General features: G+C 39.0%; 2 protein-coding genes and 1 non-coding gene across 3 annotated transcripts; all 3 read right to left on the bottom strand.

The window, feature by feature from the left end:
- Window positions 1-14,592: 14,592 nt before the first annotated feature.
- On the bottom strand, window positions 14,593-19,865 carry LOC145558593 (UDP-D-apiose/UDP-D-xylose synthase 2). Its single transcript, XM_081619882.1, has 9 exons — window positions 19,469-19,865; window positions 18,908-19,000; window positions 18,692-18,799; window positions 16,277-16,391; window positions 16,036-16,169; window positions 15,838-15,939; window positions 15,644-15,736; window positions 15,399-15,534; window positions 14,593-15,137 (listed from the first exon to the last, which is right to left on the bottom strand). Exons 1-9 carry the CDS (start codon window positions 19,739-19,741, stop codon window positions 15,025-15,027), a joined length of 1,167 nt encoding a protein of 388 aa, XP_081476008.1. The 5' UTR covers window positions 19,742-19,865; the 3' UTR covers window positions 14,593-15,024.
- Window positions 19,866-46,996: 27,131 nt separating this feature from the next.
- LOC145557758 (uncharacterized) lies at window positions 46,997-47,758 on the bottom strand. Its single transcript, XM_081618931.1, has one exon. The coding sequence runs from the start codon at window positions 47,756-47,758 to the stop codon at window positions 46,997-46,999; it is 762 nt and encodes a 253-aa protein (XP_081475057.1).
- Window positions 47,759-54,187: 6,429 nt separating this feature from the next.
- LOC145561072 (small nucleolar RNA R71) lies at window positions 54,188-54,294 on the bottom strand. The gene has a single exon (XR_014093656.1). It is a non-coding gene; the product is annotated as a small nucleolar RNA R71 (small nucleolar RNA).
- Between the last annotated feature and the right edge of the window lie 17,795 nt (window positions 54,295-72,089).

Genomic DNA, 72,089 nt, shown 5'->3' with positions numbered 1-72,089 from the left:
AAATCACTTACTTGGATGCCTCGTATCTCTTTCTAATAACAAAATACACGCGTTAGTAACTTCAAGGAAAATAATAAACGAAACAATTAAATTAAATAATTGAAAAAGAGATTTGGGACCAAACCCTCAGAAATTATAACCTTTCACGTCTAGGGCGAAGACAACTTCGAATAATGCTAGATGCTTCTAGGTCTTGTGAATGCGGAATTTTGTTTGTAAAAAGGCTAGTTTAGAAAAGAGAGAGAGGAGAGAGAATAAGCTTTAGCTTAGAGAGAGAAGAGAATTAGAGAGTTGTTGATATATTTGATGAGAATTGATGATTGAAAACGGAGGTTTTAGGAAGCTATTTAAAGAGAAAATCAGCCAAACTGATAGAAAAACAAATCAGAGTTTCGACGAGGATAAAAGAAGTTAGCGCCAGGCGCTAATGTCTGTCGTCAGGCGCTAATTATTATTTTCACGCGTTTTCTTAATTCAGATAAAATTTAGCCGTACAGTAAGGCAAAATCGTATTTTCCTTAAAAACACTCTTTTATTCTGATAAAAACTCCAAAAAGTCAACAAAAGTCAATTTATCAATGTTCATTGAATTAGGAATGAAAAGAATCTTCTAGAAGAATCTAAAAGACTAAAATCAATCCTAATTGCATTAGGAATGATAAATCCATATTAGGCCCTCCTCTAGATCATTGGGCCGCATATAAGTATCAAACCGGGCCCAGTTTAGTAATTTGGCCATAACTTGCTCATTATTCATCGGAATTGGGCTTATAATATATCGTTGGAAAGCTCTTTTCAAGCCCCATCCAACTACACCATTATTGGACCCTTGCTACGGATCAAACCAAACTGGATTGGCTGTTTTCTTAAAATAGGTTTTCAAAAACAGAGAGAAAAGAAAAGAAATTAAAACTATCCGCAACACTAGACCTTCCACACTTTCACTTCATTCGATTTTGATTCGACGCAAAAGGTACTCATCACCGGGTTTGGTTTTGGGGAGACACAAATGGGTGTCTACACTATGTATGTAAACTAGGTTAGCCACGTGTGATGCACGATTTTAACTTAAATAATGAATTACACACTTAAGGGAAAAGGATGATATAAATAAATAAATAAATAAGGCTAAGAATTGAGTAAATGAAGCAGATTGAAATACATAGTAAAATTTAAGGGAATGAGATCAGATAATGAAAATCTTTGTTATCCAAGGAAAATTGAAACGATAATGGGAAGGATTGGAGTAGGAGGTCATTTATTATTGTGACACTCAAAATTGTTTTAATTTCCTATGATAAGATGATAAAGTGGTATTCGTATGGTTGAAGCTTTATAATTTTTAGGGCAATGTTACAACAATTGGTGGTTCGTACACCCAGATTAAAGCAGAAAGAATATAATATATAATTATAAAGAACATAATGAATTTATTAAAAAAAACATATCACTGAAATATAAAGAACACAGTAATTTGTAAGGAACATTTTTTTAAAAAGGTAAAAGATAATTATTAATCGAGTTTTACCCATAATTTAATGCAAATCATTTCAAAATATTCATATCGAAAATTTCTATATCTAAAATTAATTTCACACAGATATAATTCAAAATATAAGAACATATTATATAATTTTAAAGAACATAATCTGTATTATATACCCAAAGAACACGATTAATTCATATATCTCAAAGAACATTGTTTGTAATATAACAAACATATAATTTAGACTCTGTAGACACCTATTTGTGTCTCCCCAAAACCAAACCCGGTGATGAGTACCTTTCACGTCGAATCATAATCGAATGAAGTGAAAGTGTGGAAAGTCTAGTGTTGCGGATAATTTTAATTTCTTTTCTTTTCTCTCTGTTTTTGAAAACCTATTTTAAGGAAACAGCCAATCCAGTTTGGTTGGTCCATAATATGGGTCCAATAATGGTGTAATTGGATGGGGTTTGAAAAGAGCTTTCCAACGATATATTATAAGCCCAATTCCGATGAATAATGAGGAAGTTATGACCAAATTACTAAACTGGGCCCGGTTTGAGCCTTATATGCGGCACAATGATCTAGAGGAGGGCCTAATATGAATTTATCATTCCTAATGCAATTAGGAATGGTTTTAGTCTTCTAGATTCTTCTAGAAGGTTCTTTTCATTCCTAGTTCAATTAGCATTGATAAATTGAATTTTGTTGACTTTTTAGAGTTTTAATCAGAATAAAAGAGTGTTTTTAAGGAAAATACGATTTTGTCCTTCTGTACGGCTAAATTTTATCTGAATTTAGAAAACGCGTGAAGAAATTGATTAGCGCCTAACGCCAGACATTAGCGCCTGGCACTAGCGTTAGCGTCTGGCGCTAATGTTCAGCGCCTGGCGCTAACTTGTTTTTTCTGCGTCGAAACTCTGATTTGTTTTTCTATCTTTTTGGCTGATTTTCTCTATAAATAGCCTCCTAAAAACTCTCTTTTTCATCACGAATTATCACCAATTCTCAAGAATTCTCTAATTCTCTCTCTCTAAGCTAAAGCTCTCTCTTTCTTTCTTTTTTCTAAACCTTCTTTTATACCAAATTCCGCATTCACAAGACCAAGAAACACCTAGCATAGTTCGAAGTTGCCTTCGCCCTAGACGTGAAAGGTTTTAATTTCTGAGGGTTTGGTCCCAAATCTCTCTTTCAATTATTTGATTTAATTATTTTGTTTTATATTTTCCTTGAAGTTACTAACGTGTGTATTTTGTTATTAGAAAGAGATACGAGGCATCCAAGTAAGTGCTTTAATTGATTTATTGATATTATGATATAGAAATCATGTTTAGGTTGTTATTATGATTCCTAGTATCATGTTAGGATGTTGTTCTTAATTTGATGTTTAGGGTGACAACAATAAATTCCTAGTATCATGTTTAGGGTAAAGAATATCATGTCAATTATGATTTCTATGATGCCTTTTCTTGTCTTTCCTAATAGTATCATGTTAGGGTTAAAGCTTTGATTTTTATTGTTTATTGACATGCTAGGGTTTGTTATTAATCTTGTTAGTATCATGCCTAGGATCTTGCTATTATTATGCTTTAACGTGATTATTCTATGATGATGACTATAATTTATTATGATTATGTTGCTTGATATATTTATTATTGTTATTGCTTGATTACGCCTTTTATGCATGTTTAAAGGGAATAAGTACTTGTAATCATGCTTAATATGATAATTAATAATCTTGTTTAGGGTTAATTTGATTATAATTCAAGTGATCGCCAATAATAGTTTTATTTGTGCATTTATATTCAACCAACATAGATAAACAGGTTTAGGGTTAATCCTAATGATTGCATGTTAGTCAGATTGCGCACATGAATACGATCAGAATAAAGTAGAGGCCTATTATTAGGGCAGGTTCAATCTCTTTTAGGTTGGATTTGTACCTTCATCCCCGAACCCTATTTGGTTCAAGACCTTATGGAGTTGACGATCTCTTGGATCGTTAAGGGGTGTAACCTTCACCTCGTGAACGGTTTACAAGTTCCTAAAACTTGTTGGCGACTCTTTTGCTCTATCTTCTTTCCCTTTGGACGCCACCGTACTTTAGTGTATGAATAGAGTGGGGTTCAAGATAGGGGTAATGCTTGAAATATTCCCTACAGTTTTTGGCGACTCCACTAGGGAGGATTTCTATTTTAATTCCTAAAATTTATTTTGGCAATGATTTATAATGAGTGGATGAGACTCGAAAAGTTCTAAGTATTTCATGTGCGTAATTTTGATTAACATTATTGTCATATGTATAAAAAAGATCTCATTGGAAAGACCATCCGTAATGAGTTAAAACATAGGATTTTTACACGTAGGAATTTTGAGGAATATCTTTCACAACTAGGATCGAAATAATGCTGCGCGAAACTGGAAAATTTTATCGAGCACAGAAAGTTGATGAGGCATGTAGGAACTAGCGTCAGCGAACAAAGACTAGTGCCAACAATTTGACGTTAGCGCCAGGCGACAGCTTCTGTCACCAGGCGCTATGGCCAAAAGGTGGCACTGGACTCTGTTTCCTGGCGTCAAGTTCTTCCAATACCGAGCCAGAAATATGCGTTCTAATTTCGACCAGTTTTTAGCACTGTTTGCTCGATCCTACTTCCTAATTGAGTTTTTCTCACTTTTCTGAAACCCATATGTGTTCTACATATGGACATAACCCCCTGGGAATTCATGCTCCATCTACCTGATTGAACGCTCTGAGCAACAAAGGGTACATCCGAGAATGTTTAATTCACCAAACCATGGAAGCGAGTTTTTCTAAACTCGCGGTGTCCTATCCACTCGCGCCAACCCTTCACGGTTAGGCTTCCGCGCGGTGCATTCGGACAATTAACCATGGACCCTCTATTGACTAACCCATATCCCGAACTTTAGAGAACTAGAGCCATGGTTAGGTTGCAAACTCATTGCATCATGTTGTGCCTACTTGACTAATTGTGCATTATTTGTTGTGCATATTCTATGTGTTTTTTCCTAACCGTTTGTTTGACTTGTGCTAAGATTAAATAAATTAATTTATGACTAAAAGAACTTTGCCTAATTAATTAATTTGAGTAATTAAAGTTTAATAATTTAATCAGAGTTGACTTAGTGCAACTTTAGGCATACCCTATAGAGCAATAATACCGAAAGCAGTTCCAGATGGAGGTTCCAGCAATGGCGCCAAGATTTAAACTGTAGCGCCACTCTGTGGAGCGTAGCGCTTGGCGACAGTCCAGTCGTCTGGCGCTACACTGCAAAGAGAGGCGCCAGTCCTGTCGTTTTGGCGACAGTTCGGTTTGTTGCTCGAGTCATCACCTTATGTCTAATTTAACAGTTTTCTAGTTAATTCGGTTAATTTTTACTGGTAATAGTACCTTGTCAAGTTATTAATCGAGTCTAAGCACTAAAGTCCCATAGTCTTACACAAGAGTCAAAGCATGCCACTTACACTCACCACATAAAGCACTCACTAATGTACACTTTGACCATGTCTAAGGGAGTCTTGTAGGCGCGTATTTTCCGTCATTTTTTTAGGGGGTTAGGTCGGATATTAATCCTCCAATTAAATTAACTTGTTTGAACCCTATACTTAACTCCAAAATATATACCTTATTTTTGCCAAAAATATATACCCTATTTTTGCTTTTTTTCTATTTTTTAACCGTAAAGTCAAGGTCAATTTGAGTCAAGTAATAAAACAAAAATGGTTTAATTTACAGCGCGTGGTCAAGAAAGGAAGGGCGTTTGATCAAAGACAACCTTTTTATTCAAGTCCAACTTTTCGACAAACCATTGCTTGTAAAAGGAAAGCTAAGACAATAATGACAACTCAAGAAGAAGTTAATGAGCTCAGGAACCAACTGATTACTGTGACCGAGGCGTTAAAGGTTTTAACCCTCAAGATTGATGATCCTGTGAAACAACAACAGATGGACCTCATGCAAGAGAGTCTGAGCAAACTGTCTTGTGACTATAAGTTTCAAGGAATTAGCTCACAAGGGGTCTCAGTAGACAAGGATCTTCTTCCGCAGAAGTTCAATGCCAACGACATCCCGAAATTCAAAGCGACAGACAACCCTTACTTTCATTTAAGATCCTTCGAAACAATAATGAGTATTAAGGGTATTGACAAGAAGGTGTTTCCCTCCTTGTTCTCACTATCTCTCGAAATCGCTTGCCAACAATGGTTCTTTTCTCTTGAGAAAGAAAGAACCTCTACTTGGGAGTCTATAGTAAACGCTTTCACTGATAGATATAAATGCAATATTCAAGTTGAGACTGACTATAGGGAACTTGAAATCCTCAAGCAGAAAGAGAATGAAGGCTTCACCTCTTTCTTCAATAAATAGAGAGAGACCTCTGCTAAGATGATCGAGGTGCCAAGCAAAAAAGAATCTGTGAGGCTATTCATCAAAAACCTTCAAGAGAAGTATTCCAAGCATCTCAAATACCAGAATAATCTCCACACCTTCAAGGCCGTCTACGACATTGGAATCAATATTGAAGACGACCTGGCTAAACTGAAAGCTGCTAACAATAACTCCAACAGTGGCTGGAAAGGCAAGAAGAACGACACTCCTTCTTCTTCCAAAATCACCCACTCGAACAATGTTAGCACCTTTAATTTAAGTGAAGTTCTTGCTATGAATAATCAAGGACAAAAGAAACCATTTAGGAGGAACTTTACTCCTATTGGTATGAGTTATGACACCGCGTTTGGTCGATTAAATGCAAAAGGTCTTATAACTCCTATTGGACCATTTGGGGACCCACCAGTCGAGAAGAGGACAACTTATTGGAACCCCAATGCACATTGCAAGTATCACCAAGGTAGGGGCCATCTTACCGAGAATTGTTGGAAGCTTAAGGAAGCTATCCAAGACTTAATCGACAATAACAAACTGCCATTGCCTCCTGCCAGTAAGAAGCCGAGCATTGATAGTGCGCCTCTCACTCACTCCTTAGCCATATCTGATGAGGAAAACGAGGTTGATCCCTCATCTCTCATCAAACCTATCGAAGAAATCCATGCTACCGAAGAAGAGGAGGAGATCTTTTTTCGATGCCATGGATGATTTTCCAGAATTAGCAAGTAAAGAGGATGTACGGTTGCTTACATTATCCATGTTGGAGGGATCGAACTTGCTACGTAAAGCTCTCCAAGTTGCGAAGAAACTTTAGAAAAAGTGTGACGAGGTTCCACCCACGAAAAATAAACCCAGGAGAGAGTTCACACCCATGGGAATGACCTATGATGCTATTTTTGATCATCTCTATGATCAAGGATTAATCAAACCTATTGGCCCTACCGAGGATCCAACACTAGAAAAACGATCTTCAAGATGGGATCCCAATTCCTACTGCAAGTACCATCGAGGGAACGGTCATACCACGAATGAATGCTACAGGTTTCGAAACCTCATTCAAGATCTCATGGAAGCAAACAAGATCCCATTGCCTCTAGCTAGCGAGAAAACAAAGAAACCCTTTTCTCTGCAAGTAATCGATAAACCCAAGAAGAGTAATAGACTCTATACTCCAATTGGGATTCCATATGCTCAAATGTTCAAAATGCTCTCCGAGAGTGGCGAGGTCAAACCTCTCGAACCGAGACCATTTGAATCATTAAAAAGGACATATAGGTTTTATTGTCGATCAATACCATCAATCAGGGTGTCACACTATTGAAAACTGTTTTAAATTTAAAGATTTAATTCAGAAAATGATTGATGACAAAAGACTAGTCCAAACTCCACAAGAGGAAGATATAAGTATCAATGGAGTTTGGGACAGTGATGAAGAAGACGTTTATTTAAAAGACAACTTCATATCGATGTTCTTCCATTGTGGAGAGTCAGTAGGATGCTTAAAAAAACCATTTTTCTTTCTTCCCTTAGCATGTCATCTCAGGTTCTTAGCGTCTTTTGATATTGAAAATAGACGCTTTAACCTTGGAATAATAAGAAGATACCACAACACCTTGGCAGGAGGTCCTTTCATACCAGCATTGCAGCTTGATCGCTTGTAACGCGACTTACCGCAACGTGGACACTCCTCCAACTCTTCATATTCATTTCTATATAGAACACAATCATTTAGACATGCATGTATATTCTTATACTCCAAACCAAATGGACACATTAGTTTCTTTGCATAATAATAGGAATTAGGAAGTTCATTCCCATCTGGCAACATATCACATAACGCAGTCAACAAAGAAGTGAAACTAGTGTCCCTCCAATTATGCTTAGACTTAATGTTAAATAGTGTAAGCACGACTGAGAGTTTTGTGTATTTTTTGGACCCAGGATACAAAGGCTTTTTAGCAGCCTCTAATAATGATTCAAATACATCAGATCGGTCACCAAATTCACCTTCAACATCACGCATCATCTCATTCAAGTGATCACCACCACCATCCTCGGTGTCATCCCCATCACCACCATCATCACTCCCATTTTCTTCTTCAACATGAATCTCGTCACTTTCAACATGTGTCTCATTGCCAACAACATTCTCTCTATACGATCCCTTTTCACCATGCCAAACCCAAACATGATATTGAGGCCTAAACCCATGACATTGTACATGAGCCATGATGGTATCAACACTATTGACCCTTGTGACATTATTACAATTGACACAAGGACAATAAAGGTAATTGACACCCGTTCTGAGCTGATACTGTGAAGCACTCTTGCAAAACTCTTGAACCCCATTAAAAAATTCCAATGTATCACGTCTATCATACATCCAACCGTGATCCATTGACGCTTTAAATTGCCTTTAAACATACCAACACATTTCAAAAAATGTATAAATGTAACATATATTATGTCAATCAAAGTACATAGCATATATATCATCCATGTCGCGTAAAAATGAATGCTCCCAAAAGGTCCTTATCACTCCAACCTAACCCATCCTTGAACGTCTAATCTCACTAGTGAATGTATGTCAACTTTTCAATTTTAAGGAAAATCCGACTGCATTTCCCCCCAGTTCTCCAAGTATACAATGTAGGTAATAACTTACCTACATATGTACCCAGAGAACATGGTGAGAAAATGATAAGCCCAGATATTCCTTAAAATCAAAAAAGAGACATACATTCACTACCTAAGTGAGATTAAACGTCCAAGAATAGTCCCAACTAGGGACTATTCAAGACTTTCTCCTATTGAGAAAGACTCGGACGGGTATCTAGGCAAATGATGATGCAAGCATTCAATAATTTGCATTTATTTGACATTCAACAATAAACAAGTTCATTCATTTAAATAGTGCTAATAATTAAATTAACATACCTACAATCAAGCTAAGTTTACTTTTATATATATATATATATATATAGCAATCCATTATATTCATACATTGCAATTTACTAACCACATTTAACAAACTAAAATGTTAACTAAGCTATATATATATATATATATATATATATATATATATATATATATATATATATATATATATATATATAGTAACAATTAACATTATCGAATATACAAACAAATAATAAAACAATTAAAAGAAAATTGCGTTAACTACTTGAAATCCTAACTTTAAATTTTAGAATAAACAAACAATTAATACAAATTAATACATATGAAACTAAAATTTAGCAAGAACTCACCCTAATTTGAGAGTGAGAAAGAGAAAGATTGAGGGATGAGGATGACAATTGGAGGGAGAGAGAGAGACATTAGAGAGTTGTTGTGTGTTGCTTGGGCTCGGTTCAACACCACCCATGAACACCACTACCCACTGCACCCACGAACACCACCAGCAACCACCAGTAGCCTCGACCAACCACCAGCATCCTCGACCCACGACCCATTACAGCCTTGAAACAACAAAAATAAAAAAAAATTAAAAACAATATGAATGGAGTGGTGGTAGTGATGGCCGGAATCTGAAGAAGTGAGAAGAGAGGTGAGGCCGAGTGAGAAAGAGAGGAGGAGTGAAGGCGCGGGAGTTGAATTTTTTGGAAATGTAATGGGTGAAATTGATGAAAATTTAGGGAGGAGAAGAGGGTAAGCTTAGCCCGCTTTTTTTTTAAAAAAATGGTAAGCGGTTTGGGGTTGAACCGCTTGCCAATTTAACTAATGGTAAGCGGTTCAACCCCAAACCGCTTGCCATTAGTTAAATTGCAAGTGGTTTGCGCCAAAACCGCTTGCCAATTCACTTCTCTATTTTTTTTTTAAATTAATGAAATGGGAAGCGGATTATGTAAATCGCTTGCCAATACTAGCTTCCCATCACATTTATTCTACTAGTGAGTGAGCCCTTGGAACTTAGTGACAGGGAAGATGGAGCTGAGGAGTTGTTAAATGATTTGGCCAACAGACTCATGTAGGTGGAAGGACAGCTCCTAGAGGTTACATGGAGAACAAGGACAATGGAGACAGTATTCAGAACCAAGGGAAGGAGTTTCAGAAGACTGTCTCAACATTGGAAGCTAGGCTGAAGAAAATGGAGGAAGACAACAAAGCAAATCTTGAGCAGATTCTCAAGACTCTTGAAGAATGACCAGCTTTCCCAGCCTATGTCTTGTCCCTGACAAAGTTTCCTTCCTATTTTGATCTTTCTGTCCTAAATTATGGAAGAATATTATGTTTTTTTTTTCTTGATTTTGGAACTTGGTTTGTTTTGGTTACTTTGGAACTTGGTTTGTGATAACTTTAACTATTCTGGATGGTTACTATGCTTTTATACTTATATCCTGGAACTTTATCTATATATGCATGCATTGCTTGTTGAGAAAATACAGGTTAATTTGTGTGAAAGTACAAGGTTAAAAGAGCTAGCCAACACTGCTTCCAGCTTCCCACACTCGATGAATTGCTTGTGGGGCTATGAGTAGATGAATAAAACTTTGAAAATTCAGGTTTTTGATAATGCCAAAAGGGGGAAAAGTGGGAGCAAACTTGGAAGATGAAGTTGTTCTAGTTCCAGTTGCGTAAGTAAGAAAGGTTGTTCTCTTCACCAAATTTTTTATTTTGATTTTCATTCTTTTTGTTCAGTTTTTACTTTTTAGTTATTTCTTTTTGTTCTGTTTCTTTACTTAGCTTTATAAACAAAAAGAAGAAAAAAATTGAAAAATGAAAAAACCTAACCTTCTGCTTTACTTTGTTATCCTCAGGAGTTTGCTCACTTTGTCATCATCAAAAAGGGGGAAATTGTTGACCCTTATGAGGTTTTGATGATGATTGAGCAAAATTCCATCTAATAAGGATTTTCTAGTGTTGTGTTGTTTGCAGGTTTAGTAAGCTCAGGGAGTTAAAGTAGGAACTGAAACAAAGGAACTTTTGAAGATCCATGAGGACAAGTAAAGACATAAGAAGAGTTCCAGGAATGGAACTTCACGAAGTTTCTTAACAGGAACTTCACAACGGGTTGTAACGACCTGGTTTCGGTGTAATGCTGGGGAAAACCTCAACAACCAATGATCAGTGTAGAGCTCGAGATATCAACCGAAGAAGATGGACTTCATAACTTGTAGTTGTATAAAAGATAAGTTTTCTTTATAGGTTGATGTAAACATATAATTGGTTGTTATGCATGAAACTTATTAGAAATCGGATAAAGCTTGGCAAGCTCATTAATTCGTAAAAGATAAGTACAGTTTTATGAAAAAGTATTTATTTGATTTTATCTTCTAAAATCTTGTTTACTTGGTTTTATGTTTTTCATAAAATTCTATCTTTTAAATAAAACGAATTTGATCAAAATAGGTTTTCAGATTAACGAAACTAAATCTATTTTGATTTTGGTTTTAAAGCGATAAGATAGGATTTTTGTTCAAGCTTATCATATTTACAAAAACCCTACTTTGTGGACTTAGAAACTTCTATAAATATAGAAGTAATACAGTGAAGCAAAGTGAGAGTTTTAAGTGTGAAAACCACTTAGTGCTTAAGAGTAAGTTTGCCAAAGGTTAAGCTTTATCATTTTGATTTCGGGTTTCATGTGTAGCTTTCCATTTATGTGTTAGAGTGAGTCTTTGTGTTGTAATTGGTTTTGAGGTGAGATTGTGAATTCTTAAATTCACGTTTGAGTGTATGAGTTTGAATTCTCTAAAATTCAAGTAGTAGTGAAAAGGAACCTGAGTGTGTCTTGGGTCGAGAAAGGAACCTGAGTGTGTCTCGGGTCGAAAAAGGAACCTGAGGGTGTCTTAGGTCTAGTAGGATAGGTTCCTACCAAGTGGCAAGTGTCCGTGGTGAAATTTGCGAGAAAGGTATGTAATGATAGGTTGTACTAGGAAGAGTTGCCTATTATAGTGGAGATTGTTTGAAAGTCCCGAGAAGAGCCGAGTTTTTATTTTTAGTTAGGCCCTAGAAGGTTTCCTCGTAAATCTTGTTGTGTTCTTTAAGTTTCTTTTATGTTTTGTTTTTAATTTTTGTATAAGTTTTACGATTGGAACCTACTACTATTCACCCCCCTCTTGTAGTGGTTCATCTAAACTAACATATTTGAACGTCAAATAAAGTTTAATTTTCCTTCAAAAAAAAGTATGATTTCAGAAATAGTAGAAGGATTGAGGAGAAGGAGAAGAACAAATCAACCTACTGCTCTTGGTTTAAAATAGAGTAATTGATGAGAAGAAGAAGAATAACAAATCAACTCATGAACAAATCAACCCCTACTGACCAAATCAACTCAAGAACAAACCTCTTTCTCCCTCCTCCTCCTCCCCCTCCTCCTCCTCCTTCTCCTTGTTCTTCTTCTTCATGTAGTTTTACTTTCTCTTTCCTTTCTCTAATTCTTTGCAAATCTGAACCTAACCTCATTCTTTGACAAGCAATAACAACAACAATTTACTCAAAATCGCATGACGAAATTTAATTCCCAAATTTAATAAAAAATTGAATCGAAATTTGGCACCCTTCAAATGTTGTTCATGATCTTAAGCTTAATCGTAATTTTTCACAGCAATTTGACACCCAATTTCTACAATTCTGGGCTTTAATTGCACCAATTTGGCAAAGAAGGGAGAGAAAATGGGTGGAGCAGTGATTTGGCTTGAAGAAGAAGAAGCTAAGAAAAGAGGAGATAGAAGATTTCTAGTTTAAGATTTTTTTTTTCTTTTTTAAATAAAAATTGTGGCTAGCTACTCCGTGTGGCCAGCCACATATGAAAGTTTGTAAAATATAGATGAAAAGTTGAATTCATCTTCTTCAACAAACTGTTCACCTCAATAGAATAAAACTCCCCCCCTTTATTTCTCCCCTCATTTACTTCCTAATTTCTCATCTCTCTAAGTTCCAATTTCCATCATGTTTTTGTTCCCCCTCATATTTTCTTCCCAGTTCTGTATTGAATAAGTTAATTTTCTCAATGCTATTGTAAATTTGTAATCACTTTAATTATTGTTTTGACAAATAATTATATGATTTGTGTGTTATTTTTAATATATAACTTGTTTGATTGGAGTTCTTTTTTTTCTTTATATTCTTGTATATATTTTTTCAATTATGAAAATATGAATTGTATTGTGAAAAGCGTGAAAAGAAAAAAAAATACTGTAAGAGTTAGTTCAATTTCAAACAAGAGCAACTGATAAGTTTTTTTACTTCAAAAAATGACAGTAGAACGAATTTTCTTTAATGATTATCATGTAATTCATAATTTTGGTGAACTATTGTAAACACAAAATATAAATCTGCAAAATATAGATTTAAAACAAATGAAACAAAGCGTTAATTTTATTAATTTGATAGTTTCTGGGTACAATCTCTAATTTGATCCTCTGATTCGATCTCCACTTTGACTTTGACGTAATTTACGGATTGACTTGATTCTAGAACGAGGGCCGTGGATGGCGTCGAAGCTTGATCTCGATCGAAGCTTTGATGCAGAACTTTGACTTATGTTGATGTAGACCTTTGACTTGTTGTTGATGTAAACCTTTGACTTAAATTCTTAATTGAGGGCCGACAAGACTTGACCTCTATCAATGACTATTTGATGTAGAAGTTGAACCGGTGTTCTTGATGATTTGAAGTCCTTCTTTCCTTCGTGTTGAGGGCCATCGAGGCTTGATCTCTTCCACGAGTGATCTTCTAGAGTAGAACGGCACATTGAATGCTTATTGTTCTTCTTCTAGGTTTTGAGATGTTTTCTCTAAATGGTTTAGAGTATTTGATGAGAAGTTTTCTCTAGAGAGAGGTTTAGAGTATTTGATGAAAGGTTTTCTTTGAAGAGGTTTTGAGTATATGAGAGGCTTTCTCTGTATTTTGATTCTCCTTGTTTCCTCTAGGTTTTTCTCTTTTTTTCTCTCCTCCTCAAATGAATTAGAGACTCTCTATTTATAGAATGAGACACCCCTACGGTTAGGGTTAGATGTATACATTGGAGTTGGGCTTGATGACAATAATAAATACTAATTAAAATGGGCTAATTTAAGTTATTTGACCCAAAATAATTAATTCTAATTAAAGTCAAATAAACATGAGTCAATACTTTGACTTTGATCCGTATAATATCCAATGTGGCACTTGTATAAAATTTACCTGTCTACAACTATCAAATACAGAGTATGAATTTATGAAATATTGTCAACATATTATTTACTTCAGACCCTATTGTTTAGGGGCCCTTTTTTAATTTTCACTCCAGACCTCAAAAGTATCCGAAACAGCACTGTAAAATGACATATACCATGTTGAGAAAATTGTATTTTCTCATTACAAGAATGCTGGTCAAAATTAGGTACTTCAAAATAAAAAAAAAAAAAAAAATAAAAAAAAAAAAAAAAAAAAAAAAAAAAAAAAAAAGACCCAAATCATATAAAGAAAAGTTAGCACGGCATATGTTAGTTAGTTAGATTAGACCAACTAGGGACTACGAAAGGCTTACAAGGAGCAAAGTCCAAACAGTCACCAATTTTCCAGATAGAATAATTAAAAAGTTAAAAATAAATAAATAAATAAATAAAATATCACCTGCTTTGATATTTCAAACAGAATAGCAGCATTTGAGTACTCATTTGTCTTACGATCATCATCTTAAGCACATAATATATCTACAATTCATCAAAGAAAGAGCAACCGTACTTGACGTAATCAAAATATATAGTAGTACATTGCATTTCTTATCTCCATGCTACAAACAGATGTAGCTGATTTCAAAGATAAACACGTCCCTGTTCTTGGAGACTAATAACATTTCAGCAGTTTCGCCACATATAGTCCCCAATTATGCCAACAGTCTAATACCCCTATCAAGTACATTACAGCACGACTTATAGTACCCCTAATTTTTAATAGTACCCTCCCCAGATTACAACTGATTATAACACCAACACGACTACCCACATAAGAACGACACAAAAAGAAAAAAAGGGAAAAAATTAAGATATATGAATCAACCATTTTAGACATATTTCATAGTTCTTCTAAAAGGATTTAAAGACAGCAGCCAAACAAAGAGTGACCCCCCTGAGCATCACAACTTATACTCAGGCACACTGAAATTCGTTCTCTCTTCTATCTTTAGCTGGCAACTGGTTTCGATATGGCCTGCTTGATTGCCTCTGCATATGTCCTATGTTGGTATGTGAGGGTCGATTCCAGCAAGTCCCACAGAGATGTCTTGGGGTTCCAACCTGAATTTTGATGAAGTAATCCTTAATGATTTGTATAAGAGATGAGGGTGGAAACATATGCTTCTTTCATCCGGAATTAATGATAAATGGATTTAGTTTATAATAGATTTTCCAATAAACCACTACATAAATTAAGATATGGGTGATTCAACTTATTGTAAATCATCTCATATTCTAAATTTTGCAGCAGTTGGGACAATGTCAAAACTATTTTTAGATGGAAGAAATTTATCAAGAAATATTAGAAATAAGATATAATACCAAGCTGTTTGTTGATGATGGTCATGTCGGGAATTCTCTTGTCACTGTCATCATATCCTGTACCATAGAACTCCTGGGAGCTAACATCAACAGTGGGTGTTTCCAATTCTGACTCTCCACTCACCTTGGAGTATACCTACAAAAAACAATTGGAAGAGGGTCAATTACAAGACAATCTAATGGTGGAAAGCTTGGTATGAACCACATACAAGATGTGAATTAGAGCCATGTAAACAAAAATTTACCTTGGTCATCATTTCAGCAAGTTGTCGAACAGTAACTTCATTGTTAGGGTTGCCAACATTGAAGATGTGTCCATTTGCCCTGGCAGGATTTTCCTGAATAAAGACACCATAGTTCAGTAATGACCCCAAGCAAAGATAAATTAACGACTTACAAAATTCAGAGGACAAATCATTTAGGTTGAGTATCAACATACAATCATCAATAGTACAGCTTCAATGGCATCCTTGATGTAAATGAAAGTCCTCTGGGATTCACCACCATCCACAAGCTTCAGTGGCTCACGACGCAGTAGGTTCTGAAAGACAAACCATGATTAACCCATTAACAATGAGAAGAAAAAACAAGAATACACAGCACAGAATCTGAGCAGAACACATATGAGATAACATACATTGCTAAAGCAAGCCAAAACTCTTGGAACACCTTCACTAGGACCATCAATTCCGGGAATGAAATCCATCCTGGGGCCAATCCAGTTGAAAGGTCTCACAATTGTAAACTCGAGACCATTTTCAGCACCCTCCGCTGTAACACATAAATATAAGAATATTAAACCAATGAGGATGAAGAATAGGATTTGACTCTAGGAAAAGGTTCCAGGAGAAGGAAAACTTGAGAGAAATAATATCTACCATAGACAAGCCTCTCAATCAATTGCTTTGCACATGCATAGGACCACCTCTGCTTATCAATGGGACCAAAGATACAGGGAGATTCATCTTCTTTGAGAACAAAGTATGAAGGATCCTGCCACATCAACATACAAGGATGAATAAACTGGAACAAGCCAATGGCCGCATATTCAACCAGTTCTACAGATTATTTCAGAATGCTATTTTAGTATTTTACACCCTTCTGTCATTCATTTCAAGCAATATCTAAAGCAACCTCCCATTCCCCATACATACACAAATCTGCATTACTCCTAACTCCTTAAGATACTACATCACTTCCTAAGAATTAGAAAAATATCTTACTAATTTTGCTCATTTCAACATCCATGAGACCAAAAGACCCAAAAATATGTATATAAGATAGTCAACCAGAGAAATGGAAAAGGTAGGGCAAAAACACTTTATAGTGTTCTAAGGAATTTGGAGGAGAAAGGAAGATTTGAGTGATGCTTTTTTTTCCCTTGCTCAGGAATCCACTTACACCCCCCCCCCCCCCCCTTCTCTCTCTTTTTTTCCCCCTTCTAAGACATGACAAATTAGGAATTTACTGAAGACTAAATTGCCCATCAAAGAAATTCAAAGACGGGCATAAAATAACTAGACAAAATGCTGCTTGGATATATGAAATCACATTCAATATGTTTTAGATAGCTGGCTTCGATTTGGATACAGGTAAACATGTTTTCCCACAAGAAGAAACTGGGGAAAAGAAGTTACAGGTTCACAGAATTTTAATCCTAGAAACTAAAACTCCAGTGAATCAGGTGAAAAATTCTGATAATGCTGCCTATGGTCACACCACAACTAGAATTGAGTGATGGGCATATAAAGTGAGAACCTAAGGTTAAAAAAAATCACTCACAAAAGAATGAGGGAGGGAATAAGTAAAGTTTCAGTAAGAGCAACCAAAGTGGATTATAAGGTAGGAGAACAGCGGAAAAAAAAGAAGATTGTGGCTTCTCTTTCTCTGATCTAAATTATTCGTCCTCTTATCATAACTTACATGCATTACCAGAGTATACCAGTTTTTAGGTATTAAATTGAATTGATAGCCTCAAAAAGACTTATCGACCACCTTTTTTGAAGGTAAAAAGTAAAAGACCTTTATTCCACAATTACAGGCATAGGTAAGCCATGACATCATTCCGTATTTGTGATCTGCATGGCCCTAGAATCCTAGATTCACACATTTGTTATCTGACCTCAATGTTGGCAGCAAAAGCTTTTACATGACTTTAATAAAAGCTAAGTTGTTTTTTAGATAGAAATCTGTTGACCTCACAAACAAATATGTCTAGACAAAAAAAAAAAAAAAAAAAAAAATCCCATGACAAAACAAGGCCAATTCCGTTCAAAACTTTCAACTTTTCAAGGACAAGGACATAATCAAGTAGGATAAATAAAGCTTTGGTTTGATTTATAAATTCTGTTGTGACACTAATGTTGGCAATATGCCTGGATATATGATTAATAATAAGCTCTGGTTGATGTTAAAATTATATTGTGGCATTAATGTTGGCAATATGCTCATCTATATGATTACAAATATATATGCCAATCATGTGTACAGATATTTGAGCTACTAGGTATGAGTGACAATATCAAATCAATTCAAAATGTCATGAAGCAACCTGCATGTATGAGTTAATAGCACTGGCAAATCACTCCATTCTTGCATAAGTGAGCCATGCATGTTGTCGCTAAAAGACCTTATTTTATTATTTTTTTTGTTTCACATTCATTCGTTAGATCTATGATCCAGCCAATACCTCGTCACATAGTTTACAACATGCAATTATACCACAAACATTCAAAAAAATTTGCAAAGACATACTGAAAATTTTACTCCAATTGCAACAATTTGTTATCAAGACTATAAGTTTGCATTGGGTGACGTTTTAGCACCACTACCAACCACAGGAAAGCATCTTCAGAATAAATTAAAAGCATAATTCAACAAGGCCACTCCAACTTCAGACCAAGAGTAAGACTTATCCATCAACTGCATCAATAATTTTCTCCGGCTAAGGATCCAATCCTTGGTTATAGAATCTAAGCTAATCGCGAATCCAAATGATTAATTGTTGTGCCGAGTAATGACTATAAGTCTATAATTCTTAATTACAAATAAAAATATCTGATTTTCAATATGATCTAGTTATATATCTAAGCAGTAAACAGCTCCTAATATTATATTCCAACTAGTCAACCCCACTCAAAGCTAACTACAAAAAAGTAACCAAATTAAATAAAAAATTAAAAAATCAAATTTATAAAAGCATCTTTTTACAAAAAAGCTAGTGTGACAGGAATATGAGATAAAACAGGCCATGAGGAAGAACACAGATCTGCATCAAAAGGCTAACGTGTTACCTGGCGCAAAGGACTATCCTTAGGAAGGAAGCAACCAATGGTTTTTCCATAGACTTCACAAGTAGAGAAGTGAATGAGACGCTTGCCATTCTCAGAACAGTACTTAACCTACATTACAATATCATTATCACAAATCAATGTCATCAAAATCAACCTCATGTAGATTCAATCATCATTATCGAGGCGAAAACGAGATTAAAATAATGCAACTCGTACCACTGGCAATGCATCGATGAAGTTGCTGTAAATTGTGTCGAGTGGACGAGTGTTGTAGTCAGCAGGAGTACAGATCGCTGCCAAATTGATGGTCTACAACAACAAATTATACAAAATTAAGCACAAATCTGATTGCCGACACCAAAATTGAATAAATTTTTTTTTGAAACATCGCAACTTCTAAGCATCAAATGATTCTCCGAAATCGTGATAATCAAGTATAAACAGCAATGTCGATACTAAAATTCATAGAAAATTGCATCAGAAGTTCAAATTAACAAATCATTTAATAAAACTGCATTTGTCAAGCATAAATTGCAACACCGACACCAGAATTCGTCGAAATGAATGTTCCGGCGCTTTAATTCGCCGAAGAATTCAACAAAAATGCGCTAATCAAGCAAAAATTCAAGCACCGACAAAACAAAATTTGACGAATCCGAGAAATTAAGTTAATTAACAATCACATATTCTGCAAATATCAATCACAATTCAAACAAAAAATCAACGAATTAAAAACAAAAAACCTAAAAATGAATCGAAAAAAAACAAATGCAATACCAGATCCGCCATCTTAATGAGACCTTCAAGGCGAGAATCATGCTTAATATTAAGCCGGTGAAACGAAATACGATCAGCAAAAGGAAGAGTAGAAGGTTCGAGAAGATGCTTGATCTTATCATTGTAAACATCAACAGCAAGAACTTTGTGAGGAGTTTCAGACATGAGCTTCTCACAAAGGTGAGAGCCAATGAAACCTCCAGCACCGATCATGCAAATAGTAAGCGGCTTAATCGGATTTCCATCAAGATCTACTCTGGTTGAGGACGCCATTGTTGATTCGTTTCTCTCTCTAACCAAGCTTTCTCTCTCTAACAAAATTATTTTGGGATTTCGGATTTTCTCTCTCCTCTCTGTGTATGAGTGGGAAAAAGGGAGTGTGAGATGGAAAAATGAAAGGGGCGGTGGAGAGCTATATATAGGAGAGGGAGTGAGAGTGTAAAATCAAAGGAAATATGGGTCCCATTTTTATTTATTTATTTTAATTAACTATATAGTCGCGGTTTATAGCTAAGGCAATTTCTTTTTTTTTTGATAAACAGCTAAGGCAATTTCTCACTTGCTGTCATATAAATATATCAACCGCGTAATTTATTTCAATGGATTATTTAGCTGCTCTTATTTGTAGCTATTTGTAGCTAGTCATATTCTGTAGTCACTTATAAAAAAACAAAGTAACTCATATAATACTGATTAAGTAATCACTAAAACACTGAATGAGTAACTCGTATAACACTAATTAAGGGTATGTTCTCATACATTGAAATTCAGTTCAATTCAGTTCAGTTCGATTCAGTTCAGTTCCTAATTTCCTTCTCTTATATAATATTCAGCTGAATTCAGTTCAATTCAGCTGAATTCAGTCAATGAAAACAGGCCCTAAGTAATCGTATAACACTAACAAAGTAACTCTTTTAACACTGATCAAGTAACCCTTGCACGGTGTAACCAGTCACATACTTCCTATGTTCTTTTTTACTTGATCTATTTCTTTTATCACGCTTGCCAATGCAAAACTTTAGCGAATAATAACTTTAATTCTTTATAAGTAAAAATTATAAAAGTTGTATATTACGGTAGAACTTATTGAGACGAATTAAAAAAGATATCATATGAATATATTTTTGCTCACATATCATTCACAAAAGACGGTCAAAGGAGAGGTGGTGAATAGTGTAAAAATCAAAGCGGGTCAAGTAAAAAAGAACGGAGGAAGTATAAGACTTTGTGTAAGTAATTTTTTTTTTTTAATTAATTAATTTATGATTTGGAGAAAGGGTTATGTAAACACTTTGTATTTTTGGATACACTTTGATGGGTTGATCTATCCAAGCTGACAAGCTGTATCTATAATCAATGAATCACGTGGTTTAAAAAATAATTTGGGATTAGGTTGGTTCATTACTAACAATGGATTTAGTGGTGTCCGGATAAAAATCGAAATCCAATCCAATCCAAACCGAATTATTAATTCGGATCAGATTCAAATATTAAATTGGATCGAATCGGATTAGAATATTTTAAAAATTCGGATTTTTGGATTGAAAAAAACAGAATAAACTGAAATATAAAACCATGCTTTTTACAAATGAGGATTGTTTAAATTAATCATGTAAAATTATGTTAATAATTACATCAATATTAATTATGTATTACTATGTTTTCAATACTTGTATTAATCTTGTACAACTATGTTTTCAAGAATAAAATTTTTGTAATTACTTTTTATTTTTATAATCTTTTTATGCTCTAATTATTTGCAATGTATTTTAATTCGGATTTTCGGATCAGATCCAAATAACCGAATTATAATTCGGATTGGATTGATAAGAAATTTGGATCAGATTGGATTTGGCCTAAATCCAAACCGAAAATCGAATAGATACCCCTACATGGATTCATGTGGATGAAAAATTAAATCGTTATTAAGCTTGATCGTCACTAAACATGGCACGACATTACATGATGATGTAACGTATTGTAAATTATACTTATGATAAGATTTAGTCATGTGTATAGGTGGGTATGGGTCGTGGTAGCCCGCGGGCGCCACGAGCATGGCACGACACAATGATTTAGGAGTGGGCTGTGAACACAATTTTGAAAAATCGGCACGAGCACGATGGGCGGCATAGTAATTTGGCATGCCGGCACGCCACGACCCGTGCAAACGAATATATTTCGTTGCTTCCAACAGCCATAAAACGGCAATAATTAAGAAGTTAAATAACTATAATAATAAAAATAAGAATAACAAAACAACAATAATAATATAATAATACAAAAACATAAACATAAATTAATAAAATTATTTAAATATTCTCATTTTAAAAGTTGTTAAAAAAATATATATCAATTTAAAAAAAAATTATTATGGGCGGTCCGCTGCCCGACCCGGCACGGCACGCCAGGCACGTGGGTCGTGTCGTGGGTTGGGGTATACCAAATGGTGGCCCAACACTTTACGAGACGCCAAGTTGCAGGCATGACACGACTCGGCACGAGCCACCACCAGGCATGGCGAGGCACGACCCACGGTGACCTAGCACGACACGTTGCCCACCTCTAGTCATGTGGCGTCGTTTGAAGTGCCCCTACGTTAAAGCATGTCGTGAATATGCTTGGCACTCATAGGAAGTGGGAATTGACATACGACTAGGGACACGATTAGGGACAAGGAAAGTAGGGAGCCGCCAACAAGTTTTTAAGGAACTTGTAAACCGTTCACAGATCATAAAAAGGCAACCACGATAAGGGACAACGATAGGCAACAACGATTGACAAGGATCGGGGATGATGGTACGAAGTGAGTCATGGAGTCACATTCGCCCGTATTGGCCTATACTCGATTCTTATAATGAAAAGTGATTCATGCGATATCAAAGGCATGCAAACAAAATATTCAATTCGCTCCAAACTATTATTTAGCTAAATTGGTTGAATATTAATGCAACATATAATTCTAAAATATTTGTGATCACTTGAATTAAATAACAAGATTAAAAAAAGGAACCTAAACCGGTTGTCCAAATTATCTTATTAGGCGTGATTTTCAATTACATATTCCCTTTAAACATGCAAAATAGTGATCAATAAATATAATAAAATAAACATTAACATTGGAAGCAATTTAACCATAATTCTAACAATACAAAATCGTTAGAAAAATAATAGAAATAAAAGGAACATAATTCTTACTTTGATTTTGTTTGTTTGCAACTACAAAATAATAAACGAGTTAGTAACTTCAAGGAAATAATAATAAAACAATAACTAAATTAAATTAAATTAAATAGAATTGATTTGGGGCCAAACCCTCAAATAGTTCTACCTTTCACGCCTTGGCTTAAGGACAGAACCACGAGTAAAGTATGGACTCCTTGGAGTGCTTGAAGAAGGAATTTTGAAAGAATAAGGGTAGGCTAGTGTTTAGGCTAGAGCATAGAAGAGAGTAAAACTAAAGAATTAATTGATGCCCGTACATTAGAAATGAGGGGTATTTATAGAGAAAATGTGCTGAGGGAACACACGGATTCCTAAAATAATAAAAACCCTAAAAAAAGTATCCCGCGACACGACAAAGTGTACCGTGACACGGGAAATCCCACCGTCATACGGGAAACATTCCCGTGACACGGTGCCCTTTTGTATGACGCGGGAAATATTTGCTGAACGGGAGAGAAAACGCGTTAAGGGTTTACGCGGAAAGGACACGGAAACCCCCGTGTCACAGCAGGTGTCCCGTGTCACGGGGAACCCCACCGTCAGACGGGAAAGTTTCCCGTGACACGGTGGACTGTTGCCGTGACGCGGGAATTTTCAGTCCGCTTTTCCGTCTAAATTCATTTTTAACCCTAATTTCGTTTAGCATTTTAAGTGCCGATTGATAATTTCGGGCTATTTTATGATTTTATTATTATTTGGGCTAAAATAAATAAAAAGTTTGGGCCAAAATAATAAAACAATAAAAAAAAGGTTTAGGCTAAAATTAAATAATAAGTTTGGGCTGAAATTAAAACTATGCTTTGACCAAACATCAAGACTGATCCATGGACTATTCCAAAATTGAATTTAATTAAATACGATATTTTAAGCACTCTCGGGATTAAATACTGAACCCGACCAATAGTGGCGGTGAAAGGTTGTTCATCATCGGGTTTGGTTTTGGGGAGACATTTTTCGGTGTCTACAGTCATATTAATTTTGGAAGTGTACGATATACAAAGTATTAGACATAATATGATGGTATAGTCCGCATGAAAATAAAGCACATCACATACGTGAAGCAAGAATTAAGATGTGTGGGTCTTGTCATAGCTGCTTTTTTTGAAAAAAAAAAACACAAGGCACAACACAACCTTGCTCGATAAAGCTTGGCTTACAATAAAAGTTTATTTAGGAGGGAAAGTGTAGACCTGGCAAACGGGTCGTTCGGGTTAGGTCAATCAATATCTGTGTCGAGTCAGGTCAATTCAAGTTTCGGGACGGGTCGGGTATCAGGTCAACACTTCGGGTTGAGTTCGGGTCGGGTTGAGTTCGAGTCGAGTCGAGTTCAGGCCAGGTCATTTCGAGTCGGGTCAATTCGAGTAAGGTCATTCTTAGATTCCAATTGTGGGCTCAAGTTTGGGTCGGTTAAAATTTGGGGTTGGGTTGAGTTTGGGTCGGGTAGGGGTGATGAGCACCAATCGGATATCCGTATCCGAAATTGGATTTCGGATCAGATATCCATATCCGAAAATCCTAATATTTGATATCCAATACCGATCCGAAAAATAGGATATCTGAAAATTTTGGATCGGATACGATCATTTTAAAGGTAAAATATTGTCCAGTATCTTGACATTCTTGACTACAAAAACAAACTTGTAATTACGAAATGCAATTATTTATATTATTTTAATCTAATTATCCCACAAATTTTAAAATCTAGATAATAAAAACCCAAACGAGAAAAATCATATTAGAATTAAAAATCAAATAACCCAGAAAAATAAATTTATCATATATAAAAACTAAATTAATTTACATAAATGATCGGAAAAAAAGTGTAGATGTCCATTTTCCGTTCACACATTTCAAAAAGTAGAGGGGTTGAGAGCGAACTGTGAGAACAAAACCACGAAGTTGCTTGAACGAAGATGAGAGCAAAAGAAACCGCAAAGCCGCCTGAATGAAAACTTGACATTGTGAAGCTGCCTGACTAAACGAACAAAACCACGAAATTGATGAGATTTGAGATATTGAGATTGATACTTGAGAAGATGAAAAGAGAGAGAAAAGTAGATAGATGGATGAGGAAAGGAGAGAGAAAGTAGTCAGAGTAGTAGATGGGTGAGAAGAGAGACAGTGGGTGAGATTTTTTTTTAGGGTTAGCTGGGGTTTGGGCCTTTGAAAGTTTGAAGTTGTAGACACCTACTTTTGGCCTCTTATCCCGAAAGGAAGTGCGATGATGTTACAAAACTCTGTTCTTCATGTTAGATCAAAGTTGAAGTGTTTATGGACTACAAAATGCATTATGAAGTAAGTTAAAACTCATATTTGAGACCAAGTAATCTTAGAGCCTTGTCCAATTACTAATTAGGCCTAAAACGTGCTCATACATGTTTAAACTTGATTAATAACAGACCCAAATGCGGCAAATGCGATGAATCGATCCAATGGATCTTACATTGTTGAAAACCGAGCCAAACAGATAAAAAAAACCATTATATTTCCGTTCATGTCCTATACATATGGATATCCCTTTCAAAGATCTTTCCAATGGTATGTTATAGGCCCAATTCCGAGTTAAAACGAAGAAGTTATGATCAAAACACTAAATCGGGCCCTAAAACCAACACCCTTGCACTCCAACGACAATATCTTTTGATCCATAATAGATTTTAACCTAATTCTAACGGCATTGGAAATTATAAATTCATAGCTTTCCAATGATATCTCACATGCCTAAATCCAACTTTGTAATAAAAAGTTATGGATGTTTTAAAAAACGCGTTTTTGTATAAGGCCAGGCAAACCGCATCTCAGTGCAACTCAGTAAGATGCGCACGCCTGGCACACCCAGCGCGACTCAGAAAGTTGCGCGCGCCACCTGACGGCGAGGCTCTAAAACCCTTAACCTAGATCCATACACCAATAAATAGAGGTATTCGTTCAGCATTACGAGGATCGAAAAATCAGAATTAAAACCCCAGCATTCTCAAAACCCTAATCTCTCAACTTCTCTTACTATCATAATACTTTTTCTTCTCTCTTCCCAAATACTTTCCAACCTTAATGAATCCATTGAAGTTATTGGAGGTACAAAGAAGAAAGAAAGTCCATAAAAGCATTAAAAGGAGATTTAACATAAAAGAAGAACGGTTAGTTTCCTGAGCACTTAGATAAATCACTTTTCTTTTCTTGTTTAAATAACTTTAATTGAATGAGTAGTGTTATTTGATCACTTTAAACAAACTTTTAATTAATTAATTAATTCACATAGTATTATTTTGTTAATCAAGACTAGAATTTGATAATTAATTGTTGTTTTATCACTTAAGACAAGGCGAATATTGTTTATTTTGTTCTTTTCACGAATATTGATTAAACAAAGAATAACGACTTTTGCAATGTAATTCCTACGTTATTAATGCTTGTAAATAAAATCAATTGACTTAGTGTAAGGAATAAATTCAAGCGTTAACCCCTAGCTTGAACCCCACTGTGATCATACACTTAAGTATGGTGGCGTCCAAAAGGGAAGAAGATAAAGCAAAAGAGTCGCCAACAAGTTTTAGGAACTTGTAAACCGTTCACGGGGTGAAGGTTACACCCCTTGACGATCCAAGAGATCGTCAACTCCATAAGGTCTTGAACCAAAATAGGGTTCGGGGATGAAGGTACAAATCCAACCTAAAAGAGATTGAACCTGCCCTAATAATAGGCCTCTACTTTATTTTGATCGTATTCATGTGCGCTTTTTGACTAACATGCAATCAATAGGTTTAACCCTAAATCTGTTTAATCTATGTTGGTTGAATATTAATGCACAAATAAATCTATTATTGGCGATCACTTGAATTATAATCAAATTAACCCTAAACAAGATTATTAATTATCTTATTAAGCGTGATTACAAGTACAAATTCCCTTTAAACATGCATAAAAGGTGTGATCAAGCAATAACAATGAATATAATCAACATAATAAATTAATTATAAATAAAATAATCATCATCAAAATAATAATAATAATAATAATAATAATAATAATAATAATAATAATAATAATAATAATAATAATAATATTCATAATCATCATAAATTATAACAATTATAATCATAATCATGTTCATGTTAATACTAAAGTATAATAACAATAGCAAAATCCTAGGCATGATACTAACAAGATTAATAACAAACTCTAGCATGTCACTAAGCAATAAAAATCAAATCTTTAACCCTAACATGATACTAACAATCATAAATACTAGGAAGAAAATAAAAGGCATCGTAACAATCATATTTAATATTTAAATTACCCTAGACATGATACTAGGAATATCATAATAACAATCTAAACATGATTTCTACATCATAATATCAATAAAAACCATTAAAGTACTTACTTTGATGCCTCGTACCTCTTTCTAATAACAAAATACACACGTTAGTAACTTCAAGGAAAATAATAAACAAAACAATTAAATCAAATAATTGAAAGAGAGATTTGGGACCAAACCCTCAGAAATTAAACCTTTCACGTCTAGGGCGAAGGCAACTTCGAATATGGCTAGGTGTTTCTAGATCTTGTGAATGCGGAATTTTGTATATAAAAGACTAGTTTAGAGAGAGAAAGATGGAGAGATGGTGAGAGGGATTAAAGAGAATGAGAGAATTAATGATTGCGAATGAAAACTGGTTATAGGTGCATATTGTTGAAAACTGGTTGTTGATGAATGAAAACGGAGTTTTTAATACGTTATTTATAGAGAAAATCAGCCAAAAAGATAAAATAACAGAACAGAGTCCTGGCGCAACTGAAACAGAGTTGGCGCACCTAAAACAGAGCTGGCGCCAGCACCAGCTAATTGGCGCCAGGCGCCAACACCAGCGCCAGGCGCCAATGCCAGCGCCAGGCGCCAGGTCCTAGTGTCAGGCGCTAGTCCTGTTTTTGACTCGTTTTCGAAAATCAGATAAATTTGCCGTAATGGAGGATAAAATCGTATCTTTTCCTCAAAAATGCTCTTTGATTTTAATTAAAACTCTGAAAAGTCAACAAAAGTCAATTTATCAATGCTAATTGAATTAGGAATGAAAAGAACCTTCTAGAAGAATCTAGAAGACTAAAACCATTCCTAATTGCATTAGGAATGATAAATCATATTAGGCCCTCCCCTAGATCATTGGGCCGTACATAAGGCTCAAACCGGGCCCAGTTTGGTAAATTGGCCATAACTTCCTCAATATTCATCGGAATTGGGCTTATAATATATCATTGGAAAGCTCTTGTCAAGCCCCATCCAACTACACTACCATGGACCCATATCATGGACCAACCAAACTGGATTGGCTGTTTTTTTAAAATAAGTTTTCAAAAACAGAGAGAAGAGAAAAGAAATTAAAACTATCCGCAACACTAGATTTTCCACACTTTCGCTTCATTCGATTATGATTCGACGTGAAAGGTACTTGTTTAGGGTAAAAATACCTGTAGGGAATAATTTCAAGCCTTAAAAATCCCACTAGCTTGAACCCCACTGTGATCATACACTAAAGTACGGCGGCGTCCAAAAGGGAAGAAGATAGAGCAAAAGAGTCGCCAACAAGTTTTTAAGGAACTTGTAAACCATCACGAGGTGAAGGTTACACCCCTTAACGATCCAAGAGATCGTCAACTCCATAAGGTCATGAACCAAATAAGGGTTCGGGGATGATGGTACAAATCCAACCTAAAAGAGATTGAACCTGCCCTAATAATAGGCCTCTACTTTATTCTGCTCGTATTCATGTGCGCTTTTTGATTAACATACAATCAATAGGTTTAACCCTAAACCTGTTTAATCTATGTTGGTTGAATATTAATGCACAAACAAATCTATTATTGGCGATCACTTGAATTATAATCATATTAACCTAACAAGATTATTAATTATCTTATTAAGCGTGATTACAAGTACCAATTCCCTTTAAACATGCATAAAAGGTGTGATCAAGCAATAAATAATAAGCATCAAGCAACATAATAAATAATCATTATCATGAATAATAATCATAAATAATAACAATTATAATAATTATCATGTTCATGTTAATATTAAAGCATAATAAAAATAGCAAGATCCTAGGCATGATACTAACAAGATTAATAACAAACCCTAGCATGTCACTAAACAATAAAAATCAAATCTTTAACCCTAACATGATACTAACAATCATAAATATTAGGAAGAGAATAAAAGGCATCATACTTTTAATCATACTTAATATTAAAGTTACCCTAGACATGATACTAGGAATCAAAACAACAATCTAAGCATGATATCTACATCATAATATCAATTAATCAATTAAAGTACTTAATTGGATGCCTCGTACCTCTTCCTAATAACAAAATACACACGTTAGTAACTTCAAGAAAAATAATAAACAAAGAAATTAAATTAAATAATTGAAAGAGAGATTTGGGACCAAACCCTCAGAAATTAAAACCTTTCACGTCTAGGGCGAAGGCAACTTCGAATATGGCTAGGTGTTTCTAGATCTTGTGAATGCGGAATTTTGTATTAAAGAGCAAGGTTTTGAAAAGGATGAATGTTGATGAAAGTTGATGAATGAAGAGATGAATGAAAAGGATTATTGAAAGAGATGAATGCTAATTGATGAATAATTTGTGAATGAAGAGAGTTGATGAAAACTTAAGAATAAAGAGAATTGGTGAACGATAGATGTAGATGATGAATGAAAACGGAGTTTTTGATACGATATTTATAGAGAATATCATCCAAAAAAGATAATTTATCAAAACAGAGTCTGAAGATCGAAAACCACCTTGGCGTCAGCCCTGGCTCATTGGCGCCAGGACCAGTGGCTAGCGCCAGGCGCCAATGTTGGCGTCTGGCGCCAATCCTGGTTCCAGGCGCCAAGGCCTGGGGTTGGACGCCAAATTGGATTTCAACGCGTTTTCGAAAATCTGATAAATTTCCCGTACGGGAAGATAAAATAATATAATTTCAGTCGAAAATGCTATTTGATCCAATTAAAACTCTGAAGAGTCCTAATTGAATTAGGAATGAAAAGAACCTTCTAGAATGTTCTAGAAGACTAAAACCATTCCTAATTGCATTAGGAATGATAAATCATATTAGGCCCTCCCCTAGATCATTGGGCCGTACATAAAGCTCAAACCGGGCCCAGTTTAGTAAATTGGCCATAACTTCCTCAATATTCATCGGAATTGGGCTTATAATATATCGTTGGAAAGGTCTTTGCAAGCCCCATCCAACTACACCACTATTGGACCCATATCATGGACCAACCAAACTGGATTGGCTGTTTTCTTAAAAATAAAGTTTTCAAAAACAGGGAGAAGAGAAAAGAACTAAAACTTTCCGCAACACTAGACCTTTCCACACTTTCGTTTCATTCGATTATGATTCGACGTGAAAGGCACTCATCATTGGGTTTGGTTTTGGGGAGACACAAATGGGTGTCTACAATACCCTAGACACGTGGACCAATGAGAGGAGGCCACGTGTCGAGTTCAGGATAGCCCATGTGGCTTAATATCCTCTTGACACGTGGCACCCTTAGATTCGTCAATGAAATGGCGGCATTCAAGGGCCCAAATCCCAAGAAGCGCCGTAAAACGGCGTAGCCCACTGAAATTTAGGTCAAGTGACCTAGATAGGGGCACGTACTCCAATGACCCTATAAATAGGGAGATATTTCCCCATTTTGGGGACACATTTCAATCATTTATTACACCTACATTCTCTCACATCAGAGAAAGACCTGAGCTTGGAATCCAAGCAGATCCCCACCTAAATTTCCGTACTCTTTATTCCCTTTCGAGTTTCTAACTTGATCGTCGGAGGTGGAGCTCCTACCACCCGGAGTCTCCGTTGTTTTGCAGGTACAACTCAGCATGATCAGACTTCGTGACGTAACTCTCCCGAGGCACAAAAACACCCAAAACATTTGGCGCCGTCTGTGGGGAGAGTACCTCGAAGATGGTTCAACAGTCTGTACCAACCCTAACCGTCTGGGCGATGACCCAGAAGTCTTTACAGACTAGGAGGATGAAGATCCTCAGGTCGAAACCTTTACAGCCGATGATGACTCTCTCAGAACCAAGCGCATCCGGCCAAGAGACACTCTGGAGCGGGGTGCCTCCCAGGCGGGTACAAGTCAACCCCCTAGGCAGCCAGAAGGGGAAACCCATACGGCAGCTGGATCAACACCTGTCACCCGAGACGAACTCATGAGATTCATGACAAGTTTCAAGGGTGAAATTAAAGAGCTGATCACCCAGAGCCGGGCTGGCCCAAGTAAAGGTCAGTCGGCCAAGAAGACTCCTCTATAAAAGGGGAAGTCAGTCAGAGAACGGCAGCCCACTCCTCATCCAAAGGAGAAGGCAGCCGGGACCATTGATTGGTCAAAAATTCTTCTTCCTAAGAGGAATACCAACAACACCCGCCGGACTCAGCAGCCGGTGGGAAGTAAAAAATCAACTCTTGATGCCCGGGAGATTATCAACCGGAAGAGAAATCAACAGTTGTCTGAATCGGCTTTTACGTCGAATTTTCCAGACAGCTTTAACAATACTTCTGCAGGGAATGCACCTTCCTTGCATGAGAGTCAGACAGTCGGTAATACCGTCAACTCTAGCCCTCAGATGATCGGGACTGCACCATACGTACCTTCTCAGGTCTACGGTCAGTACCCACCTTACTATATGCAGCCGACTCTCTTCGGAGGTCAGGCGGCATACCACAATGTCCAGCCACTGGACTGGCAGCTTCGTCTGCTCCGCCTGGGAGAACAACCTTCTACGTTCACCCGGGAGATAACCGAGGCGGCCTAGCCGGCCAAGGTTAAGAATGTATTGGTTGGTACCTATGATGGTACCACCAATTCGTAAGATCACCTCATGGCTTACACCAACCTCATGTACTTGCAAGGGTTGGATGATGCCACTTGGTGTCGTTGCTTCCCGGCTACATTGAAGGGCAATTCCCAACAATGGTTTGGCAATTTGCCAGCCGGGTCCATTGATAGTTTTAGGAAGCTTGCCTTCCTGTTTGCTTCCAACTTCTCAATGAACATCCCTGCTAAGAAAACAAGCTTGGACTAGAGCACCATTAAGCAGGGGGAGAGAGAAGGGATGCGCTCCTATGTCAGGCGGTTCAATCTGATTAGAATTCAGATTCAAGGACTGTCTGATGAGGTAGCTTTTACAGACTTTTTCAAAGGTCTGAGAGACGGGTCGACTTTTAAGTTCGACCTAGTCAAAAAAGGGGCTTTCACTTTACAGGCGACCCTGAGGGAGGCGGAAAGCTATATTCAAGCAACCGACCTCTGCACGCCTGGTAATCAGTCAGACTCCAAAAAGTCTGACAAACAGAAAGACAGCCGGCCTGCTCAACCGGCCAAAACGAAAGAAGAGAGCAAGAAGAGAAAAGAAATCTGGGCGGTTAGTGATTCTGACTAGCCGTCCCAGAAGAAGAAGAAAGAATTTAAACCGTACGTCCCTAAGTACGAGTTTAACAAGGACTGCAACTCCATCCTCATGGAAATTAAGGACCGGCTGTCCCTAGAGAAGCTGAATCCAATGAAAAGTTCCATTCAATCAAGGAACAAAAATAAAATTTTCCAATACCATGAGGAAGTTGGCCATGACACCAACAACTGCTTCAGCCTTCAACGGGCGTTGGACCGTCTGGCTGACAAGGGGATGCTGAAGTCCTACATTTCTATGTCCCCAGCCGGGGCAAAGAAGAAGAACAAGGGTCAGTTCTCTAAGACTACCCCCCCAGCCTGCTAGTAGCTCGGATACCGACAAGGAGCCGGTCTACACAATAGCAGGCGGGTTCTCATGTGGTGGCCCTACCATCCGGGGCACCAAGAGCCATCTTCGAAAGATGGACAAAGTTGATGATGGGCAGGCGTCTGCAAGCTCCTCCTTCCCAGACGTTCTGATCACTGAGAAGGACAGGGGCAGTGTTCGCCGTCCGCATGATGACCCGGTCGTCATTGAATGTAAGGTTGCCAACCAGCTGGTTTGACGGATCCTTATTGATACCGGCAGCTCATCAGACATCATCAACCTCCGGTGCCTGCAAAAGCTGAAATAAAATGACAGCAGCTTGCATCCGGTTACCCACCCCTTAGTTGGCTTTGGGGGTGGAATGGTTTACCCAGTCGGAAGGGTTGATTTACCAATCCGGCTGGGTGAGAAAGGAAAAGGGCGACACTTGGTCGTCAAGTTCTTGGTCGTTGAGGAGCTGACCGCCTACAACATTATTTTGGGCCGGCCAACCCTCAGCGAAGCCAAGGCTGTAATCATCCCTTCCCTCATGCTCATCAAGTATGAGAGGGATGACGGCTCCGTTGGTTCCTTGAATGGGGATCAGAAGACGGCCCGGGAGTGCTATCTCTCAGCCGTCAAAGATACTGTGGCCCCAGAAGGACAGGAACCAATATACCTTGACAATGTCAAGGATGTCGACCAAGTACCAGCCCCACCAGCAGCTGGTAAGAAAAGAAAGGCCCCTCTGCTGGTGGAGGTGAAGAAAGAGAAAAAATAGCAATCACTGACCGGTGAACGGTCAGATGAGCTCCGTCCCCAACCGGCTGGTGAACATATTGATATACCTCTGGACGACAGCCGTCCGGAGCGTACCGTGAAGGTTGGGACAGTTGCTTTTGTTAAGTTGGGTGCAGACTTGCACCTTCTGCTGAAAGAATTCAAAGACAATTTTGCCTTTGAAGTGGAAGAGATGACAGGCGTCAGCCCAGATCTTGTTGTCCACAAACTCACCGTGGATCCTAAAAAGAAGCCCATCCAGCAAAAGAAAAGAAATCACGGCGAGGAAAGAAGTCAGGCGGCAGCTGCCAAAGTTAAAAAGCTGATGGATGTTGTGTTCATTCGGCCATGTAATTTCCCCGACTGGGTGGCGAATGTTGTGCTTGTAAAGAAGTCGAATGGTACCTGGCGTATGTGTGTTGACTACACAGATCTCAACAAGGCATGTCCCAAGGACAGTTATCCGCTTCCTAAGATTGACAGTTTGGTCGATTCGACAGCCGGGCATGCCTTGATGAGTTTTATGGATGCCTATTCCGGCTTCCATCAGATACCCCTATGGAAGAAAGATCAAGAAAAGACGGCCTTCGTCACTGATCAGGGGTTATTCTGTTACACTGTGATGCCATTTGGCTTGAAAAATGCGCCGGCTACGTTCCAACGGATGATTAATACGGTCTTTATTAATCAAATTGGGAGGAATGTAGAGGCATATATTGATGACATGATAGTCAAATCCAAGCAGCAGGAGGATCACCTTACTGATCTCCGAGAAACCTTCACCACACTCAGGCGGCATAAGGTTATGTTAAATCCTAAGAAATGCGTCTTTGGTGTTGAGTCTGGGAAGTTTCTCGGATTCCTGATTGATCAAAGGGGGATAGAGGCTAACCTTGAGAAGATACAGGCGGTAATTGACATGAAGTCACCCCGCACTGTCAAGGAAGCACAGAGACTAACCGGTTGCCTAGCGGCCTTGGGGAGATTCCTCAGCCGGTCAGGTGACAAATGCCTTTTCTTATTCCAAGCAATCAGGAAGAAGACCAGATTTGAATGGGGGGATGATGCTGAGGCGGCCTTCCAACGGCTGAAAGAACACTTGCATTCTTTGCCAAGGCTTGTTAGTCCTCTGTCTAGAGAGGTGTTATACATGTACCTAGCCGTCTCAGATCATGCCCTCAGTGCCGTTCTCCTTGCTGAAAGAGACGGTGTTCAGCTTCCGGTCTATTTCATTAGCCATGTTCTAAAAAATGCTTAGCTCCGGTACCCCATGGTAGAAAAATTTGGCCTTGCCCTGTATATGGCTTTCAGGAAATTGAAACCGTATTTTCTGGCTCATCCGGTGGTAATCTACACCGACCAGCCCCTCAAGCGGCCAATGTCTACTTTGGAGTCATCCGACAGAATGTTGAAATGGGCTATTGAAATGCAAAGTCTTGAAATCACTTTTGAACCTAGAAAGGTAGTGAAAGGTCAGGCGTTTACCGACTTCATTGTTGAAATGACACGACCGGTGCAACCGGACAACATTGACCAGGTTTGGAAAGTGTATGTAGACGGAAGCTCAACGAAGAACGGCTGCGGTGCAGGAATTATATATGAATCCCCTGAGGAGGACAGATTTGAATATGCACTGCGGTTTAAATTTCAGGCCTCAAATAACGAGGCGGAGTATGAAGCCCTGCTAGCCGGAATCCGCATGTGTAAGGCAGCAGGGGCAACTAAAATTGACGCCTATTCTGATTCACAGTTGGTTGTTAGCCAGTATGAGGGAAAATATGAGGCAACTCATCCGGCTATGATCAAATATCTTCAGGCAGTCAAAGAAGAGGCTGGGGCACTTGAGGAATTCCGTCTGAATTAAGTGCCTAGGTCAACTAATAACCAGGCGGATGCGTTGTCCAAATTAGCTTCATCCGCCTGCTGTGATACGCCTCGGTCGGTCTTTTGGGAAGTTCTTGAATAAAGAAGCATACATGAAGAGCCCATTGGAATCTTAGACCGAAGCTCTACCTGGATGGATGGTATCCGGGCATAATTAGCAGACGGCAAACTTCCTGATTCACCACAGGAGGCAGCCATCATGAAAAAACGAGCAGCAAACTTCGAGTTAAGAAACGGAGAGCTCTTCAAGGCGGGTTTCCTCAAACCTCTATTGAAGTGTGTTACCCCAGAAAAGGGGAAATAAGTTCTCGAAGAATTGCATGCTGGGTACTGTACCTCTCATATAGGCGGCAGGTCCCTAGCCGTCAGAGCCAGGCGGCATTACTTTTGGCCTACTCTTGAAGCAGACACTAAAGAGTTGGTGAAGAGATGTGACAAATGCCAGAGGTTTGGCCAACTTATTCACCGCCCGGCTACTGATCTGACGGCAATCCACAGCCCAGTCCTATTCGCTAAAGGGGCATGGATATCTTGGGTCCTTATACGCCTGCTCTAGGCGGAAAGCGCTACATTTTGGTGGTTGTGGATTATTTCACCAAGTGGGTAGAAGCTGAGCCGGTTAAGAACATCAAGACAAAGGATGTCATCTCTTTCATCTGGAAGAACATCATTACCCGGTTTGGGGTACCTATGTCTATGGTGTTTGATAATGGCCCTCAGTTTGAGACCCCCCAGCTCAAGACTTGGTTGGGAGATCAGGGTATTTCACATTGTTTTGCATCAGTCGGCCGACCCCAAGCAAACGGCCAGGTTGAAGCCTTCAACAAATTCATCTCAGACGGCATTAAAAAGAAAATTGAAAGAGCCGGTGGTTTATGGGCAGAAGAATTAATTCATGTCTTATGGGCCATCCGGACTACTGCTAAAGGGGCAACCGGAGAAACCCCATTTCTTATGGTATACGGAGCTGAAGCCGTCTTGCCCATTGAGCACTACGAGCCGACTCTCAGAGTCATGCTCTATGATGAAGAGGCAAATTGGGAGGCCATGCGGCTGGCATTGGACTCCCTCCCGGAACGCAGGGGCAACGCTGCCCTACGCCATGAGATATACCGTCTGAGAATGACCAGAGCTTACAACAAGAAAGTGCACAAGCGCCCTCTGAAAGTAGATGACTTTGTGTTACGAAAAATGGAGGCAACCGGTAGGGCCAATGAGGCTGGGAAGCTAACCCCTAATTGGGAAGGCCCCTACCGGATCTATGAAGAGGTCAGGAACGGCACCTACCGTCTGGAAACCCCAGACGGTCGCCGCCTGCCTAGAACTTGGTATGTAGATAATCTAAAAAAGTACTACTTCTGAGAATATATATTTTTTTGTAAACAGTAAGTCAATTAATGAAAATTCAGGCTTTGTTTGCAGATTTATTTTGCCATTTTTATTGTTCGTCCGATTGGGCAATACCCAGACGGACCCTATGTTTAACTAACTAAGTTTGATACTTAGTTTAGTTGAATGTTATAATTGCTTGTCCGCTTGGGTAAAACTCAGACGGACTCTTTGTTTAAATAAATAAGTTTGATACTTAGTGTAATTTAATAATTGCTAGTCCACCTGGGTAAAGCTCAGATGGACTCTTTGTTTAATTAGTTACGTTTGATACTTGGTTTAAATTAACAATTGCTTGTCCGCCTGGGTAATACTCAGACGGACTATTCGTTCAACCAACTAAGTTCGATTAAAAACTAAGCACAAAAACGCTTAGCGGCTATACAACCGGTCTCAAACAAGACCAAAGGCCAATATTGTCGGATGGTTGCTTATTTTATAAAACCGCCTGTCCCAACATGGACAAAGGCGTCCGGCGACACCCCTCCGGGTGCAATCGTCGCAGAGAATGGACTATTCGTCGGTTCTATGTACCGATGCAGATGGTGAAGATTGAACGACCAAATTGGTCAGCTCATAGCCGTCTGACCAGAATAATCTAAAGAACGATTAAGTTACCGAATACCGGATGCCCTGAGGCATCAGTCGGTCATCGGCTGAAGTTCTCACTTAGGTTATTTATTCCAAAGTTGCACTCACTCCCCCTATTGGGGCAAAAGGTTATGTGTAATGGCTATGTGTTAACCCCAGACGGAATATAACCGCCTGGGTAAGAAGCTCAAAGCACCCGCTCTAATGGCCGGCTGTGCACTTGGTTTGGGGCAATCACCATTGTGATTGATTGGCCTAAAAACACTCCATACTTCTCCTAGTATCAAGTGTTTTCAAGCCAATCAATCAATTTGAAATAAAACCAACCACACAGCCGCCCAGGGGCAAGAGCACCCGGATTGCAAATTGCCGCATGTTTTTTTAAGTTAGGCAAAATATTAAAGAATTGCAAACGTATGCAAAATTCAAATTGAAAAACTCAAACGCAAACATATATAAACACCGACTGAGTCAGAATACTTCATTAATATTAAAAATGGCACAAAGGCCAGAATTAGTGTTAGCCGGAATCACATCCGGTGAAGAAACAAAAAATAAAATTGTTAACCCAACCCCATGGTTGGTAAAGATAAAACAAAGCACGACATACAAGCCGGATCAGAAAATAGTTGTCATATTGCCGCAGAAGTTTGGGAGGCCCGCCTAAGGCTGAGGTGGATGCTGCTGCTCCGGCTGAGTTTGGCTGGTTTGGCCTTCGTTATGCTCATCCGCCGGCTCCTCGTTATCAGAGACTTCATATCCCTGCTCAGCAGCCCAATCTTTGAAGCGAGGCGGTGGAGCATCACCCAGTAGCTGGGCGTCATACACCTCAGTGGCGTAATCATACCTCAGCTTATAGACCTCAAAGTCTATGTCTGGGTAAAGGAGGCTCCATGTGATCTTCAGCCGGGCCAGGTTGTCGCACTCATTCTCCTCCGTCAGCCGTTTTTGCTCTTGGGCAAGCTCGTCCGACTGCTTGTTTCGCAGATTGACAAGCTCCATCCCTAGACGGGAAACGTCTGCTCGGAGTTGGGCGTTTTCCTTATCAACATCTTCTAATACCTTGAGGTCTGACTTGGCATCCTTCAGTTGCTTATCAAGGTCATCAGCCCGGCTGTTAGCTTCGTCGTTTGCAGCCGTCAAACTCCGGATCAGCTCCTCCTGTTTCAACTCTACTGCTTTAATCTTTAAATCACACATATAATTAGCATATTCAGCAGAGTTGAGGTTTTCAAGGGCCCTCTGTTTGGCGTCATTTACCTCTTCTTGTTTCCGCCTGAAGGGGCCCCGGAGGCCATCCACTCTCACCATCACCTGAGACAAGAGCAACCGGATTATGAGTTACTTAGAAGAATTAAAGATAAAAGATATCGAGGTTGTGGGATTCATTACCTCAGCCAATTGGCCCATTATCCGGTCGAAGTCCACTACCTGCAGATCAGGTATGGAGTTCTTTTCTGACCGGGTGAGGGTCCTCACCATCTGTTTTGCAAAGCCCGCAAGATCCGGCTCGTCAGAAGTCAGACCTGCATCAAAAGTAGTACTCTGTGAGAAAGAGGCAGCATAGTTGGCATTCATCCGTTGCCGGCTGCTGGCTGACCCTCCAGAGGGATCAACCTTAGTCTTGATTCTCATGAAATCAAGTGGCCAAGGTATTTCAATCCGTCCCTTACCTTGGGTATACGGATGGGGCGCAGGCTTCTGCTCCTCCCCAGGTGTTGCCGCACCGGCTGCAACATTAGGTGGCTCGCCACCCTTCGATGCCGTAGAGGCATCCGGCGCTTTCAGCTGTGAGCGCTCTGAGCTTTCGCTCAGAATTCTCATCGCAACAGGCGATTTTGTAATCCCCCATATTTTTAAATATATTATAAATGAAATTATATATTATTTATAATATTTATTTGTATTTTTCCGGAATTTAATTTCAAAAGTTTCAAATTATTTTTAGGGTTGATAAACGATTTTATTACAAAGAACTTTTTATGAACCTTCCTTCTATAATTTATGTTCAACAAACAAACCAAACCCAGTTTACTTTCTTAATTGACCCATTAATTTAATGAGGCCCAATATCCCTACTTACCCTACTACCCTCTCTCCTATAAATACCCCAGACATCCCCAAAAATTTCCCCACACAAAAGGTTAGTCTTATTTTCTTTCTCCTTTGTTTTATTAATTTGTGTAATTATAATTATTGATTATGGGTTTTGATTTTATTGTTTGAAATTAATTTAATTAGTATTAAATTGTATTTTGATGATCAAACTTTATAATTTCAGATTTTATAAATGTTATAATTTTCAGATTTTGTAAATTTAATAACCTAGGGTTTTTAATCATTGAAAATCATGATTTTAGGGTTTTTATGAACAATTGATTTAGGGCTTTTATAGTAATGATGTTTTGAAATTTTGGTGATTATACTGCTAATTAGTTTAACTCAATTCCAGATTATTTTGAACACGTAAATTCGTGTTTTAATGTTTAGATTTTGGTTCGTTAATATTAATCCCGATCAGGTTCTGAACTCATCCGATTTTGACAAAAAAGTAGTGTTTTCCATGTGGAAACAATGTTTTAAGAAAGACTCACTACCTTTGGTAGTGAGAACCACCCTCTAGTGGCCAAATTCAGCCTCTAAATATGATTTTCGGGCAGTTTTGTTTTTTTTTTTTTTTTTGCTAATGAGGAAAAAACCAAATAAAACAGAAAAAATAAACCAAACAACCTATCAAGGAGGAACAAAGCGTGGGAAAGCCACTCCTTGAACATCCTCACTAAGAATCCTACGAAGTTCCCTGGGAGCACTACCTAGAATAACAAGATTATCTGATTGAGCCACTCCACGATTGGCGAGCTAGTCAGCAGCGCGATTGCCCTCACGGAACACGTGCACCACAACCACCTCCCAATCGTCCTTATTAAGCAGATTGTGGCAGCGAGAAAGCAGATGAGCACACTCACCTCTAATATGGGACTCATCCCTCAAAGCTTGAACACATGCTTGATTGTCTAGTTGGATTTGAAGCTTGCTAATTTGTAAATTTCGTGCGAGTTCCAGTCCTCTGACCAGCGCCATAACTTCAGCTCTAAAGGTTGTGCATCACCCGTAATTAGCAGCAAAATTAGAGATATACTCCCCCTCATGATTTCGAATGATAGCACCACCCCCAGCTGCTCCTGGAGACCCTTTGGCAGCCCCATCCGTGTTCAACGCATACCAGCCATAGTTGGGTTTTATCCACTGTATATTCTTCTCAATCTTGCCTACAATGTTGCTTTGAGTGTTTGCAATAGGATTCTCGTATATGCTGCGCCAGGCTTCCTCAAATCGAACCTTCAAAAATGCACCAAAGTCAACAGGTATGTCCTTCCCATCAGCAAAAATACGAAGATTTCTCCATCTCCATAACCACCAAATAGTTACACCAAAATAGGTTGGCCACCCTTCTTCCTCATCATCATCATTCGGTTCCAAATTAGCTGTTAACCATTCCTTTAGATTACCTTGGTGGAATAAAGTAGAGTTACTTCTTCCACCTACTCTTCTCCACACACTCCTTGCTGCAGGGCAATCTCGAAGGATATGCAAGGAACATTCATTTGCTCCACCACAAGTGAAACAAGTAGGGGAGCTAGTAAGCTTGCGCTTATACCTATTGACATTTCCCATCAATCTATCATGGCATGCTAGCCACATAAAAGCTCGAATTCGTTGCTGGACAGGTGCTTGCCAAACCAGGTCCCAAACATCTTCATCCAAGCTTGAACTTTCCTTTCGAATAATTTGAATAGCTGATTTTATGGTGAACCGTCCCTTTGGCGAATTATTCCAATAAAACAGGTCTTCAACATCTGGTTCTTCATTCACTTCGTGAGCTTGAATCAATTTCAGGGTATCTTGATCAAGTAAATGCCCAAATTGATCCCATTTCCAGCCAAGCCCCGGTTCCCACATCTCTTCAACTGTCGAACCCAAAATCTCTTGGGGAATCGGTTGAGTAGCTAGATTGAATAAAGGAGTAGATGATACCCAACGATGATCCCAAAAGAGAGTTTTGGTGCCATTACCCACTGCCACTCTTATGCCTTCACATAGATGTTTCGCATTCTCCGAGATACCCTTCCAAACATTGGACATTCCTTGACGCGGTTCAAACATATCTGAATCACATCTACCTTTGCAATATTTAGCACGCAATACTCGGGACCATAAAGCATCAGGGTTAGTAAGCATTCTCCACCCCAATTTGGCCAAAAAAGCAGCATTTGCTTGATGAGCAGACCATATACCAATACCCTCTTGAGCTCTCGATTTCTGCAAATTTTCCCAGGCCACTAAATGAATTTTGCGTTCCTCATCAGTCCCTCCCCAAATAAACCTTCTTGTCTTCTTGTCAATTTCATCACAAGTGGACTTAGGAATTTTGGCAGTTTGCATTGAGTAGTAAGCTAAGGAAGAGAGTGTCGACTTGGCCAAAGTGATTCTCCCTGCCAGAGATAGGTATTTGGTTTTCCAACCCGACAACCTCCTATCAATCTTTTCACATAGGTGGTTGAAAGTGTCCCGAGTGACTCTACTCGAAATTGTGGGCATACCTAAATACATACCAAGGTCTGCAGTGATCTCCATACCCAGATTTGAGGAGAATTCTGATTGAGCCGTATCATCCACATTATGAGAAAAATAGACTCGAGACTTCGCAAGGCTGACTTTTTGTCCCGATGCCGAACAAAACCGATTTAAGCAATCTGAAATTACCAATGCTTGTTCAGTTAAGGCTTCGGCAAATAGGATGATGTCGTCTGCAAAGAACAGATTGGAGAGGAGGGGACCATCTCTGCTTGCACAAATGGGCTTCCATCGATTAACTATGATAGCCTCCTCAATTATTTGATATAGTCTTTCCATGCACATAACAAAAAGGTAGGGTGAAAGCGGATCCCCTTGCCTAATGCCACGAGACGGAGTGAAGCTAGAGGATGGTTCTCCATTCCATAACACTTTCATGGAGGCGGTGGTGATGCATTCCATAATAACCTCCACAGTCAAGTAAGGAAGGTTCATTTGGAGTAGAGTATCTCGAATGAAAGTCTAACAAAGACGGTCATAAGCCATTTCAAAGTCAATTTTTATTGCCATATAACCTTTACCACTTTGTTTTTTCTTCATGGTATGAATGACTTCTTGCACAATCACGATATTATCCGTGATTTGTCTCCCCGGGACAAAACTACCTTGAGTATTGGAGATGAGCTTCGGGAGGAGAGGTTTTATGTGATTAACTAACACCTTTGTGATCATTTTATATACCACATTGCATAGTCCAATTGGTCTAAACTGAGAAGGATTTTCAGGGGCATCTATCTTTGGCAGCAACACAATGTGAGTTTCATTTAAACTCTTAGGTAAGCCACGACCTTCAAGAGCATCCAAGACTGCCTTTGTAGACACCCATTTGTGTCTCTCCAAAACCAAACCCAGTGATGAGTGCCTTTCAGGTCGAGTCATAATCGAATGAAACGAAAGTGTGGAAAGGTCTAGTGTTGCGGAAAGTTTTTATTTCTTTTCTTTCTCCCTGTTTTGGAAAACTTTATTTTAAGAAAACAGCTAATCCAGTTTGGTTGGTCCATGATATGGGTCCAATAGTGGTGTAGTTGGATGGGGATTGCAAAGACCTTTCCAACGATATATTATAAGCCCAATTCCGATGAATATTGAGGAAGTTATGGCCAATTTACTAAACAGGGCCCGGTTTGAGCTTTATGTACGGCCCAATGATCTAGGGGAGGGCCTAATATGATTTATCATTCCTAATGCAATTAGGAATGGTTTTAGACTTCTAGAATCTTCTAGTAGGTTCTTTTCATTCCTAATTCGATTAGGACTTTTCAGAGTTTTAATCAAGATCAAATAGCATCTTCGAAGGAATTATATTATTTTATCTTCCAGTACGGTAAATTTATCAGATTTTCGAAAACGCGTTGAAATCCAGTTTGGCGTCCAACCCCAGGCCTTGGCGCCTGGAACCAGGCTTGGCGCCAGACACTAGCCATTGGCGCCTGGCGCTAGCCACTGGTGCCTGGCGCCAGTTAGCCAGGGTTGGCGCCAATGCTGTTTTGCGATCTTCAGACTCTGTTTTGTTAAATTATCTTTTTTGGCTGATTTTCTCTATAAATATCGTATTAAAAACTCCATTTTCATACACCAACTATCTTCATCATCTACATCTTTCATTCACCAACTATCTTCATCATCTACATCTTTCATTCACCAACTCTCTTCATTCACAAGTTTTCTTTCATCGATTCTTAATTAAAAACATTCTTTTTTTTAGCATTCTTTTCAATTCTTTCTTGCTTTTTCATATAAAATTCCGCATTCACAAGATCTAGAAACACCTAGCCATATTCGAAGTTGCCTTCGCCCTAGGCGTGAGAGGTTTTAATTTCTGAGGGTTTGGTCCCAAATCTCTCTATTTCAATTATTTAATTTAATTGTTTTGATTATTATTTTCCTTGAAGTTACTAACGCGTGTATTTTGTTATTAGAAAGAGGTACGAAGCATCCAAGTAAGTACTTTAATTGCTTAATTGATGTTATGATCATGTTTATATTGTTATTATGATTCCTAGTATCATGTTTAGGGAAAAGGTTATAATATCAAATATGCTTATTATGATTCCTGCGATGCTTCCTACGTTCTTCCTAATATTTATTCATGTTAGTATCATGTTAGGGCTAAAGATTTGATTTTTATTGCTTAGTGACATGCTAGGGTTTGTTATTAATCTTGTTAGTATCATGCCTAGGATCTTACTTTTATTATGCTTTAACATGAATATTGTTATAATTATGATTATTGATATTTATGATTGCTATGATTATGATATTCATTATTGTCATGATTTTTTATTTATTATGTTGCTTGATGCTTATTATTTATTGCTTGATCACCTTTTCATGCATGTTTAAAGGGAATTTGTACTTGTAATCACGCTTAATAAGATAATTAATAATCTTGTTAGGGTTAATATGATTATAATTCGAGTGATCGCCAATAATAGTTTGTTTGTGCATTATATTCAACCAACATAGATTAAACAGGTTTAGGGTTAACCTATTGATTGCATGTTAATCAGAAAGCGCACATGAATACGAGCAGAATAAAGTAGAGGCCTATTATTAGGGCAGGTTCAATCTCTTTTAGGTTGGATTTGTACCATCATCCCCGAACCCTTATTTGGTTCATGACCTTATGGAGTTGACGATCTCTTGGATCGTTAAGGGGTGTAACCTTCACCTCGTGAACGATTTACAAGTTCCTAAAAAACTTTTTGGCGACTCTTTTGCTCTATCTTCTTCCCTTTTGGACGCCACCGTACTTTAGTGTATGATCACAGTGGGGTTCAAGCTAGTGGGATTTTAAAGGCTTGAAATTATTCCCTACAGCCTTGTACACCTTACCCTTGACTGTTTCCCAATTTTTCTGGAAAAATAGTGCCTGGAAACCGTTAGGACCGGGTGCTTTTAACGAGCCCATATTCTTGATTACTTCATCAATCTCCAAAGTCACATAAGGTCTCGAAACAAACTCCCATTCCTTGGCAGGTAGTTGAGGGAATACATCATTTGGAATGTCGAAAGTACCATCATAACCATCATCAGAGAAAAGTTGGGAAAAATAATTCACAACTCTTCCCTTTATTTCATCAGAATTGTGACACTAATTTCCTTCCTCATCCTTTAAAGCGACTATTTTATTTTTCCACCTGCGAGTCACAGTGCTTAAATGAAAGAAAGAGGTGTTTCGGTCACCATTCTTGATCCATTCAACCCGAGCCTTTTGATACTGTAGACACCTATTTGTGTCTCCCTAAAACCAAACCCAGTGATGAGTACCTTTCACGTCGACATAATCAAATGAAACGAAAGTGTGGAAAGGTCTAGCGTTGCGGAAAGTTTTTATTTCTTTTCTCTTCTCTCTGTTTTTGAAAACTTTATTTTAAGAAAACAGCCAATCCAGTTTGGTTGGTCCATGATATGGGTCCAATAGTGGTGTAGTTGGATGGGGCTTGACAAGACCTTTCCAACGATATATTATAAGCCCAATTCCGATGAATATTGAGGAAGTTATGGCCAATTTACTAAACTGGGCCCGGTTTGAGCTTTATGTACGGCCCAATGATCTAGGGGAGGGCCTAATATGATTTATCATTCCTAATGCAATTAGGAATGGTTTTAGTCTTCTAGATTCTTCTAGAAGGTTCTTTTCATTCCTAATTCAATTAGCATTGATAAGTTGACTTTGTTGACTTTTCAGAGTTTTAATCAAAATCAAATAGCATTTTCGAAGGAATTATATTATTTTATCCTCCAGTACGGTAAACTTATCGGATTTTCGAAAACGCGTTAAAATCAAGCTTGGCGTCCAACCCCAAGCCTTGGCTCCTAGAACCAGGCCTGGCGCCTGGCGCTAAGGCTGGTGCCTAGCGCCAGCTAGCCAGAGTTGGCGCCATCTCTGTTTCTGGAGCGTCATACTCTGTTTTGTTAATTTATCTTTTTTGGCTGATTTTCTCTATAAATATCGTATTAAAAACTCCGTTTTCATTTATCATCCATCATCTACATCTATCATTCACCAATTCTCCTCATTCACATGTTTTCTTCAACAATTAGTTTTAATTAGCATTCTTTCATTCATCTCCCTCATTCATCTTTCCTCTAAACTTTGATTTTCTTATACAAAATTCCGCATTCACAAGATCTAGAAACACCTAGCCATATTCGAAGTTGCCTTCGCCCTAGACATGAAAGGTTTAATTTCTGAGGGTTTGGTCCCAAATCTCTCTTTCAATTATTTAATTTAATTGTTTGTTTATTATTTTCCTTGAAGTTACTAACGTGTGTATTTTTCTATTAGAAAGAGGTACGAGGCATCAAAGTAAGTAGTTTAATGGTTTTAATTGATATTATGATGTAGAAATCATGTTTATATTGTTATTATGATATTCCTAGTATCATGTCTAGGGTAATTTTAATATTAAATACGATTCCTATGATGCTTCCTATGTTCTTCCTAATGTTTGTTCATGTTAGTATCATGTTAGGGTTAAAGATTTGATTTTTATTGCTTAGTGACATGCTAGGGTTTGTTATTAATCTTGTTAGTATCATGCCTAGGATCTTGCTATGTTTATTATGCTTTAATATTAACATGAACATGATTGCGATTATAATTGTTATAATTTATGATTATTATTATTATTTTGATGATGATTATTTTATCTATGATGATATTATTATAATTATTATTCATGATTATTATTATGATTATTATTGTTGCTTGATATACATTATTTATTCTTTATTGCTTGATCACGCCTTTTATGTATGTTTAAAGGGAATTTGTACTTGTAATCACGCTTAATAAGATATTTAATAATCTTGTTTAGGGTTAATTGTGATTATAATTCAAGTGATCGCCAATAATAGATTTATTTGTGCATTAAATTCAACCAACATAGATTAAACAGGTTTAGGGTTAACCTATTGATTGCATGTTAATCAGAAAGCGCACATGAATACAATCAGAATAAAGTAGAGGCCTATTATTAGGGCAGGTTCAATCTCTTTTAGGTTGGATTTGTACCTTCATCCCCGAACCCTTATTTGGTTCATGACCTTATGGAGTTGACGATCTCTTGGATCGTTAAGGGGTGTAACCTTCACCTCGTGAACGGTTTACAAGTTCCTAAAAAACTTATTGGCGACTCTTTTGCTCTATCTTCTTCCCTTTTGAATGCCACCGTACTTTAGTGTATGATCACAGTGGGGTTCGAGCTAGTGGGATTTAAGGCTTGAATTTATTCCCTACAGATACCAATACATTTCCTCTTCATCTAGAACTTCATCCAGCTCCCGTCTCAAGGTCGCTTCAAGTTTAATTAAACCTCGATGAGGGTCTACCGTCATGGCTTTCTGAATTCCAGCAATACGCGCAATTAAACTCCTTTTTTTCCTGAATATATTGTGGTACACCTCTCTGTCCCAGTTCTGTAAATCAGCAGCTAATTTCGAGAGAGCTGGAATAAGAGGTTTCGAATTATGCCAATGATCTTCCAGGAAATTATGAAAATTTTCGTGAGTAAGCCATGTGGCTTGAAATCGAAAAGGTTTGTTCATTTGTTGTAGAGGAACAAATCCATTCGGATTAATAAACAAGGGGAAATGATAAGAGGAGATGGCAGGGAGATGTTTGACACTAGCAGCCTCGAACGTTAACCCCCATTCAGCATTACATAATGCCCTATCCAATCTGGCAGAAGTCCATGTCTCAGGTGTGAGCCCTCTAGCCCAAGTATGGGCAGCTCCAGCAAATTCAACTTCAATAAGGTCCATTTCATTTATCCAATCATTAAATCTAGCAGATCTTCTATTTGTCTCTGAGCATGAACGATTTCTTTCACTTGGAAATCTAGTGTCATTGAAATCACCAGCTATCATCCATGGCTTATTGTGAGTAGCAGCAAAGTTTTTTAGATCACACCATAAATCTTGCCTCTTAACTGGGTCAGGGCTAGCATAAATGGCCGAGAAGTACCAAGGTTTTCCCCCAACCCGTTTAATATCCATAGTGATATGTTGTTCATGATTGATGATTGGGTCAACAAATACCAGATCCGGCTTCCAATACACCCAAATACCTCCACTAAACCCTTAGGCATCCACACGAGTATGACCGCTATAACCCAAAATTTTGGAGATTTTTTCAGCTTGTTCCCCCCCATGTGTGTTTCCACTAAGGTAAGCACATTTGGTTGGTTTACCCGAATGATCTCTTTAAGAGAAGAGATAAATGAACGGCTTCCCGCTCCTTGAACATTCCACACCAAACAAGAAATAGGTGAGGTGTTAGTTGCCATAAAATTGAGGTCGTCTTCCATTAAAGAAACAGAATTTGGGAACTCAGACATAAAAGCTTGATGAATTAGCCTTAGTAATCTAGTGATTTCATTGGGGAGTAACAATGTTATGACTAATTCCGGGGGTTCCGGGCTTGGTTCGAAGTGAGTGTCCATCCGGACCTCTAAGATGTGCGTCAGGGGGGTCGCTATGACCATGTATGGACCATCCATTGGCCTCCCCATACAAAGGTTCTTGTCTGATGGAACCTTCAAGGTGATTACCTCTGGGTTCAAAGAAGGTGGGATTGTTGTCTCGAGGGACAACAAATTCATCTTGATTTGGACTTGGGATCTTTGAGTGGGGCGTTTCAGGAACAAAGGTGCTAGCTTGGGAGATAGCGTCTGTGTTTTCCTTTCCTTGCTTCAAGATATCATTAGAGGTCATCTCGATATCTTTTGGAATATTCATATTAATCTCTTTCAATATTTGAGTAGGCTTTTTGGGCTTTTCATTGGCTGCAGTTTGGGCCTTTTTGGTGGTATTTTTGGATGGCATGTTTTTGGGGTTGGCTTGCCTACATTAAAAGATTTGGGATTATTCCCAATTCCATTAGATAAATGAGAATCATCTCCAAGATTTATCGTTTCATTTAAAGGGAAATTATTATCCCTAAAAATACGCCCCTCATTCTCACCCTTCTGAATATCCGGAATTTCAAATTGATTTTCCGGTTCCAGAATGGAAAATCTTGAGCCCGATCCTTTGTTCCCGCTTGAAGGTTGACCACTTTTCAAGTTGTTTCCATTCTTGGCATTGTGTTCTTGACCCTCCGGGCCTGCACCTCCTGAATTGGTGTTAGCCTTCGAACCAAGCTGCAATTTGTCCTGCTTCCCCGGTTTTTTCCTAGTCGGTTTCTTAACTAGCATCCAAGAACCAAAGGATTCAGTGTTTTCTGGTCTTTCTTTGGCTTGCTTTTCAGCCAATTGCCTCCCTTGATTATGATCTTCTGACTCCATAGCATCATTGCCATTGATGAGTTTTTCTTGATCACATGAATCAGCCGCATGTCCCATCTTACCTCAACTATAGCAAACCATACGAATTCCTTCGTATTGGATCCTCCAAAATCTACCCTTTAACCAAAATTTTGACAGTAAGGGTTTTGTAAGGTCAATCTCCACGCTTAATCTAGTGAATTGACCTCTCTCAGCATTAGCAGTAGTTTTGTCAATTCTCAGGACTTTGCCAATCCTACCACCAATTTTTTGCAGGAAGTTTGCATCAAAATATTCGACCGATAGGTTAGGAATCCGCACCCAAACTGTGAGCACTTTGACTGGGGATTCATCAGGGATGAAATTAGGAACTCACTTCCTGATTGTGAGATAGTTGTCATCAATCATCCAGGGGCCTTGGGCTAAAACATAGTTGTAATCAGCAACATTGGTAAATCTAGCTATAAAATACTTACAGCCAATATATGTCAATGTCAGATCCCCCTTAAAGTTCCACTTCTTCTTCAATTTTCGCATAAGCCCCATATATCCTACACTTCCGCTAAACATCTTAATGATCAGAGAAAGTTTCCATGGTTTGCGCATTCGTCGCTTTTCCTCCTTTGTCAGCAAAATAGCAGGGCATCGATTATCATGAAGTATCTCTTCCGGAGCCATATCGTCATCAGATACTTCATCATCATCGCTCAGAGTCAAGTCTTCCATATGTGGACTCTGTTGATGGCTTTGAATCCGATCTCCAAAAGAGTGAGGAGCAATAGGCATCGACTGGCCTGGTTCCTGGATTCCCTCATCTTCCATAACAGTATCCATAACATTATTGTTTTGGTTACCAAATACCAAATGGTTGATTTTTCTTTTCGATTTTTTGTTTGATCTAGCAAGCAGATCCTGTTCCTCAGCAGAGATCGCAGGTTGCGGGAAAGGGTTTTCTTTAGTCGAGAGCATTATTTACTCTTTGAATCTCTACCCAATCATCTTGTATTCTTGTGCAGTTTTTGATTTTTAACGAAGTTTTTTTTATGCTTAATGTTTGATTAATTAGTTTTGGGTTTTGATTTTATAGTATAAATTTTATATTTTTAGTATCAAAATCATGTTTTTATGTTTTAAACTAATAATTTCAGATTATAATTGTTGTTATAATTTTCAGATTTTATAATTTTAAAACCTAGGGTTTCAATTTATTTAAATTGGGATTTTAGGGTTCTTATGACTAATTAAATTGGGGCTTTTGTTCCTATTGGATTTCTATTGATTAATTAAGCATAAAAACATGTTTTTAATGAAGTTTTAAGAACTTTTAATCAAATTTATATTGCTGGAAATTTTTGTAAGTATTAATTTGTGATAGTTGGTTGTTTGCATTTTATTTCTTTTGCAAGTTTGAATTTATTTTAATTCGATTTTATTCGACACTATTTCTTTTGGGTTTGAATTTATTTGAACACTGAATTTAATCACTTACTACTTTTATTGGGTTTTGAATAAGGGCCTTAATGGTTCCAAGTTGTATGACTTAATTTGGTTTCATTCGTTGGTTTTGAAACTTATTTATAACTGATTTAGTTTTTCCGCTGCTATTTTCTGATAAAGCCTTAACGTTTGAACACGTGGCGGTAGCACGCCAGTAATTCTCTTAAAATTGTTCAGGTTATATACAGGTTTCTCACAGGTTTTTAAGAGAGAATTATTAGGGGCGATTGTGTGGCCGTGTCCACCTTTCTACCTTAATATATATATTTGATGATTATGAATGTGATTTATTGAGCAAGTGAGTTCTTTCGTGTTGATGTCGGCCTGAGAGTGTGTTGCATTTCTAGGCAGAGAAGGAGGATGGCTAACAACGATGCTTTAGCTGATGCTATTAGGCTTCTAGCTGAGAACTTGAACCAAAACCGCAGTGATAATCCCGATCCTGTTGGTGAGATGTTTAAGAAGCTTGCACAAGTCAAACCACCATACTTTGAGGGAGGTAGAGACCCAACTTTTCTGGAGAATTGGATTAGGGAGTTCGATAAGATCTTTACTGCTTGAATTGTCCTGTGAATATGAGAGTGGATCAAGCTGCCATGTATTTGAAGGAAGAGGCAGATATTTGGTGGAGGGATAATGGAAACGTGCTTCGTGCTGAGGCTAATTTTGGTTGGGAGAGTTTCAAAACCAAACTAAGGGAGAAGTTTTATCCACCATTCTTAAGGAAACAAAAGGCTCAAGAGTTTATCAATCTGCAAATGAATAATATGTCGATTACTGAGTACTATAACAAGTTCATGAACTTGTCGAGGTTTGCTCCTGAAGTAGTTCCTACTGAGGAGTTGAAATCTCAAAGATTTGAGCAAGGTTTGACTAAGCAGTTACAAAAGGACTTGGCTGGAAAGACTTTTAAGACTCTTGATAAGGTGTATGGGAGAGCAGCGTGAAAGGAATGGTGTCCTTCGAACAAGTGTACTATTCCGTTAGTGGGTTCAGAATTATTAGAAAGCTAATATATTCAGTGAGGTCAAGTAATATATTCAGAATTATTAATGGTTCCAAGTTGTATGACTTAATTTGGTTTCATTCGTTGGTTTTGAAACTTATTTATAACTGATTTAGTTTTTCCGCTGCTATTTTCTGATAAAGCCTTAACGTTTGAACACGTGGCGGTAGCACGCCAGTAATTCTCTTGAAATTGTTCAGGTTATATACAGGTTTCTCAAAGGTTTTTAAGAGAGAATTATTGGGGTGTTACAGATTTGCCCCCGGTCGTTGGACGACTGGATTGGGCAGAAGATTGTTTCTGGGGAGGAGGGTCCTTCCTGGCGGCCTTGGCAGCCGGAGTCTTCTCCAGATCGTCTCCTTGCCTTTTGAGCAGCTTGGAGAAGGATCGTGGAATTCACTTGGCGGAGTCTTGAGAAGCAAACAAGGGTAAGTATACCCAACCGGCAAGCAAAAAAAAAGTATATATATGCAAACACATAAAGTCAGGCAGTCTTACCCCGCCTTTCTTGGAGTCTTTGGCTTCGACGGCTGCCTTCTTGGCAAGTTGATAAGTCTATTTTATATAGTATTTTACCCCCGTCCCTTGGTCATAATTAGTAGTATTTCTGGCTCTTTAGAGCCACTTTTATTACTAATTGGTGTTTTCTAGTGTTTTCATAGATTTGGTTGACTTTTGCAGGGATTTACACTTTTGAAGTATTTTCCCGAGATATTTTGGAGCAATCACGAGCTTTGGAGAAGCACGACCAGAGTTTATAGCCCAGGGCCGGTTAGAGCCATCGAACCGGTGATTAAGGGCTCGGTATAGGTGATACCAAGGCATTTGGACCGTGTATTCAAGACCGAAAGAGGAAATCCAGATTGGCCCGAAGAGTTGGAGCCCAATCGTAGTCCAAATAGTGGCCCAAATGAGCCGCCCGGCCAAAGAGGCTGGCGCCCGGCCGGGCGAGAGAAGTTAAGGCTGGCGCCCGGTGACGCGCCCGGCCGGGCGCGATATTAGTAGTAATGAGCAAAAAAGGCGCGCCTGATCGGGCGGTGCCTCGCCCGATCGGGCGCGTGTATTTCTTAGGAGACGTTTAACGTCGTTTTAATTTGTTTTAGTTTAGGATTTTTGTACGGAGTATAAATACTCCTCCGTAATACGATTTTAGGATCTCTTCTTCTCCTTTTTACTCTTTCTTTACTCTCTTAATTATTCTCTTAGATTTCGTTTCTCTTATACCTTTGTTCTTAATTCTACTCTTAATTCCAGATTTATTTTGGTAACGATTTCTCTTCTCTTAATCTTAGTTATTTACTTTATTCTTTTTATCATGTCTTGCTTTATTACTTTGATTAGTTTAGATTTTATTATGTGTGAGTAGTTTTATTTCTAGGGTTTATGGGGATCCATAAATAATATGAAGGGGTAATTTATTGTTGTTAATTATCAATGCTATCTTAATTTCCTATTTATTGATTTAATGCTATGTGACTAGATTAGGCCTGATCTTTTATGCATGAGTTTGACAATATTGATTCGAGATTCGACAGATGAGAATTGATGTTTAGGTCTAGTTTCAATAGGCAGGTTAATTTATAAATGGTTAGGTCGAGATTCGAAAGATGAGATTTAATACCGGTAAATTAATTGTGTGATTATAATACGTAGCGAAAGCCATTTATAATCTGATTAATATATGCATTGATGAATGATTATTATATTCTACCCTGGAATATTATTTATTGGTGAACCTATGCCCTAGATCATTTTATATATTGTTTTCTCCTTATTCTCATTCTTTATAGTTTAGTTACATATTCAACTTATATATAGTTTACTTCATAATCTAGATTATTTTAGTTAATTAGGAATAGAAAGACTTGTTTCCTTGTGAAGATCGACCATACTTCCCTATCTAATTTAGTTAGAGGACTTAGGTATTTATTTTTGATTAGGGGATACGACTTTACCCTGTCAAAATTTGGCGCCGTTGCCGGGGAAATGGTTTTATTTTTATTTTTGATTGTTTTTGTAGTCTAGATTATTTCCCTTTTTGTCTCAGAGAGCGTTAGTTCTCTGAGACAAATCTCATATTTGCTTCTAGTTTTTGTTTATGCCCAGGTGTTCAAGATCAGGTTACATCCCATTCGATCCTGAGATCGAACGTTCCTTCCATAGACAGAAAAATCTCTACAAGCAAATCCTGGCGGATTCTGGTGATAATAACAATAATCACCGAAATCCTCCAACTAGTTCTAGTGATTCAGAGACATCATCAGACGCAGAATCAGAGATGACGGCTCCAAAGAAGCTTAGTGATTATTCACAACCAAAGCTTACGGATTTTCCACATCTCACCCCTACTCCGGCTCTTGATGGGGTTCAATTTGAAATTAAACCTCAATTTATAACGATGATAGAGAGGAAGCAATTCAGTGGAGCCAAGGGTGAAGACCCGAATCTTCACATTGCCGACTATTGTCAATATTGCAACACCATCAGGCAAGCCGGGGTCACTTAAGACCAAATCAGGGAGATTCTCTTTCCCTTCTCTTTAACTAGAAAAGCTAAATTGTGGTTAATGGCTTAAATAGAACTACACTTGGTATAACTGACTTGGAAACTCTTGTTTTGAATTTCTATAACAAGTATTATCTTGCAGAGAGAACAACAGTACTACGGAGTGCGATCCAGAACTTTGCCCAAGAAGCCGATGAATCTTTATATGAGGCTTGGGAGAGGTTCAAGGACTTACAAAGAGAATCCCCTCACCATAATTTAGCGCAATGGAAGTTAATCCAAGCCTTTTATAACGGCATCGGAAATTCCTCTAGAATAATTTTAGACTCTGCGGCTAGTGGGAGATTTATGAATCTTAATGTTGATGATGCAGGTCAGGTTATTGAAGACATGGCGATACACAATTCCCAATATGGGAATCCTAGAGGATTTGCTAACAAGGGGAAGCACAGTGTCGACTCTGTATCCTTTTTGCAAGCTCAACTAACCTCTATTTGCCAAAAATTAGATAATCTGAGCACTGCTAATGTAGCTAATGTTTCTGCAATTAATAATAATTCTAATGAGGCCTTCTGTGAAAATTGTGGTATTGTAGGTGTAATCCCCCGTATTTTTAAATATTTTATAAATGAAATTTTATTTTATTTATAATATTTATTTGTACTTTTCCGGAATTTAATTACAAAAGTTTCAAATTATTAATATTGGTCAAAAATTATTTTAGCACAAACTATTTTATGAACCTATGTTCTACAATTCATGATCATACAAACAAAGCCTAGTCCATTTCATTTACCTAATTGGCCCAATAATTTTATGAGGCCCAATCTTCTTACTTACCCTACAACATTCTCTCCTATAAATACCCCATTAATCCCCAAAAATTTCCCACACCAAAAGGTTAGTCTTATTTTCTCTCTCCTTTGTTTATTAATTTGTATAATTATAATTATTGATTTATGGATTTTGATTTTATTGGTTGAAAGTAATTTAATTAGTATCAAGTTGTATTTTGATGACTAAACTTTATAATTTCAGATTTTATAAGTATCATAATTTTCAGATTTTGTAAATTTTATAACCTAGGGTTTTTAATTATTGAAAATCATGATTTTAGAGTTTTTATGAACAATTGATTTAGGGCTTTTATAGTAATGATGTTTTGAAATTTTGGTGATTATAACTAATGATTAGTTTAACTTAATTCCAGATTATTTTGAACATGTAAATTCGTGTTTTAGTTTTTAGATTTTCGTTCGTTAATATTAATCCCGTTTTAATCCCGATCAGATTCTGAACTCATCCGATTTTGATATAAAATAGTGTTTTCCATGTGGAAACAACGTTTTAAGAAAGACTCACTACGTTTGGTAGTGAGCACCACCCTCTCGTGGCCAAATTCAGCCTCTAAATATGATTTTCGGGCAGTTTTTGATTTTAACGAAGTTTTTTTTTACTTAAAATATTATCCTTGAGTTTGATTAATAAAATTAATTATGTTTAAAGTTAATTAAACATAAATATATGTTTTTATTGAAGTTTTAAGTGTTGGAAATAGTTTCTAAGTACTACTTTTAATGTTTTATAAAGAGGGTTTAATCACCCATTAAAAAGGGAGATTTTTAGGGGTTTTTATATAATTTTCAGATTTTTATTAGACTTTGAACTTGCTGTAATTTCATGTATAAGAGTGTATTTTAAGGTTTTCATGAAGAAAACTTAAAGAACTATATATAAGCCTTTAATTTTAACTAAAGGGAAGGTTTTAAAGTGTTGTTTGATTTGGATTTTGAAGGTTTTAAAGTAAGTTAGTATTGCTGTAAATTTGATTGATTGGGTATTGATTGAGATGTTATTATTTGGCTTAGGAGAGGAGTTTATTGAAGGTGATTTCTAGTTAGTAAAGTGGCATACCAATTCGTTTGCTCAAGGTACGTACAAGTTACGAAACCTTTCTTTTAGGTGCATGTTTAAGGACGACGGATCGAGAACTTAGTATCATGTATAGGGATGACTGAGTTAAATTGTTTGGTTATACATTGTGAATTTCGTATAACGTGCACTATTTTATATTGCAAGTATTATTTGTGCTCTAATTATGCAAGGTGCGCTTAGAGGCAAAGGTATATTATTGGTGTAATGATTAATTTATTACTCATTCATGATTATGCAAGCAGGATGAGTAAAGGAAGAATTTAAGTCTTCTAAGACGAGGTTAAGGTTTTGGGGTGCCTTATGCACTCAAGGTGTTTATACACCGAGGTAGTAAAGGAATAAATAATAAATGTTGCTTGCCACTAATAAATCAAGAATTGAAATTGAAAAGTTGTTTTACTTGATTGAATTGATATTGGATTGATTGTATTGTTATCCATATGAGTCATCACCAAGTCTAAACCTGTAAATCACGTAAAGTGCAAGATGGATGAGCAATAAAACTCTGGATTGGTGCAGTTCTGGAGTAATGACAATCAGAGGTTGGGGTACATTGGGGTATTAGCCGTGTACTTTTCTCGAGGCCGTCTGATCTACGAGTCTCTTATTTCAAATATTTTTCAAAACTAGGAGTTAGGTGAGATCTCATACTAACTACGGTCACGGAGTCGCGCCCGTGGTCGTTGGATGTTTATTGATGTTTCCGAAAGGAGGCATGGGGTTTTTCTTTTATTGATGTTCCAAATGGAGCATGGGTTGGACAACCTTGTCTATTGCGTAATCCAATGAATAAAAATAATGATTTACCTATTATTAATTAATGGAGTCTTAGTAATATAAATAGTTGAGTCGTGTGTTGAGTCTATAATTTAATGATGCATGATGATTGATTATTAGTAGCATGTTATGGATTTCTTAATTTATTTTGCAGCTTGTATGTACTCAGCTTTGCTGATTGCGTGCTTTGTGTGTCTTTCTTTGGTCATGGCCTTCGCCTTTCAATGACCCTGTGACGATCCAATTTTTACACTTGTAATATTGGGGAGCAGAATTACCACAGGTTCTTACACATGTAGCATTCATCAGGGTTGTGGGATCTTGAGTAGAGAGTTGATTGTTTGCATTTTATTTCTTTTGCAAGTTTGAATTTATTTTAATTCGATTTTATTTGACACTAATTCTTTTGGGTTTGAATTTATTCGAACACTGGAATTAATCACTTACTACTTTTATTGGGTTTTGAATAAGGGCCTTAATGGTTCCAAATTGTATGACTTAATTTGGTTTCATTCGTTGGTTTTGAAACTTATTTATAACTGATTTAGTTTTTCCGCTGCTATTTTCTGATAAAGCCTTAACGTTTGAACACGTGGCGGTAGCACGCCAGTAATTCTCTTGAATGTTGTTCAGGGTCCTCACAAGTTTAAAGAGAGAATTATTGGGGTGTTACAGTAGGTCATTGGGAGCAAGATTACAGGAGTTCCGTGGAGCAAGTTAATGCCTTCCAAGCTTATAGGCAGAATAACCCATACTCCAACACCTACAATCATGGGTATCGGAATCATCCGTACCTTTCCTACCGGAGCACTAATGTTCAAAATCCACCACCACAAGAACCACAGGCGCCACAGCAGCAGAAATATTATCATCCCAATGCTAGCCAGAAGAACCAACCACAACAAACCCCCTCATCTTCCGACCCTTCTCTGGCGGAAATTAGAGCAATGTTGGTTAATATGCAAAAGCACATGGAGAGTAGAGATGCGACAATTGATCAAATTCTAGCGCACAATAACATTGTAGATAATCAAATTGCGCAACTCTCCGCTACTCTACAAGCCCGCGAACAGGGAGCTCTGCCGGCGCAGCCAACTTGGCCTACGGATCAAGCATTTGCAATTACTCTAAGGAGTGGTTCAAACTATGAAGGGCCCTCTATGCCCAGAGTTGATGAACCTGTTTTATTAAATAATGCTAATCTTAATTCCGTTAAACCAAACAATGTAGTTGATAGCCCTGCAGGGCTAAAAGATAATACTAACATATCTAATTCTACATTGCAGGGTACAACTCCAGAGAAGGTGGCTACTCCAGACAAGAGTAATAATGCTCCAAAGCCAATTATCAAACTTCCATTCCCCAATCGTCAATTGAAGACAAACTTGGATAAGCAGTTTGGTAAGTTCCTGGAGGTAGTAAAAGATTTGAAGGTAACAGTTCCCTTTACTGAATTAATCACACAAATCCCCTCGTATGAAAAATTTATGAAAGAAATATTGACGAGGAAAAGGTCTATTAGTGAGGTAGAGACAGTAGCTTTCACTGCAGAGTGTAGTGCCGTACTTCAAAATAAGTCTCCACCTAAATTAAAAGATCCAGATAGTTTTTCTATCCCTTGTCATATTGGCAGTCTCTTGATTGATAATGCATTATGTGGTTTGGGTGCAAGTGTTAGCGTCATGCCATTATCTGTGTGTTCTAAGTTGAATATGGGTAAATTAAAAGCTACCAATATAACTCTACAAATGGCCGACCGTTCTTTCAAATACCCCTTAGGTGTTTTAGAGGATGTCCCCGTTAGAGTAGGTAAATTTTATATACCTGTAGATTTCGTTGTTCTTGATATGGCTGAGGATATACAAACCCCAATTATTTTGGGTAGACCATTCCTTAACACTGCAGGAGCAGTCATAAATGTAAAAAGTGGTAAGTTAACATTATCAGTAGGGGGATGATAAAGTTGTTTTTAATCTGAATAATGCCCCTAAAAGCTCCATGACTGAGGAGAAATGTTTCAGTGTTAATGTGGTTGTAAATTATTCTAACAAGCCCCAAGCTCTTGAAAAAGATCACTTGGAGGCGGTATCTTGTGTTGCATCCTTTTCAGATGAGATAGACAAATGGCAGAAGGAAGTCGATGCAATAGAAAGAGCACTGTACAATGTTGGTCTTGGTTTCGAGGATGAAAAAGTGGAACCGATCGAGCAAGTTGTGCGAAACGAGCCTACGGTAAGTGTTCCGCAAGATCGGGTTGCAAGCGTTGAACGCAATGACAATTTGAAATAACCTTCGATCGAAGAAGGATTTTTAATGCGTAGCATTGAAGATCCCCCAGTCCAAGTCAAGGAGGATCCACCAGATAAGGTGATTTGCGTCCCACAGGGTATGTCAGGAAGCCGCATCGCAGCCTGAACACCGCTAGACCGGGTGAGAAACCACCCGATCAAGCGTTAGGCCAAGGGTCCTAGATATTGTACTTGGTAAGAAGGTCGTGCGGGACCTAGATAAACCAGCGCTTTGCGGGAGGCAACCCGTATTTTAATGCTTTTTAGTCTAGTTTTTCTTTTCTTTTTCTTATTAGAGGAGAGATGAGGGAATTTAATGAGTTTTATGAGTGTTTATACAGGTTTGAAGGAAAAGAGCTAGCCAAATTTTGGAGAAAAGAGGAAAAACAATATTTCGCCGATTTAGTCTCGGGCCCGACCGGGCGAAGCTCGCTCGATCAGGCGCGAGAGCAAGGATCTGAAAATAAGTAATTTCGCCCGACCGTGCGCGAAATTCGTCGTGTACGGACTAATTTATCCGCCCGATCGGGCAAGCCTCGCCCGACCGGGCGCGAGAAGAGCCAAAAATACGATCGATAGATCGCCCAATCGGGCGAATGGCGCCCGACCGGGCGCGAGAGTTGGAGATATTCGAAGCAATAGATCGCCCGACCGGGCGACTGCCGCCCGACCGGGCGCGAGTATTCAGCGTAAAATGTATTCAGATCGCCCGACCGGGCGAGTTGGGGCCCGACCGGGCGCAAACCTTATACGAGATTTTTTCCTTCCTCTTTCTTCACCATTTCTTATTATTTCTTCCTCCTCCATAACTTTCTCTCTCTAAAACTCAAATTCTCTCTACCTTCTCTCTAAGATTTCTCCTCCATTTCTTACCCAAATTCAAAACTCTTTACATATTTGTGATCCTCTCTTCATCCTCTACACTTTCATATAAAAATTTTTCAGTTTTAATTCAATAAATTTTCAAGCCCGTTTCCTAAACATGGCTTCAAAGAGGGCTAGGTCCATTTTTGGTAGAAGCTCCAGTTCGAGGGAGGAATACGACCCGGACTTGCAACTCTCGTACTGGTCGACAATCCGGATTGTGAGCCGAGAACAAAAGGAACGGCTAGAGCACTTAATCGGCCGTGAGGTAATTCCTTCTCGGTGGTTACACCGCCCTACCCTAGAATCATTTGGTTTGTATGATTTTGTAAAACGATTTTTGAATGACATTGGCATGAGAAAATTTGTTGACATGCACTATCCTACATACCGAGAACTTACTTGTGAATTCCTGTCCACTTTTCATGTTGTTAGTAGTAGAAATGGGCCAAATTTATTTTTCAGGTTAAATAATAGAAATATTAGTTTAACTTTTGTAGAATTTTGTAAAAATTTTGAATTAAATTCTGAATTATCTCAACAGTGGCATGCGGACTATAAAATGGGTGACTTATATTATTCTTTGACTGGTTTGCCTACCCCCGACCCCCAACATGCTAGTACCAAACCTATTCACCACCCAGTCCCAAAAATCTGGCAAAGATTTGCAGGTTTGTGTTTTTTAGGTAGGGCCGAGCCTCATAACGCTCAATCTAACGAACTAGCTGTCATAGGACACTATGTGTACGGGTACGGGAAATTGAACATAGGTAGGTTTATAGTTCACCATTTGAGTAGGCATGCCACAGCCAGCACCACTTCCAAGACCCCTATCCGTTTAGGTGGCCTTATCACTCGAATAGCAATGAAAAAGGCCGGTTTTGTAGTAGACGGACCCCACCAGCTGACCAACTATGGACCAGATACCTATATGACTGCTAGGTATTTTGAGGATGTGGGGTGGGTTAGACCGGATAGCGAGCAGACACCTTTTTGGTGTATTCGGACTGGGAGCGAGCAACCTTTGCCCATTTTCCCCCTACCCAGTCCTGACTTGACCGCCTTTCCCCCTGGGCAACCTTCTTACACTTATGATGTTTTAGTTGCCAACGCTAGAGGGCAGGCACCACCACCACCAGTTCCACCACCCCAACCTCAGCCCGAGGTGGCTTTCTCTCCACCTCGTATGTTCCACTCCGTCCCTCATGTTGACTCTGACCCAGTTTGGAATCTTCAGAGTATAGGTCAGGCCCTAGGACGTATCGAGCATGCCCATACTGACCTTAGGAGGATGGTAGGCTCCCTAGACCAGAGGTTAGGGTACCTAGAGAGGAACCAGGGTAGAGCCCTCCACCCTATGTACGATGATTATGCTCGTCGGGGCAACATTCCCGACGACGCTATTCACCCTGACTGGTTTCAGCCTCCACCCCAGGGATACGATAGGGATCCCACTGCCCGAGGTATTTACACTGACTATTCTTCTTTCTTCGGGTACGGCCAGGACATTCCTTTCGGGGGACCGGCGGGGATTGGGAGTTTTCACGCTGATTATTTTGGTGGTAGCTCTTCTGGTGCAGGTGGTGCAGGTGGCAGTGGAGGTGCGGGTTTCGGCTCGATGGATGAGGATGATCAGGACTAGCTATGCTGGGCTAGTTCCCGAGCCAATGAGGACATTGTCTGATTCTGGCTTGGGGGAGATTTTGGTTTGGTATATTTCTTTTTCTCTTTTCTTTTATTTTTGGTGTGTTTTCTTAGGTTAGATTTCTTGCTTTCTAGGTTAGTTTTATTGCTTTCTTATATATACAAAAATACAAAAAAATTGAAAAATAAAAAAATTCAAAAATACGTTCCAATGAATTATAAATTATGCTTCCCTGTGCCCCTTACTTGAGAAAATTGTTTTGATTCTTGGTATTTGATGATAGGCATTGTGGATTAGTTGATCATGATTTGATGTTTGATTTCCTTGAAACCTTTACATGCGTCAATTTTGTCCAACTACTTGTGAATATAGTGCTTGACTAGTTGATTTGGTAAGGAATGTGTGATAGTTCCATAATTCCTGGTATGTCAATGAATTTGAGTATTGGTTTGCAACTATTAGTAATATTTATATGATTCATTATTATGCACATTGTGGAGGACGAAGGCATTTGTTCTTTTAGGTAGCCTCCAGATATTGTAGATACATTTGTTTCCTTCTTGCTACCCATGTTGTTGCCTTGAATTTTTGTTGTTTTATTAGCCACATTACAAGCCTATTTTGCCCCATTGGTTACTAGTCCCAAGCTTGGCTTGGGGGAGCTATTAGTGAGTGAGGTGAGGGAGTTTGTAGTGTGCTTATTATTTGCACAATTTGGGTGGGTTTTTGAGAAGTTGTTTTGTTGTTATTCATGTTTATTTTGATGAGTTTGAGAGTTATTTTTTCTTAAAAAATAAAGCATGATATTATGAAAAAAAAAGCGAAGTTCAAGAAAAAAATGTGAAAAATAAGTGAACTTCAAAAGAAAAAAAATGTTCAAATGTTCTAGTTGGAGGGTGATCAAAAGAAAAATAATAGAGCTTCAATGAAAAATATTCAAGTTTGGAAAATAAAGTTTGTTTATTCACTCTACAGAGTCTCTACTTCTTCATTATTATATCTTATGAGTGAAATTGTAAGAGTTGGGTTTATTTATTATGATTGGAGTATATTTGGTTGATGTTAGAGTTGGTTATGTAGGAGATGTATGATCACTATTTATTTTGATCATGGGTTTTATTAGGATATGGCTCCTTTAAGCATAGCTTTTCTCTCACTTATTCCCAAATTTATCCTACCCTTTACCCTAGCCTTACATTACAAGCTTTAAAGACCTTCTGACCTTTGTGCATAGAATTGTATGAATGTGAAAGTGTTGCTTATCAATGCAAGTTATGATTTGACATATTTCGAGTCGACTAGTAGGATTGAGCGTTCATTGTTTTATACACACGAGAGTGTGAGTTGGGAGGGCATTGTTCACATAAAGGGGTTGGATGGAGATCGATCGAGTACATATTTTACTCGCCACATAAATAAGAGTTGAGTGTGTTAGCACTAGTCTTGAATTCTATATGCTCTTGTTGTTTGCTCTATTTGACAATTGTTTGGAAAGAAAGGTAATTGGATGGATTTGATTGGTTGACTTTGAAGCATGTTTATTTGATTTACCCTGAATCGTTTGTGCTTGATTTTTACTTTTTGGGGTGAAGTATGTTTATTGATTCATTGATGAGATCTTTGCTTAGGGACAAGCAAAGGTTTGGCTTGGGGGAGTTTGATAAGTCTATTTTATATAGTATTTTACCCCCGTCCCTTGGTCATAATTAGTAGTGTTTCTGGCTCTTTAGAGCCACTTTTATTACTAATTGGTGTTTTCTAGTGTTTTCGTAGATTTGGTTGACTTTTTGCAGGGATTTACACTTTTGAAGTATTTTCCCGAGATATTTTGGAGCAATCACGAGCATTGGAGAAGCACGACCAGAGTTTATAGCCCAGGGCCAGTTAGAGCCATCGAACCGGTGATTAAAAGCTCGGTATAGGTGATACCGGGACATTTGGACCATGTATTCAAGACCGGAAGAGGAAACCCAGATTGGCCCGAAGAGTTGGAGCCCAATCGTAGTCCAAATAGTGGCCCAAATGAGCCGCCCAGCCAAAGAGGCTGGCGCCCGGCCGGGCGAGAGAAGTTAAGGCTTGCGCCCGGTGACGCGCCCGGCCGGGCGCGAGATTATTAGTAATGAGCAAAAAAGGCGCGCCCGATCGGGCGGTGCCTCGCCCGATCGGGTGCGTGTATTTCTTAGGAGACGTTTAACGTCGTTTTAATTTGTTTTAGTTTAGGATTTTATTACGGAGTATAAATACTCCTCCGTAATACGATTTTAGGATCTCTTCTTCTCCTTTTTACTCTTTCTTTACTCTCTTAATTATTCTCTTAGATTTCTTTTCTCTTAAACCTTTGTTCTTAATTCTACTCTTAATTCCAGATTTATTTTGGTAACGATTTCTCTTTTCTTAATCTTAGTTATTTACTTTATTCTTTTTATCATGTCTTGCTTTATTACTTTGATTAGTTTAGATTTAATTATGTGTGAGTATTTTTATTTCTAGGGTTTATGGGGATCCATAAATAATATGAAGGGGTAATTTATTGTTGTTAATTATCAATGCTATCTTAATTTCCTATTGATTGATTTAATGCTCTGTGACTAGATTAGGCCTGATCTTTTATGCATGAGTTTGACAATATTGATTCAAGATTCGACAGATGAGAATTGATGTTTAGGTCTAGTTTCAATAGGCAGGTTAATTTATAAATGGTTAGGTCGAGATTCGAAAGATGAGATTTAATACCGGTAAATTAATTGTGTGATTATAATACGTAGCGAAAGCCCTTTATAATCTGATTAATATATGCATTGATGAATGATTATTATATTCTACCCTGGAATATTATTTATTGGTGAACCTATGCCCTAGATCATTTTATATATTGTTTTCTCCTTATTCTCATTCTTTATAGTTTAGTTACATATTCAACTTATATATAGTTTACTTCATAATCTAGATTATTTTAGTTAATTAGGAATAGAAAGACTTGTTTCCCTGTGGAGATCGACCCTACTTCCCTATCTACTTTAGTTAGAGGACTTAGGTATTTATTTTTGATTAGGGGATACGACTTTACCCTGTCACAAGTGCCGCCTCTTTGCGCAACAGCGCCGCAGACTTAGCCGGAGTCTTCCCCGGGTCGACCATTTTCAAGGCGTCGGCTGTAAGAACAGAATTCATGGTTAGAAGAAACTATGGCAAGTTTGCATTATAAATAAAAACAACAAGCATTCCGGATGCAAAGTATTCTACCCTTGGGAAACATGGTACTCAGACCGCAGGCGGACAAGAAGCACTCGTCCTTGAAGAAGTCCGGATGGGGGATCCAGTTCTTGGGAACTATGATGTGAGTCCCATCCCCCATGGGCTCAGTTGTGGTCTCAAAAAATCCCGGCTCTATTATTTTCTCCCGGGCCTTAGTAGATAGCACCGGGAGAGGGAATTTCCGGCCTAGAAGAGCCGGCTTAGTGTTGTACCGGCGCAGTGTCCGGTTGTGTCTTAAAGTTGGGGAAGAAATCAAGTAAAACTTGTCCTTCCACCCGGACCATTTGGACACTTTGTCCAAAGTCATCAAATATTGGGGCAAGGTAGTCAGAGTATACCATGCCCCATGGCCGCCTAGGGCCTTGCTCAAGTAGTGCATGTGAGCGACGGCGGAAAAGCTGGGGTTTATATTTTGAAACTTGCAGGCGGCGATGTAACTAAGAATGTTCACCCACGAATTGGGGGTGAGCTGCCAAACCCCTACATCGTACCCCTTAAGGATTTTCCTAATCCCGGGGTGGATGGGGAACCGGAGGCCGGCTTCGATAACCGCCTCGTAGCAGACGAAGTAGTGGTCTTTATTGTCAATATCATCGCCCCAGGCCATTACAGCGTCAGCTGGAGGAACGATGATGTCCCAGCCCCTTCCAAAGGGGTGCTTTTCCTTGAAGGCCCTAAATCCGCTCTTGAGGAGGGCGATGTTACCCGGCAGCATCCGGGTCCGTTTAGGGTTGGGGTTGTTAGCGACCTTAGGCGGCTGCTGATAGTCAGCCGCGAAATTGTCTTGGTCAGAGCCGGAAGATTCGGCCCTTGACCCTTCGCCGGCCTCAGCATTGCCGGCTTCATTAGAGGAGGCGGTTCCCTCGCCGCCTACCTCTCGTACCCCGGAGCTCCCGGAAGTAGAAGGAGCCTCTTCGTCAGACCTGCTCTCCTCCAAATCCCTCTGTTCCCCGTCTGGGAAAACCTCATCGGCTGGCACTTCCATAGTGCGCCGGCTCCTAGACCGTCTGGCCATTGTGTCCTGCACAGACATAGAGAGGGAGGAATTCGGAGATGAGCATATCGGTTCCCACAGTCCAGCAAAGGCACCCCCTGTTCTAGATTCAGCCGTTCCGGGGGACCGGCTGAGTGTCCTAGGCAGTGCCGAGTGAGTGGATTGAGAAATCATTTATATTTTCTAAAAAACTAAGTATACAGGCGGAGAAAAAAATGGTAAACAAGTTGAAAGGGAGAGAAGCTAAAATGGTTTAGGCGGTTACCTTGCTTTTACTCTGAAAAATCTGAAAACCGCTACAGCCGGTAAACCGGGTGTTGAACTTCTAGCACACGGAAGCTTGAACTTGTTGTGATGCAGACGGAGGCAGAGAATCTCTCTCTAAAAAGCTCTCTCTTTCTCTCTCTAAAAAGTCAAATGAACGTAAGGTGAGAGAAGAAGGGGGGGGGGGTAACTTTCTATTTATAGAAGGTGAAAGCGGGGGGAAAAACTTTGGTTTGAAATTCAAATTCTTACCCTTTACTGTTCACCTTTAAAAGGTGGACACGTGTCACAGGCCCCACGTGATGTGCACGTGCGACCTGTGAGGGGCAAATGTTTAGGGTAAAAATACCCTAGACACATGGACCAATGAGAGGAGGCCACATGTCGAGTTCAGGATAGCCCATGTGGCTTAATATCCTCTTGACACGTGGCGCCCTTAGATTCGTCAATGAAATGGCGGCCTTCAAGGGCCCAAATCCCAAGAAGCACCGTAAAACGGCGCAGCTCACTAAAATTTAGGTCAAGTGACCTAGATAGGGGCACGTACTCCAATGACCCTATAAATAGGGAGATATTTGCCCATTTTTGGGGACACATTTCAATCATTTATTACACCTACATTCTCTCACATCAGAGAAAGACTTGAGCTTGGAATCCAAGCAGATCCCCACCTAAATTTCCGTACTCTTTATTCCCTTTCGAGTTTCTAACTTGATCGTCGGAGGCGGAGCTCCTTCCACCCGGAGTCTCCGTTGTTTTGCAGGTACAGCTCAGCCGGATCAGACTTCGTGACGTAACTCTCCCGAGGGACAAAAACACCCAAAACAGTACTCATCACTGGGTTTGGTTTTGGGGAGACACAAATGGGTGTCTACAGAAGCCCCCACTTTGACTGAGTTTGGAGAAACGCAAGTTTCGAAAACAAAAGTCAAAGTATCGATAGGGACGGAAAATGATTCAGAACGTTCTGCGATCCTAAATCACTCTTGTAACGCCGATACCTGCAAAACTAGCGTTAGTTAAACAGATAAAAGAGTTAAGAAACGCGTATCTTGCACCGTCGAGCACACGTCTCTGGAAGTAACCGATTGTTTTGATGACCTCCTAGCAAGATCCTAGGCATGATACTAACAAGATTAATAACAAACCCTAGCATGTCACTAAACAATAAAAATCAAATCTTTAACCCTAACATGATACTAACAATCATAAATATTAGGAAGAGAATAAAAGACATCATACTTTTAATCATACTTAATATTAAAGTTACCCTAGACATGATACTAGGAATCAAAACAACAATCTAAGCATGATATCTACATCATAATATCAATTAATCAATTAAAGTACTTAATTGGATGCCTCGTACCTCTTCCTAATAACAAAATACACACGTTAGTAACTTCAAGGAAAATAATAAACAAAGAAATTAAATTAAATAATTGAAAGAGAGATTTGGGACCAAACCCTCAGAAATTAAAACCTTTCACGTCTAGGGCGAAGGCAACTTCGAATATGGCTAGGTGTTTCTAGATCTTGTGAATGCGGAATTTTGTATTAAAGAGCAAGGTTTTGAAAAGGATGAATGTTGATGAAAGTTGATGAATGAAGAGATGAATGAAAAGGATTATTGAAAGAGATGAATGCTAATTGATGAATAATTTGTGAATGAAGAGAGTTGATGAAAACTTAAGAATAAAGAGAATTGGTGAACGATAGATGTAGATGATGAATGAAAACAGAGTTTTTGATACGATATTTATAGAGAATATCATCCAAAAAAGATAATTTATCAAAACAGAGTCTGAAGATCGAAAACCACCTTGGCGTCAGCCCTGGCTCATTGGCGCCAGGACCAGTGGCTAGCGCCAGGCGCCAATGTTGGCGTCTGGCGCCAATCCTGGTTCCAGGCGCCAAGGCCTGGGGTTGGACGCCAAATTGGATTTCAACGCATTTTCGAAAATCTGATAAATTTCCCGTACGGGAAGATAAAATAATATAATTTCAGTCGAAAATGCTATTTGATCCAATTAAAACTCTGAAGAGTCCTAATTGAATTAGGAATGAAAAGAACCTTCTAGAATGTTCTAGAAGACTAAAACCATTCCTAATTGCATTAGGAATGATAAATCATATTAGGCCCTCCCCTAGATCATTGGGCCGTACATAAAGCTCAAACCGGGCCCAGTTTAGTAAATTGGCCATAACTTCCTCAATATTCATCGGAATTGGGCTTATAATATATCGTTGGAAAGGTCTTTGCAAGCCCCATCCAACTACACCACTATTGGACCCATATCATGGACCAACCAAACTGGATAGGCTGTTTTCTTAAAAATAAAGTTTTCAAAAACAGGGAGAAGAGAAAAGAACTAAAACTTTCCGCAACACTTGACCTTTCCACACTTTCGTTTCATTCGATTATGATTCGACGTGAAAGGCACTCATCATTGGGTTTGGTTTTGGGGAGACACAAATGGGTGTCTACAATACCCTAGACACGTGGACCAATGAGAGGAGGCCACGTGTCGAGTTCAGGATAGCCCATGTGGCTTAATATCCTCTTGACACGTGGCACCCTTAGATTCGTCAATGAAATGGCGGCATTGAAGGGCCCAAATCCCAAGAAGCGCCGTAAAACGGCGTAGCCCACTGAAATTTAGGTCAAGTGACCTAGATAGGGGCACGTACTCCAATGACCCTATAAATAGGGAGATAGTCAGAGAACGGCAACCCACTCCTCATCCAAAGGAGAAGGCAGCCGGGACCATTGATTGGTAAAAAATTCTTCTTCCTAAGAGGAATACCAACAACACCCGCCGGACTCAGCAGCCGGTGGGAAGTAAAAAATCAACTCTTGATGCCCGGGAGATTATCAACCGGAAGAGAAATCAACAGTTGTCTGAATCGGCTTTTACGTCGAATTTTCCAGACAGCTTTAACAATACTTCTGCAGGGAATGCACCTTCCTTGCATGAGAGTCAGACAGTCGGTAATACCGTCAACTCTGGCCCTCAGATGATCGGGACTGCACCATACGTACCTTCTCAGGTCTACGGTCAGTACCCACCTTACTATATGCAGCCGGCTCTCTTCGGAGGTCAGGCGGCATACCACAATGTCCAGCCACTAGACTGGCAGCTTCGTCTGCTCCGCCTGGGAGAACAACCTTCTACGTTCACCCGGGAGATAACCGAGGCGGCCCAGCCGGCCAAGGTTAAGAATGTATTGGTTGGTACCTATGATGGTACCACCAATCCGGAAGATCACCTCATGGCTTACACCAACCTCATGTACTTGCAAGGGTTGGATGATGCCACTTGATGTCGTTGCTTCCCGGCTACATTGAAGGGCATTGCCCAACAATGGTTTGGCAATTTGCCAGCCGGGTCCATTGATAGTTTTAGGAAGCTTGCCTTCCTGTTTGCTTCCAACTTCTCAATGAACATCCCTGCTAAGAAAACAAGCTTGGACTAGAGCACCATTAAGCAGGGGGAGAGAGAAGGGATGCGCTCCTATGTCAGGCGGTTCAATCTGATTAGAATTCAGATTCAAGGACTGTCTGATGAGGTAGCTTTTACAGACTTTTTCAAAGGTTTGAGAGACGGGTCGACTTTTAAGTTCGACCTAGTCAGAAAAGGGGCTTTCACTTTACAGGCGGCCCTGAGGGAGGCGGAAAGCTATATTCAAGCAACCGACCTCTGCACGCCTGGTAATCAGTCAGACTCCAAAAAGTCTGACAAACAGAAAGACAGCCGGCCTACTCAACCGGCCAAAACGAAAGAAGAGAGCAAGAGGAGAAAAGAAATCTGGGCGGTTAGTGATTCTGACTAGCCGTCCCAGAAGAAGAAGAAAGAATTTAAACCGTACGTCCCTAAGTACGAGTTTAACAAGGACTACAACTCCATCCTCATGGAAATTAAGGACCGGTTGTCCCTAGAGAAGCTGAATCCAATGAAAAGTTCCATTCAATCAAGGAACAAAAATAAAATTTTCCAATACCATGAGGAAGTTGGCCATGACACCAACAACTGCTTCAGCCTTCAACGGGCATTGGACCGTCTGGCTGACAAGGGGATGCTGAAGTCCTACATTTCTAAGTCCCCAGCCGGGCCAAAGAAGAAGAACAAGGGTCAGTCCTCTAAGACTACCCCCCCAGCCTGCTAGTAGCTCGGATACCGACAAGGAGCCGGTCTACACAATAGCAGGCGGGTTCTCATGTGGTGGCCCTACCATCCGGGGCACCAAGAGCCATCTTCGAAAGATGGACAAAGTTGATGATGGGCAGGCGTCTGCAAGCTCCTCCTTCCCAGACGTTCTGATCACTGAGAAGGACAGGGGCAGTGTTCGCCGTCCGCATGATGACCCGGTCGTCATTGAATGTAAGGTTGCCAACCAGCTGGTTTGACGGATCCTTATTGATACCGGCAGCTCATCAGACATCATCAACCTCCGGTGCCTGCAAAAGCTGAAATAAAATGACAGCAGCTTGCATCCGGTTACCCACCCCTTAGTTGGCTTTGGGGGTGGAATGGTTTACCCAGTCGGAAGGGTTGATTTACCAATCCGGCTGGGTGAGAAAGGAAAAGGGCGACACTTGGTCGTCAAGTTCTTGGTCGTTGAGGAGCTGACCGCCTACAACATTATTTTGGGCCGGCCAACCCTCAGCGAAGCCAAGGCTGTAATCATACCTTCCCTCATGCTCATCAAGTATGAGAGGGATGACGGCTCCGTTGGTTCCTTGAATGGGGATCAGAAGACGGCCCGGGAGTGCTATCTCTCAGCCGTCAAAGATACTGTGGCCCCAGAAGGCCAGGAACCAATATACCTTGACAATGTCAAGGATGTCGACCAAGTACCAGCCCCACCAGCAGCTGGTAAGAAAAGAAAGGCACCTCTGCTGGTGGAGGTGAAGAAAGAGAAAAAATAGCAATCACTGACCGGTGAACGGTCAGATGAGCTCCGTCCCCAACCGGCTGGTGAACATATTGATATACCTCTGGACGACAGCCGTCCGGAGCGTACCGTGAAGGTTGGGACGGTTGCTTTTGCTAAGTTGGGTGCAGACTTCCACCTTCTGCTGAAAGAATTCAAAGACATTTTTGCCTTTGAAGTGGAAGAGATGACAGGCGTCAGCCCAGATCTTGTTGTCCACAAAATCACCGTGGATCCTAAAAAGAAGCCCATCCAGCAAAAGAAAAGAAATCATGGCGAGGAAAGAAGTCAGGCGGCAGCTGCCAAAGTTAAAAAGCTGATGGATGTTGTGTTCATTCGGCCATGTAATTTCCCCGACTGGGTGGCGAATGTTGTGCTTGTAAAGAAGTCGAATGGTACCTGGCGTATGTGTATTGACTACACAGATCTCTACAAGGCATGTCCCAAGGACAGTTATCCGCTTCCTAAGATTGACAGTTTGGTCGATTCGACAGCCGGGCATGCCTTGATGAGTTTTATGGATGCCTATTCCGGCTTCCATCAGATACCCCTATGGAAGAAAGATCAAGAAAAGACGGCCTTCGTCACTGATCAGGGGTTATTCTGTTACACTGTGATGCCATTTGGCTTGAAAAATGCGCCGGCTACGTTTCAACGGATGATTAATACGGTCTTTATTAATCAAATTGGGAGGAATGTAGAGGCGTATATTGATGACATGATAGTCAAATCCAAGCAGCAGGCGGATCACCTTACTGATCTCCGAGAAACCTTCACCACACTCAGGCGGCATAAGGTTATGTTAAATCCTAAGAAATGCGTCTTTGGTGTTGAGTCTGGGAAGTTTCTCGAATTCCTGATTGATCAAAGGGGGATAGAGGCTAACCCTGAGAAGATACAGGCGGTAATTGACATGAAGTCACCCCGCACTGTCAAGGAAGCACAGAGACTAACCGGTTGCCTAGCGGCCTTGGGGAGATTCCTCAGCCGGTCAGGTGACAAATGCCTTTTCTTCTTCCAAGCAATCAGGAAGAAGACCAGATTTGAATGGGGGGATGATGCTGAGGCGGCCTTCCAACGGCTGAAAGAACACTTGCA

The sequence above is a fragment of the Chenopodium album genome, chromosome 9 (assembly GCF_948465745.1).
Source record: "Chenopodium album chromosome 9, dcCheAlbu1.1, whole genome shotgun sequence".
NCBI lineage: Eukaryota > Viridiplantae > Streptophyta > Magnoliopsida > Caryophyllales > Amaranthaceae > Chenopodium > Chenopodium album.
This window is presented reverse-complemented; position numbering and strand designations above follow the sequence as displayed.

What these genes read in the sequence shown, in the direction of transcription:
- LOC145558593 (XM_081619882.1), bottom strand. Translation starts at nt 19,741, where the DNA reads ATGGCGTCCTCAACCAGAGTAGATCTTGATGGAAATCCGATTAAGCCG. An exon ending in TCATTAAGATGGCGGATCTG is followed by an intron (nt 19,001 to 19,468) that starts GTATTGCATTTG and finishes TTGTTGTTGTAG; the next exon opens with ACCATCAATTTGGCAGCGAT. An exon ending in AAGCTGTACTATTGATGATT is followed by an intron (nt 15,737 to 15,837) that starts GTATGTTGATAC and finishes GTCTTTATTCAG; the next exon opens with GAAAATCCTGCCAGGGCAAA.
- LOC145557758 (XM_081618931.1), bottom strand. Translation starts at nt 47,758, where the DNA reads ATGGATATTAAACGGGTTGGGGGAAAACCTTGGTACTTCTCGGCCATT.